The following is a 72,089-nucleotide window of genomic DNA, read 5'->3' as shown; positions in this document are numbered from 1 at the left end:
GCTTAATATTCCTTCAAGTGCCGAGTCCAAGTGGTTCCAAAGATGTTGAAGAGAACTGGCCCAAGGACGATACTGTCTTAGCCACTGAAATTAGCGCTTCATGCTTCTTCTTGCTCCTTAGTGCAGAAATCACAACAAATATCTTCTTTGTTTCTTTTCTATCCATGCAGATATCTTTGCTTATGCTCATGCTTTTTATCCCAACAGCAGCTGACACGACATTTACATACAGAGCAAGAGCACGCTTTTCCTGCTGTTACTAGACTTAACAATTTTGCAATCTGTCAATCAGATACCTTTGCAACTGAAGTCAGACCTTCAGCATTTCTCATCAAAAGAGTAGAATGTCCTCAGAAGAAGAGAAAACTTTGCTGCATACTCTGTAAGCCTGCAGAATAGATCATAAGGAGTTAGCATCACAATCATTTCAGCACTGACCCTATACTTGAGCAGGGAAAAAACTTCAAAGAAGAGCTAATTAATGCAGCAACATAATCTAAGGAATAAAACAACTAGGATCTTCCAAACTGGTCCCAGCGGTAGAAATGTACTTGTAAGAATACAGAAGGTAAAAGATATGGTTTGGAAAGGCTACATCCTTGCTAAGCTAAATTGGATCTCATCCTGTAGATGAAAGATCAAGAAGCTCAAAGTGGAGCTAGAGAGACATGTCCAGATCATGAGATAGAGCAAAGCATTTTTCAAGATAATTAGGCATTTTGGTGGACTGGGCAGTTAGGTTAAATCTGCCACACTTACTCACTTTTGGGGACTGAATTGTGGAGTGCTAAACCATATCTGCTGCTCTAGAAAGTAAAAGAGACACATCCAAATGGTATGGCTAGTGTGAAGACTCTCACTCTCTATTGCTAAACATTTCATAAGCTATTAACCGGTCATAGGAACAAAATGAAATAAAGCCATTATACCATCTTGGAATGGAAAAATACGTTCAAAATATTTTTTTTCCTTCTGTTTTCTTCCTCTTTTTTTTTTTTTTTTTTTTTTTTTTTTAATCCCACAAGATATGATTCATAATTTCAACCATTCTGGAATGCTTTCAATAGATGAAGCCAGCATAGTATTTTTCTAACAGGCTCTTGCCCCTTACCTTCTTCATTACTGTTTTGGAATATACTCCACAGTCATTTGATCTCAGTCAGTTTTTTATCTCTCTCCCCCCAAGACAAATTTTAAAGGACTACCTAACCACTAAAAATCATCATTTCTCTGGTTTCTCAAAGCTTTTTGAGAAAGTTGTTTTGTTTTGGTTTTTTCATATTGCATCATTCCTAATGTCTTCAGACCTACTACAAGAGGAAGTTCAAATAAATCTTATCTTAAAGAGACCGTGAAAGATAACGAACTGCCAGTCTTGGTATTTGTATTTTTCTAAATCCTTTGGATTTCAAGGTTGCCTTCCTGAATGCTCAGTTTAATTAGAAAACATTGTGTTTCTAAAGGAGACCCAGTTCAATTGCTTCTGCAAGTTCACCTTCATTTTGTAGGATTGTACTTCAAGAAATCTTGTTTCATTCAAACATTAAAAGAGTAGATTTGACATCATATGTGACCCTTTCATCTCTCTCATCTGTATTTCATTGCGTGAGTTTCACAGTTGCCTCCAAGAAGATTCCTTTCCATTCGCATAGCATGTTATCTGAAGATCTGTCTGCTTTCTTCACTTGCTTGAATGGGAAGACATGGGAAATACATTCTGAAGGTTATCTTTTACAGTCTACTTTTACCTAGCAGTGTGCTTCTATTGACTAGAACCAATTTCAGCTGGAAAGGACATATTGTTCTGATCCGCTCCTACCAAGGGGGGATGATGTTTTCTTAACTGATCTCGGAGGGCAAAAGACAAGATGGAAAAGGGATTGCAGTATCACTCCAAACAAATGCACCTTTCTAGAATGACCACAGCAAAAGCCTTCAAGGAATTAGGGAGAGGAAAAAAATAGAAAAGAGGGGGAGAAAGAGAGAGGGAGTATAGCTACCAAATGGAGAGAGATGAAGTCCTCGCAGCCCAGCCGATGGAGTTCTCCTAGGGGAGATCTCAAAGTCCTGGTTATCTCAAGGTTCTATTCTAGTCCATTGCTGAGGGGGGAAACAGATCTAGAAATGGCTGAGGGGGAGCAGATACAATAAAGAGCAAGTCTATTGAAATTGCTGAGGGGAAAAATGGTATTGAAGACGGGTACAGAGAGTCCATGTTCTCAGCAGGAGAAGTCAATATCAATATCAGCAGTGAGTGGGAGCTATTGTTTCAGGACTGGTTTCTATAGGAAACCAGTCTAGGTCCCGCGAACACATCTGCAGGCAACACTTAGCAGGCATCCTGCTTCAGTCAAGCCAGCAGCCCTGGATCAGAATGACGGGCGTCTCAGCCTCAGTCCTTGGGAGGGGGGCTTCAATCTGCGTCCCTCACGGTGGTAGTGGAGCAGATGAAGGATTTTCCATGGGGCGGCTACCACAGTTGCCCCAGCAAGTTCATCTGGCCAAGAGGTGGGAAAATTCCTGGGCTGGTGTCGCGAAGCACGTGCAGGCCCATAGGTCGCCTCGCCCCTTGGCAGGCCCTGCTAGAAGCAGTCACTGTAGACACAGCTGCCAACAATCACTTGGCAGGCCAGAATTCTGCTCAGGGGCCTCAGGATTTCTGGCATTCCTCTCTGACCGGCATGCCAGCATTCCAGTCAGGGTCCTCAGGGTCCCCATGTCTGTCCTGGGGACGGTCGTGAGGCAAATGAGGGGAACTTCGGACTGTCTTTCACATGGATCAGAAAATCAGTTTACTAAAATGGCCAAAAAAGAATGTGTAACATTTAGAATTGAGGAAAAAATCCAAAACAAACCAAACCCAAAGCATTGGAGCAATATCATTCTAGAGAATGCCATGTATCTATGAAAAGTACAAAAAACTTCTGTTTTCAAATGCACTTACAAATCACCCTTTTGCATCTGTTTTGGTTTTTTTTTTTTGTTGTTTTTTTGTTTTTTTTTTTTTTTTTTTTTTTTTTGTTTGTTTGTTTGAAAGCTCTGGCACTTATCTGATTCTTTTTTGAGTAAGTTCAGCTCATTAATCTGGTAAGAAAGCAGCTAAAAGTAAAGAGAAAAACCTATGGGGACCAGGATGCCACTTCAGCCACGTTGTCGTGAAGCATTAGGTCAGCCTTCTGTGTTGTAGAAATATCTCTGTCCTAGATGAAAATCAATGCATAGCACTATCTTCTTTTAAACTTTGTCCTTGCTACTGGGTTCCTGAATGATCAAGATGCTTTCAAACCAAACAACAGCCAGCCCTCTGAGATACTCCCCAAAGTATTGCGATGGAATAACTTGATCAGGAGGAAGAGCTCGCTATGCAGAACCTGAATATGAGGTCAAGAATGCTTTGTTGTGGATTACCATAGTTTGGGATTGTTTATCTCTTACCCCACCATGTAGGTCTAGGAAAAAAATTAGGTAGCCACAAGGCTTTTACAGCTGTTCTTGTATTTTGGGATAGTAAGGATTTAGGGGAGTAAACAAAACTGTGGTGAGTTTTCCTATTGACTTGATTGCTCTGTCACTTTGATGCTGATGGGTTAGCTGACATGCAAAGCAGTTAATTCAATGAGAAGAATATTTTCTTCCTTCCTGCACAAAGGATGTTTCATTATGCCTGTGATGTCAGGGACTTAAAAACGAAGACCATTGTGATTGAAAGGAAGCACTGGCATGCCACAAGGTAACTGTAGTGAGCTGTGTTTCCTCCTCAGCTTCACTGTGAGCGTAGAATTTTAATGAGCAGTTCCAAAACTTGGTCTTAGCATAGTCTGGTGACATATCTCAAAGGAGCGGTGTCCTCGGGTGACTTTATGATGCTTGTATCCCCAGTCATCTGTTCTCTTAATGCTGGATATGATATTCTCTGCCTTCAAGACTGGTTCTGAGAGCAAAGGTGGGGAGAAGAAGAAGCACCGAGTTTCTTATCAGAGGCTGCACTCCTTAAAAAGCAACACTCTTCCACATTCTGCGCTGCACTGTGTTGTCTGGGCACTGACGGAGCAGAACAGAGCACGCATTTGCTTTTTAGTTGGTTCAGCTGGCTGAGGCAGATTTTTCCCTGGACTGGTTTTTTTTTTCCTTTCCCTTTTCTTGGAACGTTTCGAATCTGCTCCGGACTGGGACCTGGGAAGCACTGGGAACTTGCACTCTGTGGCCTACTGGGGCCTACCCTGGGCAGCAGCCTTCCCCATTGCCGGAGGGGTTGATAACAGAGTGAGCACCCATAGAAGAGACTTTCTGATTTGTCATCTCTTCAGTGCGGCAAATGAGTTTTGTCATGTGGCATTGTTCATTTTTTGTGCTGGGGAGTGCTTTGCCTGTTAAAGAAACAGCATTTTCCCACTTCTCTCCCCAAACCAGGGGAGGGGCTGTGTGGGTGGGCTTTCGGTGGGGGGGAGGGTGCAGTGGCCCTTTGTGTGAGGTTTTCTGCCAAATTTGCCCTAAACCTAAAGGACAATCAGGATGTGCGACTTAGAGAATGGTGGTGGGAACTTTGGTTGGAAAAGACCTTTAAGAACATTGAGTCTAAATGGAATTAGCAAATGCAACCATCAAGAAATGCTTTGCTGTTTGAAGAGAACGTGATTTATCTGGTAAGCTTTGCAAGTATTTGTGTCATCACAAGCACACATGACCACTGCATTAGATGGGAATATAATAAGAAACCTGTGCAGATCAACAGAATGATTCTCAGGGTAGGATATTTGCATGTTTCATCTGTCTTCCTGACTTCTTCAAATGAATTCTTTTTAGAAAGTAATGATTGGAATTGTTACTCTTTTGACAGTTCTGAGTGTATTACTGACCTTTTTGGCATATGAATGCCAAACGGGTTAATTCACCTTGTTTTTCAGATAAGGACCGAGATTTAGTGTTGCTTCAGCTGGGGGCAGAAACATTGAAATCCTCCCGCCTCCTTCTTAGTACCTAATTTCTATTACAAAATCAGTGCACAATCTTGTCCCTTAAGGTCCACTTAGCTCAGTTTATACCAACAGGGTGACATTAGCAGGGCTCACATGATGCTGCACACAGAAGCCCTCAGTGTGCAGCTCTAGCAGACAGTAATTCCATGCAGTTGGACAATCCCTGTGCAGACTTTGGATCACCAGAAGCGTTCTTAGTAGAACGAGACAGATTTAATGGAGAGGTCTCTGCAGGAAGTGGCCTGAAGAAGACAGCAGAAATCCCAGCTGTGTGTTTGTAGAAATCAATTGAATTCCATTTACAGAAAAAGATCTTTAAATCTAGCTAGCTTTTTCTGCAGATTATTTGTAAACTATATGCATTACACGGACAGTTTCACTGAGCAACTGAAATACAGCTGCGTTTAGGGGGATTGAATCAGGGTTGGGAAGCAGTGAAATAAAGCTTTTCAGGAATACCTGACATCCAAGTCCCGCCGAAATTTATCCGTTTTTTATGTCCAGATGCTTTTGAAAATAATGGGTGACCATTTGGCTACCTCATAGTTTTAATCAGAAATACAAAGAGAATTTTAAACTCAAATCTTTTATAGCTTGAATATTTTTCTTTGTTTATTTCCTACTTTCCAATTCAGTTCTACAAATCATATGATTAGGTAATGAGAACTCATGCTGTATAAAAATATTTAATGCTATACTTCCAAGTTAAGGCCATGTATTTCCTGGAACTGTTTAAAAAAAAAAAAAAAAAAAAAAAATCCTATCTGGATTCTTTCTTCCCCACGCTCATTATTAGATGAAAATCATTTCAATATTCTATTTTGACTTTAGATGGTGCAAGATTATATTCAGAAATTCAAGCCTCTACTGTTAGGTTGTTTACATGGTTTTCTGGCCCTTCTAACTTTGTGCAACCACTCTTTGCAGCTATATATTTTTGCAGTAAGGCATCCCAGGGGTCTGTGCGAAGTTTTAATGTCAAGCAGAACTAACATGTAAACTACACGTGACATACTCGACATATTTCACTTCAGAAAGTTACAGTATGCTTAGACGGGATGAAATAGGAAACAAATAGACTTAACACAGTATTTCTAAGTCTTGGAAATCTGTTACCTGAACTTTGAGTCACTTTGCAGGACTCTGTAGAAATGCAAACGTGAAGTCCAAGGAGTAGAGCAGAAGGCGTATTGGGCAGGGGGACAGAAGATTGCTTTGAAGGGTGATGTAAGCAAGATTGCATCCTATAAAGAGAGCAGCTGCTTCTGCTGGTGCCAACATAGAGAATTTGTGCCACTGGCCTAGTTTTCTGGGGACTTTTGACCTGTACGCTCTTGAGGGCTTGCAGATGTGAATTAATCTGTCCTTTGATCTTTTCTTTCATTTGAATGTCTATGACCTGTTTTGGTCTTGTGTACTGTACTGTATTGTTTTATAAACAGACATGTTTCCACTGTTTGAAAGCTGGAGTTGAAAGTTAGGTTGCAATTATGAGTTGGCTGTCAAAAGAATTAATTTTCTGCTTTAAGCAAAATATCAATAGACGCATTCAATCCACTCCTGTGATACAGATTCATTTTGAATTTACAGGGTAATTTGCATTAGTGGTTGTACTGCATGAGCAAGAAATATGACTTGCTTGGTTTCTAATGATGATAATAGTCCTCTTTGTATTACTGTAAGAATTGAATCCACCATCATTCTTTTCCTATTATTATTGTGCTGTAAAGGAAAAACAGTTTTGCATTAACCAAGAGGTAAAATGCATGTATTTAGCATCATTCTTGCAGGTAGTCCTCAATTCTGAAAAGACCTCTCAGAAGCTGCATCAAACGGGAAAGCCAGACGGATGGCAGAATGCAGAACCTGCCGTTTAGGATCGAGTACAAAATGACACCCAAGAAATTCTTCATGGATGCTGCATAAGTACAAAGACGCCACTATTTCAAGGTGAAAAATAGTCAATGTGAAACTTGTTCGATGAATAAAAAACGATGCTAATCAAGACACTAGAGTACCAAACATGCGACAAGGCTTTTTTGTAATGAACATCATGCCCAGCATGAAAAAGTACTCTTTTTATTGTAGATCGTTTAAAAGTGCACAACAGTTTGGAAAAAAGTGCTTTTCATTTTTCTAGTAATAAGAACTGTGTATCATTCTAAGAGATACTGGACACAGGTTTTTGAAAACAATGTTCTTTTAAAGGTTAATTCAATTCATAAATACTTCACAGGAAAACATTTGATCTGCTGTTCATGCTGAAGACTCTTAAAGGAAAATGTTTTGGTTGCGTTCTCTTCTGACTAGTTCAGGAGCTCAGTCTTACCTGCATTCTAATGCTTTTTTATGTTCCTGATGGCACAGCTTAGACATCCTTGTCTCCGTTACCGTCATGATTTCCATATCAAGTGATGAGAATTTTTCTTCATGATTGGTGAAGTGTCATAACATTAATGCAAGTCAATTTGAAGTTTTTTTTCCAAAGGAATCTCTTCCTTCCTAATGAAAACCATTTGAAATGGCAAACCTACTCCGTTTTTCAGAAAGTGATATAATACACCTGTAGAGTACAATGTCCTCGGAGTTGTTTTTTCACCAGAAGAAGAAAACTGCTGTTTTCTTCTTCTTCTATCACCTTAGACTTACTTTATTCAAAACCTTTTTAAACCTTTGAATTTCTATTTTGATAGCTAATTCCTTTCACAGTGGGCTATAGCATATGTATTTTGAAAGGCCATTTGTACACATTCAAATGGCTTACTTCTATTCTACTAAGAAATGGCTGTACTTCTAGTAGGGAAACTTCAAGGTCCAGTAAGATTTTATCTTGTACAAAATTTAAAAAACTCCAACTCTTAAAAATGATACCAGAAAATGACGTCTGTAAGACTGTGGCAGGAGGCTTTTTCCAGAACAATGTGCAGTTCTTCCCAATTCTATTTTTCCCTCCCATTACTTTGTACACAAAGATTTTTACACAGTCTTCTAACAGTGGCATGTTACTACTGGGCTAGAGTATTGCCCTGCCAGCATTGGAATTGACTCAAATGCAGTTGTGTTCAAATTTGCTGATGGGACAAGGGTTTTTTGCTGAACACACTTTAGCAAGCAAGAGGGCTTCTTGGCCTTTCGATGCTATGAGTCCCAGAAAAAGATGAATGAGGTGGTGACTTGCCTCGTGTTTTGAAGAGAGATCAAAAAGTTATTGCTGGGGTCACCTCCCTTTTGGTACAGAAAGCGCACAGAGGGCTTTGAAGCAGCACTTTCACCCTCTTTGCATTCTCTAGTAAATCTGAGACAGAGCTTGGCCCAAGGTTTGTGCAAAAATACTCTTTTGATGCAACTGTTCACCAGACAATATCTCTGGGAAAATTTGCAGGGGCAGAAAGCAAGCCCCTCCCGGGAAATCTACTGAAATGGTTCAGAAGTTATTCCCATTCACTGTTGCTAATCTCTGCTGTCTAGCTGTCGGATATGCTTGGGACCTTGTTGAAATAATTCTAAACAATGTACTGAGGCTGCAACATTGAGGAAACATAGGTATTTTCCATAGGTGTCAGGGGAAAATATTTTTATGGGTAAAAATGAGTTCCATAGAAAACAGGAACAGCATGGTAGAAAAAAAATTTCATCCATAGAATGAAGATGCCCAGAATTCTTCTTTTGAAGTTACACAGAGTCAATATTTTCTAAATAAGGTTGTGAAACTTATGAAGAAGGAGGAGTACATTCCACCTGACTGGTGCACAAGTTCATGTTTCCAACTTACAAAAACCATATTATTAAAAGAAAAATGTTCCGCCTTGTGGAAAAGTAGCCCATTAGTAATTTTATCAAAGGTAGGATTTGATCAAGTATTCCTACAAGACAGTAGTAGTACTATGAAAAGCCTTTTGGCATCTATTTGACTACAGGAAACTTGAGCAAGCAGAAGCGTCTTTCCCTGCTGCAAGCTGTACTTCCTATTTGCTGCTGCTGCTTAAACATTGTCAAAAGAAAACTTGTCAAAAAAGAACTACTCTATACAAGCAACTGGAACTATCCATTGCGTTCCAGTCAATTTTAACTAGAAAATATCAGACACACACTCTAGCTGAATATTCTAATGCATAGATGGAGTATACCATCACAAAGAAATGGGAACGCTGGAGAAAGGAGCAAATGCAGATGAATTTCAGGGAAGGAAATTATTGGAGAGCTAACTGCAGTCCCTCGACTTTACAAGAAATGATGTCCAGTAAATCCCAACCAGAAACCTACATAACTCCATTTTGAAGTGAGTTGCATCTATGGTCCTCTGTCCTTCCTAGATGAAGAAACTGTGTTTTGAATCAATCTTCCAAGCAGTATGGCTAAAGACCTTAGATACCTCAATTTTTTTTTTTTTTTCCAGAAGCAACTGTCTCAAAACCTCTTTAAAGCTGGCTTTTCCCCTTAAGATGCTATATATTCAAAGAGCACCTTCTCATTTAACAGGGTATTCCAAACATCATTTCCAAACTTAGACTAAAAATAACACTCTTCCTAGTTATCTTTCTTTTTTTTTTTTGCAGCTTCCTGCTAACATAGGCAGCAAAGTAGAGAACAGATCCCAGCTCTTTCTGGAACATCTTGAACAAATGCCCTTGCTTGTGTTCCAATCATTCACTTTGCCAAAATCCCTAATGATGTAGAAAAGGTTGTGAAGGCATTACTAGTAGTATGATATGGCAATGTATGGGTGTGATTTATCAAGTAGAATTTGTATCACATAGATGATACTGGCAAACAGCAAATGAAGGGGTTTCTTTCAGCTCTCAGACTGATGTTACATCTCAGTAATTTATTAAAAAGATAACAAGAAGGATATTTTATAACAGTGAACTTAATTACACCCCTACCATGGACATCTGAATCTTAGGAATAGACAGTGTCTGATTTAGGAAAAAAAAAAGAATTATCACAGTTTAAAGAAGCATATGATCATGAACACTTTGCTGATGGAACATAGCCTATTCATTGGCTGAACTGAAGCAGGTAGACAGGACATAGGAAATATTGTTTTGTGGATCAAACATTTATTTTTTTAAAGTGATGCTTACAGATGGTGAACTCACCAACTTCGATATTGCACAGTAGATAAGGGTACCTAACTTGCTCCATCAAGTTATCCCTTGGAATCATCATCCAAGGGCATTTTCCCCTGCCTCTGTGAAAATGTGCCTACCTTTTTCACAATACTTTTGCAGCAGCATTGCTAGGCCTGATCAGCTGGTATGGAGGGTGAATGATCAGCAGCAATGTGACTGGCCAGGGTCATTTGCTTCCATGGATTTTGATCTACCGGATATTTTGAAGACCTGCTTCAGCCCTCTTTGTCAGACACAGCCTTCAAATGGTGCTAAACAATTGTTCGGGCTGTGGACCACATGAAAAAGTACTTTCTGGTGCCTTTACTGGGCCATATGCTCTTTATTCTCTCCCTCAACTTCTCCATCACCTCTCATCTCTTTCACATGAGCTATGTTCAAGGTCCACAGGATACTTTTCACAGAATCTTCAGGCCTGATGCAGTAAGAATGATGAACAGAACGCAGCTGGGATGAATTTTCCAGTTTGGATAAAACCTTTTGTGCACCCAAATCCCCCTATGCCCAGAAAAACCTTCACTAGTGCTAGTGTTCTACCTAATCTGCAATTTAGTCAGAAAGAAAAGCTTTTGTCTGAGAGTATCTGAGAGATCTGCATGAAGCACAGATATCTGACCTATGCAATTTTGAATATCAGAGAAAAAAGAAAAAGGCAGGAAGTTTTTCATTTTACTGGTTTTAATTTTCAATTCCATGCACTTTTTCAAAAAGTGTCAATCTCAAATGGCCATCAACATATTTCAGTCATCTGTAAGTTAGTATTCCTATCAAATGTGTTTCAAATCAAAAGAATTTCAAGCCTCTCCTCAAAGTTCATATGCCTAGATTTAGTATTTCTGATCTAGATTAGATGAAAGGAAGACATTTTTTGCTGTTGGGGTGCGGGAATGCTGGAACAGGTTGCCCAGAGAAGTTGTGGATGTCGCATCCCTGAGCATATTCAAGGTCAGCTTGGATGGGGCTTTGAACAGCAACGAATGCGACCCCTGATGGTAGATAAACAAAGCTTGAATATAGAAGAAACTCAGATTGAAGTACAGGAGCAAATTTTCTCTCAGCTCTTGGGGTAAGTTCAACGTTGTACAAAATTGCATTTCTCTGTGATTTTCACTACTGTAACAGAAAGCTTCATGAAAACTGTGCAGAAGATATCACATTTTAAAAGCGATAAGAACTACAATATCAAACACACGGGATGGGTTTCAACATGGGACACTCTCTGAGAGAAAACCTCTGTATTTCAACACTTCATCCCAATCATTAGGATTTCATGAAGTGCCAAAGAAGGCGGCAAAATGTCCTTCAGGACATTATTTACTGTAGTTCAGCCTGGCCATTAGTTGGAATTGGTGTTTGAACTAATGTCGATGTACCACACACACTTTCCATGCACTGAAAATTACTGTTTACAATGAATAAGCAATGAGGATCAAAATTGATTGAAAGCATCTTAAAAATGTCAAGTATTTCACTGTAAATGATCTATGATCAAAATACTTATTCTACCTTAGTGAGGGACAAATAAATTCTTCCATACCACGATGGTTTAAAATTGTATAAACCAATGTTTTCTTCTGAAAAGACATCATCTAATTCTTTCTATTTGTAGAAGAAAATCTTCCTAGACATAGAACTCAGTAATTTTAAAGGAACAAATGAAAGGAAAATATTCTGCAAACAGAATTCAATGAAAAGCTGTGTTTTAAATATGAGGTAGATATTAAACAGAATTTTAGTACCAGATATTTGAAATAGTGTACCAGCTATTTTGCCCACAAAGAGAGGCATTTAGCATTTCAGTCTTTTCCAAGGTGTTCATGATCTGCTATGCTGATCTCTGTGCGTGCCTAGGTGTGTGCGGAAGGGGGGGCATGTGAAGGGGAGTGTCTATGTTTGTTTAACCCTCGTAGTGGCAGATTCATGCCTCAGCTCCATCATTTTTTGTAAGAAACTTCACAGAGAGTGGGTATGAAGTTTCATGTTCAAAAGAGATCAATTCCTAAGTCATCCATTTTACTTTACCTTGTAAATCACTTTGTTGATATTGATAAAATATGCTTTGTTGCATGTTTTATCAAATATGCTTTCACGCTACATGGAGGAATGAGAATGTGGAGAATCCCTCCAATGCCTTGCAACTTTTCTGCAAATAGATTTTCAAGGAAATCATCATTTCTCTTTTCAATATGTCTGGGACAGGCATGATGGTGGTGTCAACCTGTTGGAGTTTTTGTTGCTGAGGGAAGTTGTACGAAAGGATTGGTTTTTACATTGACCAGTTACTGAATCAATTGCATGAACACATTTGAAATTCAACTGGGGTTTCCTTTTTCTAGCAGACTACTTCTAGAATTAGCTAGCAGACTCAAGATGACTCTTTTTCTCTGTTTTTGTTTCTTTCCTATTTTCTTGGCTTCTTTGCAACTATCTACACAATTGTCGAACTTTTTTCCCAACTCAAATTGTTTGATAGACCGATAATTAAGATACGCTTTTTACAAGGAATGTTTTCAATCTTTGTTAGAGTTAAGAAAGTTAAGGACATAGGTCCTTTTCTTCCCTTATGAATATTGCAATGAAAAAGTTAAATAAAGACCAACTCTTTATTTTTATTTGGAATCCAAGTAGATAATTCCCATACAGTAATACATTTTGAGGACCGATGTTTGTCATTCTGATGTAAGTTGTCGCTTCTTAAAAACATGCCTTCAGTGACTACGTTGACAACACTTTCGGTGAAGATCCTAACTGGTCTTAGACACTCATAGGGAGAAATTTGCTCAGCCAGTGTCAGTCTTAAGCATGCGTCTTAGAAGATCTTTCTAGAGCTGGGGAATTTTCTTATGAAAGGGATTCAGTTATGGAAGAGACAGTTATCCCGGAGTTTTACATTCATCTTGAACATTACTTAAGGAACTTAAATCCCATGTCCATTTGGATCTCACTCTGCACAGAGCTTTGTCATGCCAGTCCTTGAAATGCATATCTAAGAGAATTCACTAGCACAGAATGAATGAGGGTGGAAGCGGTCTGTGGGGCTCACCAAGTCCAATCCCCCTGCTTCAACCAGGATACCTAGAGCCTGTTGCCCAGGATTATATCTGGGCTTACTTTTAATGTCTTCAATGATCCAGACTCCACCATCTTTCTGGACACTCTGTGCCATGGTTCAGTCACCATCACAGTAAAAAATCAGTTTGTGATGTTCGGAGGCAATCTCCTGTATTTCAGTGTGTGCCCACTGCCTCTTGTCTTTTCACTGAGCATCATTGAAAAGACACTGGTTCCCTGCTCTTTACACTATTCCTTCCTACATTGCGATGCGATGTAGATAAATGTCAAAAACTTCCCTGAAGTCCAGGCAGACGATATTCTCTTCATCTACCAGGCAAGTTCATTCACCGGAGGACTTTAAAAAGTTGTCAAGCACAAATTTCCCCTGGTAAATCCATGCTGACTACATTATTTTGTCCTCCTTCATGTGCCTGGCAATGCTTTCCAGGAATAGCTACTCCATCAACTAACTTCCTGGGGATAAAAATGAGGCTGGCTGGCTTGTGCTTTTCTGAGTCCTCCTAGTTGCCTTTTTCAAGATGGGTGACATTTGCTTTCATCCAGTCTTTGCTCACTTTCCTCAGTCACCATGATCCGTCAAACATGATCAGGAGTGGCCTCAGAATAACATCTGCTAACACCCTTGAGAGCTGTGCATCCATCTCAACAGGGCCTGTGGACTTAATGGAATACTTACCAATTCAGTGACTATGCCCATAAAAATTTGCATGGGATAAGAGGACATTTTAACAGGTACTTGAAGAGTGAGTGAAAAGCTATGGAAACAATCCAAAAAGACAAAGACTAGAGTTCCCTTTGAAGACAAAGCATCCCATCATGGAGCTGAGCAGCTTTAGATCCAGGTAAGCTTCCTCTCTGAAAGGATGCAGAAGACATGATTTTACCTTATCCAGTAATAAAATGTGTTGACCATTCACTTGCAATACAAAAAATTCAATGATTTCCAAAATTATTGCCTCCTAACTAGACAATAGTGTACTGGCTGGGTATGCCCCTAACAGATGAAAGCATCTGCCTGATGTCTCTTATGCGTGCAGACGATTCGAATTAGGTCATTTGAGTGGGGATTACTGGTCTTCGAATTTTCTTTCTGATGAATTTGGAATATTTACTGAAGCAAGGACCTGAAGATGAGAACTTCATTTCCCATCAGCGCACTCTAACATCCATGGCCGTAATGCCATTGTTTCTCCCCAGCTGAGTCAAGAATTGATGACTACAAAGTGGATCAGCTCCAAAAGGAAAGATCAAGGCTGGATAATATTCTCTCTTGGTAAAGCTATTTATCTCAAATGAAGTGACCGGCTTCAGTGATTTCTCACTGGTCTAAAGCTACAAGGAGGGGGAGATGGACAAGGTTTCCTTGCACTGCCATTCTCTTTGTCACCTCAGTGTTTAATACGGGTATGAAGACATTCCAAAAGATAGCTTTGCAGAATTCATAAAATTCAGTCGTAAAAAATCATTTCTTAGCACCTGAAATGAAAATAGCAAATAAAATGCAATTAATTCCGTAGAAGATTGAAAGGATTGTTTCTTCATTTTGCATTGGAGGATGTATATTGTATAAGTTTGTCTTGCCTTGTTCTCCAGGTTTTGTAACTGGCACACCTTTCCTTATGAACGCACTGTACTTTTCTAAATACTCTCATATGGAGGAACATGCTTCTGATAAGAAGAGCACTAGGATGTCTTTACTTGACCTTCTATTTTTACTGATGCTTGGTCCTCTGAAACGAATGGTTTTCTAAAATTGAAATGTGCTACTATTGTTCCCACGGGGTAAGCCGCAGACTCTTCCTGTCGGAGCAGTCACTAATCAGCTACTCTCCTATCTGCCTTTAAGTAGTTGAATGTTCTGGTCTAAAAGCAGCACCTTCTATGTAGCCATGCTCTTAGTTGCCAGTGTCATCCTAAATCCAAACACCCTCCTGCAAAGGACCGCTGGTTCTGTAGTCAACTAGGGAAAAAAGACCCGTCCATCCATGCTTTCTGATTTAAAATATTAGGGTATGACGTCACTAAACAATTCTCTGCAGCTGAACACTACTTATCTTTGGCGTATTCCTTCAACTCACTTGCAAGTCATTCATGCCTTAGGTTATTGGGAGAATTGCTTCATTTGAAGATGATTAAAAGGGGTATGAGAATACTTTTGTGCCTCTGGTATGAGGATACTTTTCAAATCCATACAAACTTCCAGCAAATGCAAAAACCTGCATTCTGTATTGTCCTAGCTTACAATATAAAAATGCATTCTATTCCCACCCTCAAGAACTCCTGAGCGGTGGCATTGTTTTTTCCTTACCTCCTGTTAATGGGCCCATCAATGTCTTGCCACATGACTCAGAGATAACTCCCTCCAGGAGCCATTTCTGTTTAACGGGTAATCAAGGACCCATAGCATGACTCAGAAGGATATCAGCCCATTGTGAGATGCTCCGCCCAGGGGGTAGGAGCTAAGCATCCCCACCTGGATATAATCTGGGTTTTGGGACACAACAAGCAGTATTTCCACTGCAATGCCAGAGGAACGGCCGCCCTTACCCAATGGTTTTCCAGAGGAAAAGAGCAACCAGATGGTTTCTACAGAATCACCATTTCAACAAGACCATTTCATCCAAACTGCTACCACCACCCTAACAAGCAGGACGTCAGCTTCTATTCTGACTCTGTCAGTGGTTTTTCTTTTGTATTCCTGCATGGATTTGGGGTTATCCCCCTTTTCCTAATAAACTGTATTTCTGACTTGGAGTCTTGCTGCTGTGCCCGATTTCTTCAGCCCGACTAGCTCCCAACACCGACAGCGAGAGTGGGCCGCCCCAAGAAAGCTGTCGAATCCGGGCTGCAGCTGTAGGGCACAGCTGCTCTATGGTACACGTGGACTGCCTTGGGGATAGAACTGCGCTGAGGGCAGGGACAAGGAACAGGGAGAGGTCTTCTGTATGTTTTCCAGTTTACTCCCTGGAGGGTCATGGACAGAAAGACACTGACTCAAAGGCATACATCAACTAAGAAATGAGGGGAGGTTCCAGGGGAGGATACAATCTTTAACCAACTGGGAGAAACTGGGGGTGGAAGACAAGGCGGGGAATACAATGTTGAAACCAGTAGGGGGACTACAGGGCAGGAGAATAACTTGAACAAACCACTGGGGTTTTGAAGGGTACAAAATTGTGAGGGAAGTTTCTAGAGAAAGGGGCAGGCTTGGGGAGGGGTTGATGTTCAATGGGAGAAGGAAAAGGGAACAAAAGGGCAGGTCTTTGGGGAGATGGACAGCTAGGGCAAAACCCAACAATACTGGGGGGAAAGGAACAATCCATTCATAATAACATATGCTATAACAGCACAAAATAGGAAGGATTATAAAATGGGCTACTAGAACTGCATTACAATAATGAACACACACTGCAACAGAGTGTCTCACTGGTTTGTCTTTCAAACCAGAAGAGGTGCCAACCTAAAAATTTCCAAACCTTAAAGACAACTTGCTGCAGTTTTGATTTCCTTCTTAAATATATCACCGAGGCGCTACCAGCTTCTGTAATTGGCTTAGCAACATGTCTATTCTTAGTGCCAAGCAGGGATTCACTTTGCCAGGCATGGAGGAAGCTTCTAGGGGCTTTCCACAAAAAGTCACTTCTGTGGCTGGCTTCTTCCCTCCCCACCAAAAACCAAGTCATGAAATACCAACACCTTAACTAATCCGTAGAACTTAGAACGCATCCAATAATTTCTTTCAAACGATACTTTTCGGTTTTTACCAAGCGCACTGAAAAGAAGTGGATCCATAATATTGATAAAAATTGTTCCAGTGCAGTAGAAATATTGGGTCATGCAACTCTGGATTACATAGCTATTCTTTTGTACAATACACAAAAGTTTTTTTCACCTCCATGTCAGAGCCTAAATGAGGGATGCGGGACTCCAGGCGGCTCTCCAAAATGCAGTTTATTCCATCCAAGACGTTGCAGCAGTCCAGGGTGGTGGGCGACAAAGCCTGTGCCCACAGCTGTCAGCTCCAGCTGCAGGCAGGCCTGGACACCCTTTGGTTTTGGTTACATTGCATTATATACTTTGCTGAGCATCTTCATACAGTAGAACCAATCTATGCCTTAACTATTATCTATAGCCTATCATAGCTACTCTAATTACCATATTCATGTCACTGTTCTCCAATCACTAAAAGTCAGTACATTACAGTTTAAGCTGAAAATTGTTTTTTCAGTTTTCTTGGCAGTGGAAAATTCGGACACCTTTCTTCTGCTTGCCACATCGGCAGGCTTGTTTCCGGTGCTATCTTCCTGCTTGGTAAAAACATCTTCTTGTCTGGACTGGGTTTATCCTTTGCTCTAAGTCATAAAACCCCCTTCTAACTAACATACCCTTTGCTTCCTTGGTTATCCAGTAAGACTGGCTCAGCAATTCTTCTCTTCTAGATCAAAACTTGCTTCCAACTCTATTCTTTCTTCAGACTCCACATTCAAAAATCTTTCTGCCAAGCATACATATCTGTGAGACTTTCTTGTCAAACTTTCATCTTTCCCAACACCTCTAAAGAAATGTTTCCTGATGGTTTGGATCAGAAGATCCAGTATTGCCATCCTGAGATTTTTGTTTCGAAGTCCATAAGCTGAGCTCAAGGTTTTGGCTATGTTCTTTGTTGTGCCTTGCATATATTTTGGCTAGAAAGCCAGTGTAGATGATGTCCTTGCTGCAGTAGCCATGGGAAATAAGGCAGAGTGTCTGGTTGATGTACCGGGCCTGTAGACTATCCAGCACTCCCCCAGGGAGGCGAGGATCCCTAAAGGAAGAGAATATTGGCTATGCTCTGGGAGTTTTACAGAGAGAAAGATCCTCACAGCTCAAATGATTTGTCTCCTGGAGTTCTGAGGAGTATGTGGTGAAGAAGAAGGCTGCTGTCTTTTCCAAGAATCTTCCGTGCATTCAAGAGGATCATTGAACTTCTTGTCTGAGAATGAAAAAAGTATTAGTAGTAATTAGCTCTTTTTCTCTGTCTGTGCATCACTGATTGAATTTGGCTAGGTTATATTTTATTTATTTATTTGTTTGAATAATACATCATAAGGTCTTCCAAATTCCCAAATTCTGCTTCACTTCTTTCTTTTGTAGGCCAGTCTGCTTCCTCTTCTCTCTGCTATATTATTGCAGACCATATCTGAATGGATTTTTTTTTTTCATTTTGAACATTAGGTTTAAACTGAATGAACAGAACACTTTATTTATCATTATTTGACCAGTTTGCAAGGAAATAGAGAATTTTGAAGAGAAGTGACGCGACTCCACTTGAGGTTTTCAATGGAAGAGAAGAATGACCATGTCCTACATTCACAGCAGTGTTTACAGTAATATTGCAGCTAGTTTCCAGCAACTTAGGTCAGGTTCTGGAAGCAGGCAGCCGTGATAGTATAGAAGTCTAAAAAGTTTCAGTTTGGCTGCTCTTCTTGAAAAATAGCTAATATGTCTCAACGTTGTGCTGAATCTTCTTGTACAGACATTTCTTTTGAGGTCTGAACTCCTTGCTGGACTTCTGTATCTAAGAATCAGATACAGTAAACCTATGTTTCCTTATACGCTTTAAGAATTTAGTTCTAATCCAGAAGAGCAAGAAAGGTTGCTGTATGATTACAAGCTAAAGTATCTGCTAAGAAAGCAGTTAATGGACTGCTTTTTAAATACAATTTGGAGCAGAGATTTCATTGTTTGATGGGGTTTTTTTTTGCTTCTCAATAGAATTTTAGAAGTGGTGGGGTAAGAAAGTGTGGCTTTTTATAGGTTTGCCTTGAAAGAAGAATTACAGAGGAAACTGTTGTAAAGAATTGACGCAGAGCTCTATGCATTAATGCACTCTTCCGTACAGAGTTTCAGAAGTGAAAACCAAGAGGAGAGAGTGCCGACAAGATGATTTAATAGAATGAATTCAAAATAGCATTCTTATCTCTCTGAATTACAGCTCTAAACCTCAGGGTATTAATAGGAAGTACATGACAATCTCAAAGATTTAAAAATGGATGATGAAGTTTTATATCCAGTAAACTGTAAGGCTTCACATTTTAATCTGATTTGCATTTTGGCAAAAGCCTGGAATCTTTTGCAATTTGCCGGATAATAAGGGATTTAGAACAGGAAGTATGCAAGTAATCATTTGGAGCCTTCATCTCCCTTCTTAGAACAACGAATACATTTATTATGCTCCTATTTTTATTCCATCAGGGGATTTGATCCTAGAAATGTCTAGTCATTCTTTTCTTATTTTCAACCCCTCAAAGAGCATGAATCCAAACTATTCAGAAGTTCTTGATCTGCAACGGTGACAAGCACTATACTGGTAAGAGTCAGTGGACATTAGCTGATCCCCATATGACAGCCCCCTATGGCGGGCTGTTCTGGCAGGACTGATGTTTGAGGGGCTGGCATTCTGTGAAATAGAACATTCTATGAATGGGAAAAAGTGGAAACAGATTCTGAACGTTCAACCCAACACATGAACAAGTAATAGGGCGTGTAATTTTCTGTAGAAATTTCTTTAGCCCCAGTGTTGTGGATGATGATTTCTCTTCCTACCTCCTTTGGCCAGCTGCCAGCGCAGCCATGTTACTCTGATTATGGACAGAAAACCAGAAGTGATTTTTGAACAAAACACCTATCAGGACCTTAGAGTGTTTTTTGCTGCAAAATGCTTCAAGGCAGAAAGGGAAACAATTCCATTTTAGAGAGTGTGTTGAGAAGACAAGGTTGGAAGTTAAAAACCATGGCTTCTGCTTCTATATATGTCACTGATTTTGCTTATTAGCTATTTGGTGGGGGTTTGGTTTTTTGGGGTTGTTTTTTTTTTGCCTGCATCCGTGAGATGAAAGCATAAGACAGAAAAGTACTGTAAGGTTAAAATACTTTTGAGATGCCTTGTGCTGGAAAACTTGTAGCTACTGCTAAGGCCCATTGGCCAGTTCCTGTTTCATTTCTGAGAAGCTATAAAATTCCCATTGGTAATTTAGTTCTAACCATCTGTTGTTATGGTGGAGATGCAAATTAAGAAGAAGAATTTTTGAATCTGGAGGGATGTACTTACCATTTTGTAGCTGCCTTTTCAGTCTCTGAGCCATCAATGAAAAAAGGAGAAGAATCTACACTGTTTTCAACCTGTGGACCATCCACTACTGTCCACGTGCTCAGATTCAAAGCCAAACAATCCCGTCGGGCCTGACTGGGAGGAATTATTTGGATTCAAAATACTAGACTAGTACTGGATTTCCACCAGTACAGTCCATTGGGCATGAACTTTGGCATCTATATAACCTTTCATGGGGATCCATCTTTCTCACCTGCATCACATTTTATAAGAGAAGAGGCATCGTTGAACGGCTTCAGTGAAAAAAGAAAAAATCTTAAATGCACTCTGAATGGAATTGAAATCCAAAGGAGCCAGTATTTCAAGAAAGCCTGAGATATTGTCTGTGATGAGATCCGTTCCAAGAGGTTCACTTAAGGTACCAAATTCTCCAACAAAATACTGGCAGATTGGTCAGAGGGGAAAAGCAGTCTTTTTGAATGGTCCTTTGGGACGACAGGGCTTGCAGCAAATTTAGTACTTGCTGCTAGGTTGCCTACATTCCAGGAAAGACTATTTAATACTGAACTTCGAGCAATGGTAGATGAATTCTTTGTGACTGTGAAAGTCCAGTGCATGGCAATCTCAGAAAGGAACCCATCAAAGCCCCTGAAATGCCAACACACAAGTTGTGAGTTGGCAGTGCATGCCAGTTTTTAGCAAACCACAGCAAAATGCTGATTGCAAAATGAGGCCATTAAGTCGCATACGGTATGAAGCAGTAGGAAAGAAGAAAGCAGCTGAGAGCGTCATCCCTGCTTAAGTAGTCTCAGTATTCTTATTGCCATTAGCAGAAATGTGAAATGAGTCTATAAAAATTACAAAGGAGGCAAAAGAAAAGGGAGCGATGACTCCTCTGGCATAGTGTTTCCTAACAGGGATCTTCAAAATCCTGTAAAGATTGCATCATCCTTTAAACTGAAGGAAGGTATTAAGACGACAGTAAGGAAATGGCATCAAATGCTAGAAAGACTCTGGGCAGTGTACTTCTAGACAGAAATGCCACTGATGGAAAACCGACTAAACTGGCACCAATGCAGCAGCATTGTACTAAAGCCCAGAAATTGTCCACGGCTTCACTCTCTGCCATTCCTTTCATATGCACACAGCAGCTCTGCAACATTCCTACTCATCATCTCCTTGGCAAACTGGGCGTGAGGGTCCGTAGTGACGCAGAGTCCCCAGGCAGGTGCAAAGGAGAGCTGCTTTCTTGCAAAAGCCAGGCTTTGGAAGCAGTCAGGCCTTTGTCAGTTGCATAGCTTTAAGCCACAACAAACATAATTCAACCAACCGCCATACACCACGCTGTGAACACGCGACGGTTCTAGAACTTGTTGATCTACCTCTAATTCAGCTGCCTCACTTTCCCATAGTCCTTTTCTACTTAGCCAAAGTAACGGGCCTCAGCCATGGTTTTACAAGGCCTTCCTTTTGGAAGGTTCTACCTACATGCAACAGCAAGCCACTAGTTTCTTCAGCGCCATGAGTTTATGTAGACTTTTTGCATCTGCCCTTGCGGTGAAACACAATGGGGAGAGAAAATGCTGTTGGAGATGTTCAGTCATTCCATTTTCTAGACAGGCCAAATCAATAGAAAAGCAAGCTATAGGATTGTGCACTTGCTCTTACAAAACACCTGCTGCCATCTGACAATGAACTAGCAGAAAATCAGCAAAAATGAGACTTGAGGCAAACAACCCTTTGAAAGGAATAATGAGGTGATGAATAAAGACAACACGTTTCCAGGCTATCGAGATACTTTAAATGGCAGCAAAAGATTTGAGAGCAGAGGCTGAACTAATGGGGAAGGATTTAAAGAATCCCAAGATAAACAGGACCAAAGACTAAAAGAATCCCAAGAAAAATAGGGGCAACTCACCTGTTTAAGCCTTCAGGAAATCAGTGGCCGCTGATTTAGATAGGCCATTCAAGTTCATTTACTGGTGCACTTTCCACTCCTTTTTCACCTGTCAGCATCACACGGTGAATTGGGACCTTGGAATTAAGATTATTTGAGATTCTGTTCTTAGCTTTAGGAGAGACGTACAGCAGGTGAAGTACCTGTTACTGATGTGATACCCAGGAACACAGAGTTGACACATTTCATTGAAGTCCAATCACAGCTAGCAATACTAAGAGGATAGGATTGGCCTCTTTTCATGACGCTCTTCTTGTTATACAACCCGCTCTGATTCTGGTGAAACTTTTTCATTAGCTTCTCTCTGAAAAGGAGAAAAACCAATTAAATGTCCCTCCCTGCTGATGCAGGTTTACCATTCGGTTTGTCGAGCCTAAAAGTGGAATTGAAACTACTGTGCAGGAATTAATGTGCTTTAAGCCTCCGGTCCGTTAAGACAATCTCAGGTTGATAAATCCTACGTGCTATTGGCTAAATGCTCTGTTTCCCCAGGAGCGGATGCATGCAATTTAATCCAACTTTCTGGAACAAACTCCAGTAATACAAAAGCGTCACAAATAGCAGGAAGAATTATTTGACCATTTAAGGAAGCAACCTTCTCACCTCCTTTTGGCGTGAGCATAATCTGCTAGCTGAAGCAAAGAACTTGAGGAAAGAAATCTCCCTGCTCCTGAGAAATTGCTGACAAGAGAACCACTGAAGCTCTGTGACTTTCCCCTTTCCATTCATTGGTCAAGCCTAGTAGCCTAAAATTTAGGGAGTCAATCAAAGACAAATGCTAATCTAGTCAGAGGTCTATGAAAGGGCCAAAAATAATCGGAATTCTACTTAGACAATGGAAATGGAAGCAGAGCTACCAGTCTATTTCTATGCAACATATCCCTAAAACTCATTCCTTTCTATTCCTAACTAATGTATAGCCATCAGTACAATCAGGAAAAGACTAAACTGACTGATGTCAGCAAGGGAAGGATTTGAAAGAACCATTCCCATGAATCATCGTATAGACAGTAACTCTAGCATTAAAATCGGAGCTCTTTTAGTAAGTATCACTTAGGGGGAATTCAGGACTCCTGCACAATGGACCAAGAGGATTAAGCAGAAGCCGTTTATGGTTTACATGATGCACTTACTCATTCTGACTCTCTGCACACGCTAGTCACGCTTTTCTTATTGGTGCCTTTGTCTTGTCCACGCATTCTGCGTGCACCTCTCAGAAGATGTGTTTCCTTACAGTCCAGGTACTTTGCCCCCCCCCCCCCCCCCCCCCCCCCCAATTTGGAGTTCTTGTGGTCTTGGAATATGCTTTCTCAGCTTCTCCTCTCTTGTTTTAGCACGGCTTATGTCTTGATGAATTCCAGAGGGCCCTGAGAAAATTCTGAGAAGAACCGTTCCACGCTGGATGGCTGGTGCACCCTGTAGTCTAAGCGGTTCAGATACATTGCCACAATTCCCCCTTCTTCTTGCACCAGCCAGACCCTTTCCACTGTATTTTCTACCAAGAGGCACACCAGTTTCACGATGCATGGAATAACACAAAGCAACAAAATAATGAAAACTGGTAAAAACAAAGCTCCATTTCGGAGATCTTTCAACCACCCAGTTCTTTCCCATCCCTCAAACCATTGATGCAAACCCCACTCGTTCCCAGTCAATTTCTTCATATTGCCTTGTAGTTGTGTGAGTTTCGTATGAATGGCTGCAGAATGGTCCAAAAGATTCATGCAACATATTCCTTATAAAATTCCTAACACTCGTGCCCATGTGCTAATAACAATAAATCTATTTCAGCTCTTATTTGCAGTGTGCTATATCTAATAGGATCTACGTCAGTGAGCACCTGACTTAAAATAGAAGAAGTTACGATAAGTTGTTTGAAGATCCAGCACCCCAAATGGTTAAAAGCAGCCAAACCTTGATAAGCAGCGACACCTAGCGTAAGAAACAACGCAAAACTCTCCATAATGGTGCCAATCACGTCTTTAGCTAGTGTTGCTCTCTAGGTATTCCCGGAAATGAAAAAGCGGCTTCGTCCAGCAAAGACATTTATGAAGGTAAAAGAGCCCTCCGAAGAGCGGCTTCTGTTAAAAGAATGCGGCTACTGGCACCTACCTTCGGAGAGCTGCGTATGCCCGTCTTCTGAGACTCTTGCTGCCTACACGTTCGCGAAAAGATTTTCCTCGCATTTTCTCATAAAGAGACTGTCCCAAAACAGCAAGCGTCCTCTGACGTGTTTAATGAAGGTAGTCGAGTTCTTCCCATCTTCTGGAGAAAAGAAAAAGTAAGATTGTCCAGGGAGTGCTGCAAAAGGTATAGAAGGATGCAAAAGAAAGTTGTCCAAGAACTTTTTCCCTACTAATGGTAATGTAAGTTTAAACTGTTGGAAAATGGTTAATCGTCGTCTTCTCTCAGTTTGAGAGCTTCGCACTTCATCCCTGTGCTCTACGGCTTCGTTCTTGGCGTCTCAGCATCTGCCGAGCTCTCCGGCTCCCGGAGGCGAAGAAGCGGCTTTTTCGCGCCCAGAGCTTTCTGCCGGTCGCGGTGAGCTCCGGACCGCGGCTTCTGCCGAATGTCGCCCTGGACCGGCACCTACCTTCGGAAAGCTGCGTTTGCCCGCCTTCTGCGTCTCTTGCCGCCTACACCTTAGCGAAAAGATTATCCTCGCATTTTCTCATAAAGAGACTGTCCCAAAACAGCAAGCGTCCTCTGACGTGTTTCATGAAGGTAGTCGAGTTCTTCCCATCTTCTGGAGAAAACTATGATTGTCCAGGGAGTGCTGCAAAAGGTATAGAAGGATGCAAAAGAGAGTTGTGCAAGAACTCTTTCCCTATTTATGGTAATGTAAGTTTAAACTGTTGGAAAGTGGTTAATTATCGTCTTCTCTCAGTTTTTGAGCTTCGCACTTCGTCCCTGTGCTCTACGGCTTCGGTCTTGGCTTCTCAGCATCTGCCGAGCTCTCCGGCTCCCGGAGGCGAAGAAGCGGCTTTTTCGCCCATACAGCATTGCGCCGGCCGCAGTGCCCTCTGGAGGGCGGCTTCTGCCAAAAGCCACCCGGGATCGGCACCTACCTTCGGAGAGCTGCGTACGCCCGTCTTCTGTGTCTCTTGACGCCCGCATCTTAGCGAAAAGCTTTTCCGCAATTTCTCTCCAAAAGAAACTGTCCCAGCACAGCAAACTGCCCCTGATTATGGCCTCCTATTTTGCCTTTGTATGGATTCCTGAAGTACTCTTCTTTTTTATTTAAGCTCTTAGTTGTTTTCCAATCCGCGCTCTCCATGTCCCCTCCCACCCCATGCCAATAGACACCGGCATATTACCTTGTAGGTATTAAATCCAGGCAGTAGGAGAATCCCAGAAGAATACGCCTTGAGTTTTAGAAACAATGCCTATTGAATAGGAAAAAGATAATCCCTTCTTTGAGACCCATTATCAGACATTTGTGTGTGGTGGGGGGAGGTGTATCTGTGTGTGTGAATGGGAAGTGTACTCACCCACAAACCAGAGGCAATATTTAGTAACCAACATATCATAAGGGTGGATGCATATAATTTCCTGCTCTTTATTGAACTTTTTTTTCCAAGGTTCATTTGTTTTTACAGATTTTCTAGTCAGTTGAAAAATTCTTCTGTGTTTGTGTGAGAATAGAAACCTCCATAAAGCTTACTGTGTGAGGAGAATCCTTTGGACTAGATGATGACTATTTAGAAGATGATATTTTCATCTGCATCAATCCATTTCCTTGTTTTGGAAATATTTTTGGTTTTCAAAGTAACAATTTTCAAGATGTATTTTTCGAAGGTGAAAAAACCGAGATCCTAATTGGTATCACAGAAATACAAAAAAAAAAAAATCCCTTAAAATCATCCGTTGCATCATTTCAATGTTGTCTTTTTGAATTTTCAATAGCTACCTCTAAATCTCATAGTAATATCTTTTAAATGCTCTGTCTTTACACAATTTTCTTCTTGATCCATTTCTAAGCTTCGAAATGATATTCAGGTAAGAGTCAATTACAGAAATTACTTCACATTTTACAAATTGAAATCACAGTGCAAGGAGGGAGGGAGGGAGGGAGGAAGGAAGGGAAAGGAGGAAGAAAAGAAAGAAAGAAAGAAAGAAAGAAAGAAAGAAAGAAAGAAAGACAGAAAGAAAGAAAGAAAGAGAGAAAGAAAGAAAAAAAGAAAGAAAGAGAGAAAGAATGAAAGAAAGAAAGGGTAAGAGAGAAAGAAAGAAAGAAAGGAAGGAAGGAATGAGGGAAGGAAGGAAGGAAGGAAGGAAGGAAGGAAGGAAGGAAGGAAGGAAGAAGGAAGGAAGGAAGGAAGGAAGGAAGGAAGGAAGGAAGGAAGGAAGGAAGGAAGGAAGGAAGGAAGGAAGGAAGGAAGGAAGGAAGGAAGGAAGGAAGGAAGGAAGGAAGGAAGAAAGAAAAAAGAAAGAAAGAAAAAAAAAGAAAGAAAGAAGGAAAGAAAGAGAGAAAGGAAATTCTCAAATGTCCGAATCCTTAAAAATTATAAAATATTTGTGTGGATGATATTTAAGTGCTGAGACTGTACCTACTTAAAATAATGCTAAAAGGAGCTGCTATGTGAGTCCAAAACAGTTAAACTGGATGGCAGTTTCTCAGAATCAGTAGTCTGTTTTTTCTATCTTCAGCTAGTTACTGCTACTGCACAGAATGACTATTACCACAGAATAACAGAATGGTTGGGATTGAAAGGGACCTTAAAATTCACCTAAATTCACCCCCCATGTCTTTGGCAGGGACACCTTCCACTAGGCTGCCTTATGCTGAAAGACCCATTCAAGCTGGCCTTGAACACTTCCAGGAATGGGTCACCCACACCATGTTCCAGTGTCTCACCAGCCTCCTGGCAAGGAATTTCTTCCCAATACCCAAAGGAAACATATACTCTTCAGGTTTTAAAGCCATCAACACTTTTCCTATCGCTCCATGCCCTTGTGTAGCTCATCTGCCTCCTTTTGCTAGGCTGCCTTCAGATACTGGAGGACTGCTCTAACATTTGCTCAGAGTCTGCTCTTCTCCAGGTTGAGAAGATGCCTGGAGGACTCTGGCTTGATGACAGACTCCCTGAGCTACACTGGAGGCTCAGACCATTCTTCTTCTTGGAATTGTTGAAGGATGCACAAGCACTGCCGATTGTGCTTCATTGTGGTACAGGTAATAAATAGTTGATTGTTTTAAAAAAAACACACTTGAAATGCTAAGAGCCAAATTTTAAAGCACAACTAATTGGAGAAAGATTCCTAAACTTGTGGCCGGTTTCCCCAACCCATCTATTGATTGTAAATGACATTCCTTGCTTTTGTTATGGTGCATGAACCAAAGCCAAGTGATGTCTACTGCTTAAGACAGACGTTCTACCTTCTTACTAGAATATGTTCTTACCCTTTTAAAACAATCCCCCAAACATTAAGAACAAGAGATTACCTGATGAAGTAATGAAGTGCTTTGGTTGAAAGTAAATTGCATTTGAAGGAAACGGGTTTGGGGGCGAGCACAGGAAGATCTCCGAAGTAGAGTGCCAGCTTAGTTCTCTGCTTCAGAGATAAGTGAAGCAATTCAGGAATGTCTTTCCGTGAAAATAGTTTACAGATCTTTCTGCACAACAGGTAACAACCAGCATCAGAAATGTGTGCAAATAATAGACTACTCACTACAAGGTTGTCATCCATGAGTGGTAAGGCAACTCTCACTCATAGCAGTGGTTTTGCTCTTGTGCCTCTTAGAATAGACAGAAACAAATGAAGAAAACTAATTTTTCCATCTACTTTCTTTCAGTATTGGTTCCAAGACTATTTTCCTGCCTTCAGGAGACAGCAAAAACTCTCAAAAACTGAAATGCTTCAGAACTCGAAATGATCTGAATCACAAATATTTCTCCTCAAATAAAATTTAAAATGTAACTCATAACGGTAAAACAGATCGAGCTATTTAAAGATGAATGTTCTATACATACTAAAACATTCCCAGAGATAACTCTTGTGTCCTAGGTCTGTTTAAAAGTCCAGAGTTCCTGGTAAAAGACTTATATGCAGATGAGGTAGCTACATGATTTTCTCTTTCCAGCTTAATTATACTCTCCACTCTCACCACCTCTACCAGTTGATTTGCGTAAGTTCTTAGGAAACAGTAATTTAACTTTTTTAGTTCTATGAATAAAAATGACAGTGATAAGAGTTCTTTGCACTCCCTGTTTTCTGAGAAGCCTGACCATCAAGCCTTAGGAACTTGATCATGAGTTTTATTTCATCTCAAACTAAATTTTAAGGGAGTGGCAGAGAGAATGGGAGCCTCAAGCAAAACAATTTAGGCTTCTAATTCTTGTATTGTCCTACTTACCTACGACAAGAACGGGAAAGAGGATAGATTCGAGTTAGCAGCTGTTTAACATTTGCACATACTCTTCTGCTAAAGAAGAGGTCAAGGATGGTTTTCTGGCCCTCCCTCCACAAGCTGCAGCTTCCTTCAAGGCACTTTCACCTGTTGTGGCATGGAGCCCTCCACAAGCTGCACTGTAGATATGTGTTCCTCCATGGTTCTCTAGGGACTGCTGGGAGACAACCTGCTTCACTAGGATGTATGTCTCCAGGGACTGCGGGGGATTCTTTGCTCTGTCAACTGGAACACCTCCACCTCCTTCTTGTCTTACTGTAGTATCAAGGAGCTGCTTCCCATACTGCTTTTTCCCCTCACTTGCCACTGCCTATTCATATGTTCTGTGCTTTTGACAATATATTCTCACAGAGACTGATGGGCTCAGTTGCAAAAATGTGTCTTGCTAGAAAATGACATGCTCTACAAAACCATGATTTTATAGGAAAGAATAGTGGAAGTACAAATATACCGCTAAAGGTCTGGAACATTGACAGTGCTTCATTGTAATACATCCCCTCATTTTGCCTTCTTTCTCCTTAAGATCTGGAAAGAATACTGGGCAGGAGACAGTGTTGTTTCAAGGAAAAGACTTTTTTAGGATTCTAGGGTGCATGTTCAACTTTCTTGAGAAAATTGAGAAAAGGCACTTTGTCTTTTGTGGTAAATATCATTAGGCAGTAGTGACAAATTCTGACCAACAAGAGCAGGTCAAAATCTGGTGAGATCAAGCAATACACCTTGAGTGGCCAGGACAGAATCATAGAGTGGTAGAATCAGTTGAATTGGAAGGGGCCCGTCAGGAGCATCAAGTCCAACTTCTGGCCCTGCATGGGACCTTCCTCAAGAATCACACCAGATGCCTGAGAGCAATGTCCCAAAGGTTCTTGAACTCAAGATAGGCGTGATGCTGTGACCACTCCCTGGAGAGACTCTTCCAGTGCCCAGCCATCCTCTGGTTAAAAAGCTTTTTCCTGATACCGGACCTGACCCTCCCCTGACTCAGCTGCATGCCATTTCCTCCAGTTCTGTCCTTGTAAACCTCATTTGAGAACTTTCTGATACCTTCATGTCTTTTTTCATTGTGGTACCCAAAACTGCCCCCAAGCACTCAAGGTCAGGCTGCCCCAGAACAGAGCAGAGCAGAGCAGAGCAGGACAATGCCCTCTCTTGCCCAGCTGGCGATACTGTGCCTGATGCACCCCAGGACAGGCTTGGCCCTCCTGGCTGCCAGGGCACTGCTGATGCACATTTAGCTTGCCATTGGCCAGGAGCCTGGCTTCCTTTCTTCAGTGCTTCTCTCCAGCCTCTGGCTCCCTAGTCTATACACACACACAGCAGGATTGCCCTGTTCCAGGTGCTGAATCCAGCACTTGCCATCGCACAACTCCCTAAGGTTGGGGATTGCCTGTGGGAATCCTTGAAAACAGAGGATTTTGGGAAAGCTGCAAAAGGCAGGCCTCAGAGACAGCAGAACTGTGCTTGGAGCTAAGCATTAGTCATAAGGTTTGTCAGCAGAAAAATGATAGAAGAAGTAGAGAAGTAAGGACAAATAGAACAATGGCCTGTGTATTAACGCTTGACCAGAAGAACTCCCTAAGCTACAGCAAAGTATATCTAGCCAGATGTTAGGAAGTTCTAAGCTTAATAATGGAGCTCTGTGCATTCTATCTTAAGGCTTACAAGCAGGACTTATTCAAAAGAAGCAAGCGTTCTTTGAACCAAAGTTCTGTGTGCTTCTAGGGATCGGATAGAACTAGTGTCAATATGCTTTTGCTTTGTGGGATTGGTCAAAAAACTTTTCAAGTAAGTTGTAACATGAAGTTCTTTTTCTGCTGCTGGGGACGTGAGCTGCTGGCATCTTCCCACTGTCATAACCATGTCATGAGACTGATGCTGGAAAATACAACAGCTTGGGATGCCTTCTCTAGCAGTCCCGCCCCTTTCGTGATTTGTGCATAGACTCCCGGCCAGCCATAATTGCCCATCTCTCTTATTTGTCAAGATCTCTCTGCAGCATCTCACTGGCCTCAAGGGAGTTAGTTGACAGCTCCTCCCAATGTAGCGTCTCTGGCAAACTTGCTTAATATTCCTTCAAGTGCCGAGTCCAAGTAGTTCAAAAGATGTTGAAGAGAACTGGCCCAAGGATGATACTGTCTTAGCCACTGAAATTAGCGCTTCATGCTTCTTCTTGCTCCTTAGTGCAGAAATCACAACAAATATCTTCTTTGTTTCTTTTCTATCCATGCAGATATCTTTGCTTATGCTCATGCTTTTTATCCCAACAGCAGCTGACACGACATTTACATACAGAGCAAGAGCACGCTTTTCCTGCTGTTACTAGACTTAACAATTTTGCAATCTGTCAATCAGATACCTTTGCAACTGAAGTCAGACCTTCAGCATTTCTCATCAAAAGAGTAGAATGTCCTCAGAAGAAGAGAAAACTTTGCTGCATACTCTGTAAGCCTGCAGAATATATCATAAGGAGTTAGCATCACAATCATTTAGGCACAGACCCTATACTTGAGCAGGGAAAAAACTTCAAAGAAGAGCTAATTAATGCAGCAACATAATCTAAGGAATAAAACAACTAGGATCTTCCAAACTGGTCCCAGCAGTAGAAATGTACTTGTAAGAATACAGACGGTAAAAGATATGGTTTGGAAAGGCTATATCCTTGCTAAGCTAAATTGGATCTCATCCTGTAGATGAAAGATCAAGAAGCTCAAAGTGGAGCTAGAGAGACATGTCCAGATAATGAGATATAGCAAAGCACTTTTCAAGATAATTAGGCATTCTGATGGACTGGGCAGTTAGGTTAAATCTGCCACACTTACTCACTTTTGGGGACTGAATTGTGGAGTGCTAAACCATATCTGCTGCTATAGAAAGTAAAAGAGACACATCCAAATGGTATGGTTAGTTTGAAGACTCACTCTCTATTGCTAAACACTTCATAAGCTATTAACCTGTCATAGGAACAAAATGAAATAAAGCCGTTATACCATCTTGGAATGGAAAAATATGTTCAAAATATTTTTTTCCTTCTGTTTTCTTCTTCTTTTTTTTTTTTTTTTTTTCATCCCAGAAGATATGATTCATAATTTCAACCATTCTGGAATACTTTCAACAGATGAAGCCAGCATAGTATTTTTCTAACAGGCTCTTGCCCCTTACCTTCTTCATTACTGTTTTGGAATATACTCCACAGTCATTTGATCTCAGTCAGTTTTTTATCTCTTTCCCCCAAGACAAATTTTAAAGGACTACCTAACCAATAAAAATCATCATTTCTCTGGTTTCTCAAAGCTTTTTGAGAAAGTTGTTTTGTTTTGGTTTTTTTCATATTGCATCATTCCTGATGTCTTCAGACCTACTACAAGTGGAAGTTCAAATAAATCTTATCTTAAAGAGACTGTTCAAGATAATGAACTGCCAGTCTTGGTATTTGTATGTTTCTAAATCCCTTTGATTTCAAGGTTGCCTTCCTGAATGCTCAGTTTAATTAGAAAACATTGTGTTTCTAAAGGAGACCCAGTTCAATTGCTTCTGCAAATTCACCTTCATTTTGTAGGATTGTACTTCAAGAAATCTTGTTTCATTCAAACATTAAAAGAATAGATTTGACATCATATGTGACCCTTTCATCTGTCGGAACTGCATTTCATTGCGTGAGTTTCACAGTTGCCTCCAAGAAGATTCCTTTCCATTCGCAAAGCATGCTATCTGAAGATCTGTCTGCTTTCTTCACTTGCTTGAATGGGAAGACATGGGAAATACATTCTGAATGTTATCTTTTATAGTCTACTTTTACCTACCAGTGTGCTTCTATTGACTAGAACCAATTTCAGCTGGAAAGAACATATTGTTCTGATCCGCTCATACGAAGGGGGGATGATGTTTTCTTAACTGATCTTGGAGGGCAAAAGACAAGATGGAAAAGGGATTGCAGTATCACTCCAAACAAATGCACCTTTCTAGAATGACCACAGCAAATGCCTTAAAGGAATTAGGGAGAGGAAAGGAATAGAAAAGAGGGGGAGAAAGAGAGAGGGAGTATAGCTACCAAATGGAGAGAGATGAAGTCCTCGCAGCCCAGCCGATGGAGTTCTCCTAGGGGAGATCTCAAAGTCCTGGTTATCTCAAGGTTCTATTCTAGTCCATTGCTGAGGGGGGAAACAGATCTAGAAATGGCTGAGGGGGAGCAGATACAATAAAGAGCAAGTCTATTGAAATTGCTGAGGGGGAAAATGGTATTGAAGACGGGTACAGAGAGTCCATGTTCTCAGCAGGAGAAGTCAATATCAATATCAGCAGTGAGTGGGATCTAGTGTTTCAGGACTGGTTTCTATGGGAAACCAGTCTAGGTCCAGCGAACACATCTGCAGGCAACACTTAGCAGGCATCCTGCTTCAGTCAGGCCAGCAGCCCTGGATCAGAATTACGGGGGACTCAGCCTCAGTCCTTGGGAGGGGGGCTTCAATCTGCGTCCCTCACGGTGGTAGTGGAGCAGATGAAGGATTTTCCATGGGGCGGCTACCACAGTTGCCCCAGCAAGTTCATCTGGCCAAGAGGTGGGAAAATTCCTGGGCTGGTGTCGCGAAGCACGTACGGGCACATAGGTTGCGTCTCCCATTGGCAAGCCCTGCTAGAAGCAGTCACTGTAGACACAGCTGCCAACAATCACTTGGCAGGCCAGAATTCTGCTCAGGGGCCTCAGGATTTTGGCATTCCTCCACGACCGGCATGCCAGCATTCCAATCAGGGTCCTCAGGGTCCCCATGTCTGTCCTGGGGACGGTCGTGAGGCAAATGCGGGGAACTTCGGACTGTCTTTCACATGGATCAGAAAATCTGTTTACTCAAATGGCCAAAAAGAATGCGTAACATTTAGAATTGAGGAAAAATAAAAACCAAAACCAAACCCAAAGCGTTTGGGCAATATCATTCTAGAGAATGCCGTGTACCTATGAGAAGTACAAAAAACTTCTGTTTTCAAATGCACTTACAAATCACCATTTTGCATCTGGTTTGCTTTTTTTTTTGTTTGAAAGCTCTGGCACTTATCTGATTCCTTTTTGAGCTAGTTCAGCTCAATAATCTGGTATGAAAGCAGCTAAAAGTAAACAGAAAAACCTATGGGGACCAGGATGCCACTTCAGCCATGTTGTCGTGAAGCATTAGGTCAGCCTTCTGCGTTGTAGAAATAGGTCTGTCATATATGAATATCAACGCATAGCACTATCTTCTTTTAAACTTTGTCCTTGCTGCTGGGTTCCTGAATGATCAAGATGCTTTCAAACCAAACAACACCCAGCCCTCTAAGATACTCCCCAAAGTATTGGGATGGAATAACTTGATCAGGAGGAAGAGCTCGCTATGCAGAACCTGAATATGAGGTCAAGAATGCTTTGTTGTGGATTACCATAGTTTGGGATTGTTTATCTCTTACCCCACCATGTAGGTCTAGGAAAAAATTAGGTAGCCACAAGCTTTTACAGCTGTTCTTGTATTTTGGGATAGTAAGGATTTAGGGGAGTAAACAAAACTCTGGTTTTACTATTGGCTTTATTGCTCTTTCACTTTGAATTAACTGCTTTGCATGTCAGCTTACCCATCAGTAAAAATGAGAAGAATATTATCTGCCTTCCTGCACAAAGGATGTTTCATTATGCCTGTGATGTCAGGGACATAAAAATGAAGAACATTGTGATTGAAAGGAAGCACTGGCATGCCACAAGGTAACTGTAGTGAGCTGTGTTTCCTCCTCAGCTTCACTGTGATAGTAGAATTTTAATGAGCAGGTCCAAAACTTGGTCTTAGCATAGTCTGGTGACATATCTCAATAGAGCAGTGTCCTAGGGTGACTTTATGATGCTTGTATCCCCAGTCATCTGTTCTCTTAATGCTGGATATGATATTCTCTGCCTTCAAGACTGGTTCTGAGAGCAAAGGTGGGGAGAAGAAGAAGCACCGAGTTTCTTATCAGAGGCTGCACTCCTTAAAAAGCAACACTCTTCCACATTCTACCCTGCACTGTGTTGTCTGGGCACTGATGGAGCAGAACAGAGCACGCATTTGCTTTTTAGTTGGTTTAGCTGGCTGAGGCAGAGTTTTCCCTGGACTGGTTTTTTTTTTTTCCTTTCCCTTTTCTTGGAACGTTTCGAATCTGCTCCGGACTGGGACCTGGGAAGCACTGGGAACTTGCACTTTGTGGCCTACTGGGGTCTACTCTGGGCAGCAGCCTTCCCCATTGCCGAAGGGATTGATAACAGAGCGAGCACCCACAGGAGAGACTTTCTGATTTGTCATCTCTTCAGTGCGGCAAATGAGTTTTGTCACCTGGTATTGTTCATTTTTTGTGCTTGGGAGTGCTTTGCCTGTTAAATAAAGAGCTTTTTCCCACTTCTCTCTGAGGAAATTTTCCCCAAACCAGTTGAGGGGAGGGGCCGTGTGGGTGGGCTTTCTCGGTGGGTGGGGGGGGGCTTTTTGAGGTTTTCTGCCAAATTTGCCCTAAACCAGGAAAATCAGGATGTGCGACTTAGAGAATGATGGTTGGAACTTTGGTTGGAAAAGACCTTTAAGAACATTGAGTCTAAATGGAATTAGCAAATGCAGCCATCAAGAAATGCTTTGCTGTTTGAAGAGAACGTGATTTATCTGGTAAGCTTTGCAAGTATTTGTGTCATCGCAAGCACACATGACCAATGCATTAGATGGGAATATAATAAGAAACCTGTGCAGATCAACAGAATGATTCTCAGGGTAGGATATTTGCATGTTTCATCTTTCTTCCTGACTTCTTCAAATGAATTCTTTTTAGAAAGTAATGATTGGAATTGTTACTCTTTTGACAGTTCTGAGTGTATTACTGACCTTTTTGGCATATGAATGCCAAACGGGTTAATTCACCTCGTTTTTCAGATAAAGACCGAGATTTAGTGTTGCTTCAGCTGGAGGCAGAAACATTGAAATCCTCTTGCCTCCTTCTTAGTACCTAATTTCTATTACAAAATCAGTGCACAATCTTGTCCCTTAAGGTCCACTTAGCTCAGTTTATACCAACAGGGTGACATTAGCAGGGCTCACATGATGCTGCACACAGAAGCCCTCAGTGTGCAGCTCTAGCAGACAGTAATTCCATGCAGTTGGACAATCCCAGTGCTGACTTTGAATCACTAGAAGCGTTCTTAGTAGAACGAGACAGATTTAATGGAGAGGTCTCTGCAGGAAGTGGCCTGAAGAAGACAGCAGAAATCCCAGCTGTGTGTTTGTAGAAATCAATTGAATTCCATTTACAGAAAAAGATCTTTAAATCTAGCTAGCTTTTTCTGCAGATTATTTGTAACTATATGCATTACACGGACAGTTTCACTGAGCATCTGAAATACAGCTGCGTTTAGGGGGATTGAATCAGGGTCGGGAAGCAGTGAAATAAAGCTTTTCATGAATACCCGACATCCAAGTCCTGCCGAAATTTATCCGTTTTTTATGTCCAGATGCTTTTTAAAATAATGGGTGACCATTTGGCTACCTCATAGTTTTAATCAGAAATACAAAGAGAATTTTAAACTCAAATCTTTTATAGCTTGAATATTTTTCTTTGTTTATTTCCTTCTTTCCAATTCAGTTCTACAAATCATATGATTAGGTAATGAGAACTCATGCTGTATAAAAATATTTAATGCTATACTTCCAAGTTAAGGCCATGTATTTCCTGGAACTGTTTCCAAAAAAAAAAAAAAAAGCCTATCTGGATTCTTTCTTCCCCACGCTCATTATTAGATGAAAATCATTTCAATATTCTATTTTGACTTTAGATGGTGCAAGATTATATTCAGAAATTCAAGCCTCTACTGTTAGGTTGTTTACATGGTTTTCTGGCCATTCTAACTTTGCGCAACCACTCTTTGCAGCTATATTTTTTTGCAGTAAGGCATCCCAGGGGTCTGTGCGAAGTTTTAATGTCAAGCAGAACTAACATGTAAACTACACGTGACATACTCGACATAGTTCACTTCAGAAAGTTACAGTATGCTTAGACGGGATGAAATAGGAAACAAATAGACTTAACACAGTATTTCTAAATCTTGGAAATCTGTTACCTGAACTTTGAGTCACTTTGCAGGACTCTGTAGAAATGCAAACGTGAAGTCCAAGGAGTAGAGCAGAAGGCGTATTGGGCAGGGGGACAGAAGATTGCTTTGAAGGGTGATGTAAGCAAGATTGCATCCTATAAAGATAGCAGCTGCTTCTGCTGGTGCCAACATAGAGAATTTGTGCCACTGGCCTAGTTTTCTGGGGACTTTTGACCTGCACGCTCTTGAGGGCTTGCAGACACGAATTAATCTGTCCTTTGATCTTTTCTTTCATTTGAATGTCTATGACCTGTTTTGGTCTTGTGTACTGTACTGTATTGTTTTATAAACAGACGTGTTTCCACTGTTTGAAAGCTGGAGTTGAAAGTTAGGTTGCAATTATGAGTTGGCTGTCAAAAGAATTAATTTTCTGCTTTAAGCAAAATATCAATAGACGCATTCAATCCACTCCTGTGATACAGATTCATTTTGAATTTACAGGGTAATTTGCATTAGTGGTTGTACTGCATGAGCAATAAATATGACTTGCTTGGTTTCTAATGATGATAATAGTCCTCTTTGTATTACTGTAAGAATTGAATCCACCATCATTCTTTTCCTATTATTATTGTGCTGTAAAGGAAAAACAGTTTTGCATTAACCAAGAGGTAAAATGCATGTATTTAGCATCATTCTTGCAGGTAGTCCTCAATTCTGAAAAGACCTCTCAGAAGCTGCATCAAACGGGAAAGCCAGACGGATGGCAGAATGCAGAACCTGCCGTTTAGGATCGAGTACAAAATGACACCCAAGAAATTCTTCATGGATGCTGCATAAGTACAAAGACGCCACTATTTCAAGGTGAAAAATAGTCAATGTGAAACTTGTTCGATGAATAAAAAACGATGCTAATCAAGACACTAGAGTACCAAACATGCGACAAGGCTTTTTTGTAATGAACATCATGCCCAGCATGAAAAAGTACTCTTTTTATTGTAGATCGTTTAAAAGTGCACAACAGTTTGGAAAAAAGTGCTTTTCATTTTTCTAGTAATAAGAACTCTGTATCATTCTAAGAGATACTGGACACAGGTTTTTGAAAACAATGTTATTTTAAAGGTTAATTCAATTCATAAATACTTCACAGGAAAACATTTGATCTGCTGTTTATCCTGAAGACTCTTAAAGGAAAATGTTTTGGTTGCGTTCTCTTCTGACTAGTTCAGGAGCTCAGTCTTACCTGCATTCTAATGCTTTTTTATGTTCCTGATGGCACAGCTTAGACATCCTTGTCTCCATTACTGTCATGATTTCCATATCAAGTGATGAGAATTTTTCTTCATGATTGGTGAAGTTAAGTGTCATAACATTAATGCAAGTCAATTTGAAGTTTTTTTTCCAAAGGAATCTCTTCCTTCCTAATGAAAACCATTTGAAATAGCAAACCTACTCCGTTTTTCAGAAAGTGATATAATACACCTGTAGAGTACAATGTCCTCGGAGTTGTTTTTTCACCAGAAGAAGAAAACTGCTGTTTTCTTCTTCTTCTATCACCTTAGACTTACTTTATTCAAAACCTTTTTAAACCTTTGAATTTCTATTTTTATAGCTAATTCCTTTCACAGTGGGCTATAGCATATGCATTTTGAAAGGCCATTTGTACACATTCAAATGGCTTACTTCTATTCTACTAAGAAATGGCTGTACTTCTAGTAGGGAAACTTCAAGGTCCAGTAAGATTTTATCTTGTACAAAATTTAAAAAACTCCAACTCTTAAAAATGATACCAGAAAATGACGTCTGTAAGACTGTGGCAGGAGGCTTTTTCCAGAACAATGTGCAGTTCTTCCCAATTCTATTTTTCCCTCCCATTACTTTGTACACAAAGATTTTTACACAGTCTTCTAACAGTGGCATGTTACTACTGGGCTAGAGTATTGCCCTGCCAGCATTGGAATTGACTCAAATGCAGTTGTGTTCAAATTTGCTGATGGGACAAGGGTTTTTTGCTGAACACACTTTAGCAAGCAAGAGGGCTTCTTGGCCTTTCGATGCTATGAGTCCCAGAAAAAGATGAATGAGGTGGTGACTTGCCTCGTGTTTTGAAGAGAGATCAAAAACTTATTTCTGGGGTCACCTCTCTTTTGGTACAGAAAGCGCACAGAGGGCTTTGAAGCAGCACTTTCACCCTCTTTGCATTCTCTAGTAAATCTGAGACAGAGCTTGGCCCAAGGTTTGTGCAAAAATACTCTTTTGATGCAAATGTTAACCAGACAATATCTCTGGGAAAATTTGCAGGGGCAGAAAGCAAGCCCCTCCCGGGAAATCTACTGAAATGGTTCAGAAGTTATTCCCATTCACTGTTGCTAACCTCTGCTGTCTAGCTGTCGGATATGCTTGGGACCTTGTTGAAATAATTCTAAACAATGTACTGAGGCTGCAACATTGAGGAAACATAGGTATTTTCCATAGGTGTCAGGGGAAAATATTTTTATGGGTAAAAATGAGTTCCATAGAAAACAAGAACAGCATGGTAGAAAAAAAATTACATCCATAGAATGAAGATGCCCAGAATTCTTCTTTTGAAGTTACACAGAGTCAATATTTTCTAAATAAGGTTGTGAAACTTAAGAAGAAGGAGGAGTACATTCCACCTGACTGGTGCACAAGTTCATGTTTCCAACTTACAAAAACCATATTATTAAAAGAAAAATGTTCCGCCTTGTGGAAAAGTAGCCCATTAGTAATTTTATCAAAGGTAGGATTTGATCAAGTATTCCTACAAGACAGTAGTAGTACTATGAAAAGCCTTTTAGCATCTATTTGACTACAGGAAACTTGAGCAAGCAGAAGCGTCTTTCCCTGCTGCAAGCTGTACCTCCTATTTGCTACTGCTGCTTAAACATTGTCAAAAGGAAACTTGTCAAAAAAGAACTACTCTATACAAGCAACTGGAACTATCCATTGCGTTCCAGTCAATTTTAACTAGAAAATATCAGACACACACTCTAGCTGAATATTCTAATGCATAGATGGAGTATACCATCACAAAGAAATGGGAACGCTGGAGAAAGGAGCAAATGCAGATGAATTTCAGGGAAGGAAATTATTGGAGAGCTAACTGCAGTCCCTCGACTTTACAAGAAATGATGTCCAGTAAATCCCAACCAGAAACCTACATAACTCCATTTTGAAGTGAGTTGCATCTATGGTCCTCTGTCCTTCCTAGATGAAGAAACTGTGTTTTGAATCAATCTTCCAAGCGGTATGGCTAAAGACCTTAGATACCTCAAATTGTTTTGTTTTTTTTTTTTTTCCAGAAGCAACTGTCTCAAAACCTCTTTAAAGCTGACTTTTCCCCTTAAGATGCTATATATTCAAAGAGCACCTTCTCATTTAACAGGGTACTCCAAACCTCATTTCCGAAGTCAGGCTAAAAATAACACTCTTCCTAGTTATCTTTCTTTTTTTTTTTTTTTTTGCAGCTTCCTGCTAACATAGGCAGCAAAGTAGAGAACAGATCCCAGCTCTTTCTGGAACATCTTGAACAAATGCCCTTGCTTGTGTTCCAATCATTCACTTTGCCAAAATCCCTAATGATGAAGAAAAGGTTGTGAAGGCATTACTAGTAGTATGATATGGCAATGTATGGGTGTGATTTATCAAGTAGAATTTGTATCACATAGATGATACTGGCAAACAGCAAATGAAGGGGTTTCTTTCAGCTCTCAGACTGATGTTACATGTCAGTAATTTAAACAAAAGATAACAAGAAGGATATTTTATAACAGTGAACTTAATTACACCCCTACCCATGGACATCTGAATCTTAGGAATAGACAGTGTCTGATTTAGAAAAAAAAAAAGAATTATCACAGTTTAAAGAAGCATATGATCATGAACACTTTGCTGATGGAACATAGCCTATTCATTGGCTGAACTGAAGCAGGTAGACAGGACATAGGAAATATTGTTTTGTGGATCAAACATTTATTTTTTTAAAGTGATGCTTACAGATGGTGAACTCACCAACTTCGATATTGCACAGTAGATAAGGGTACCTAACTTGCTCCATCAAGTTATCCCTTGGAATCATCATCCAAGGGCATTTTCCCCTGCCTCTGTGAAAATGTGCCTACCTTTTTCACAATACTTTTGCAGCAGCATTGCTAGGCCTGATCAGCTGGTATGGAGGGTGAATGATCAGCAGCAATGTGACTGGCCAGGGTCATTTGCTTCCATGGATTTTGATCTACCGGATATTTTGAAGACCTGCTTCAGCCCTCTTTGTCAGACACAGCCTTCAAATGGTGCTAAACAATTGTTCGGGCTGTGGACCACATGAAAAAGTACTTTCTGGTGCCTGTACTGGGCCATATGCTCTTGATTCTCTCCCTCAACTTCTCCATCACCTCTCATCTCTTTCACATGAGCTATGTTCAAGGTCCACAGGATACTTTTCACAGAATCTTCAGGCCTGATGCAGTAAGAATGATGAACAGAACGCAGCTGGGATGAATTTTCCAGTTTGGATAAAACCTTTTGTGCACCCAAATCCCCCTATGCCCAGAAAAACCTTCACTAGTACTAGTGTTCTACCTAATCTGCAATTTAGTCTGAAAGAAAAGCTTTTGTCTGAGAGTATCTGAGAGATCTGCATGAAGCACAGATATCTGACCTATGCAATTTTGAATATAAGAGAAAAAAGAAAAAGGCAAGAAGTTTTTCATTTTACTGGTTTTAATTTTCAATTCCATGCACTTTTTCAAAAAGTGTCAATCTCAAATGGCCATCAACATATTTCAGTCATCTGTAAGTTAGTATTCCTATCAAATGTGTTTCAAATCAAAAGAATTTCAAGCCTCTCCTCAAAGTTCATATGCCTAGATTTAGTATTTCTGATCTAGATTAGATGAAAGGAAGACATTTTTTGCTGTTGGGGTGCGGGAACGCTGCTTCGGGTTGCCCAGAGAAGTTGTGGATGTCCCATCCCTGAGCGTATTCAAGGTCAGCTTGGATGGGGCTTTGAACAGCAACGAATGCGACCCCTGATGGTAGATAAACAAAGCTTGAATATAGAAGAAACTCAGATTGAAGTACAGGAGCAAATTTTCTCTCAGCTCTTGGGGTAAGTTCAAAGTTGTACAAAATTGCATTTCTCTGTGATTTTCACTACTGTAACAGAAAGCTTCATGAAAACTATGCAGAAGATATCACATTTTAAAAGCGATAAGAACAACAATATCAAACACATGGGATGGGTTTCAACATGGGACACTCTCTGAGAGAAAACCTCTGTATTTCAACACTTCATCCCAATCATTAGGATTTCATGAAGTGCCAAAGAAGGCGGCAAAATGTCCTTCAGGACATTATTTACTGTAGTTCAGCCTGGCCATTAGTTGGAATTGGTGTTTGAACTAATGTCGATGTACCACACACACTTTCCATGCACTGAAAATTACTGTTTACAATGAATAAGCAATGAGGATCAAAATTGATTGAAAGCATCTTAAAAATGTCAAGTATTTCACTGTAAATGATCTATGATCAAAATACTTATTCTACCTTAGTGAGGGACAAATAAATTCTTCCATACCACGATGGTTTAAAATTGTATAAACCAATGTTTTCTTCTGAAAAGACATCATCTAATTCTTTCTATTTGTAGAAGAAAATCTTCCTAGACATAGAACTCAGTAATTTTAAAGGAACAAATGAAAGGAAAATATTCTGCAAACAGAATTCAATGAAAAGCTGTGTTTTAAATATGAGGTAGATATTAAACAGAATTTTAGTACCAGATATTTGAAATAGTGTACCAGCTATTTTGCCCACAAAGAGAGGCATTTAGCATTTCAGTCTTTTCCAAGGTGTTCATGATCTGCTATGCTGATCTCTGTGCGTGCCTAGGTGTGTGCGGAAGGGGGGGCATGTGAAGGGGAATGTCTATGTTTGTTTAACCCTCGTAGTGGCAGATTCATGCCTCAGCTCCATCATTTTTTGTTAGAAACTTCACAGAGAGTGGATATGAAGTTTCATGTTCAAAAGAGATCAATTCCTAAGTCATCCATTTTACTTTACCTTGTAAATCACTTTGTTGATATTGATAAAATATGCTTTGTTGCATGTTTTATCAAATATGCTTTCACGCTACATGGAGGAATGAGAATGTGGAGAATCCCTTCAATGCCTTGCAACTTTTCCGCAAAAAGATTTTCAAGGAAATCATCATTTCTCTTTTCAATATGTCTGGGACAGGCATGATGGTGGTGTCAACCTGTTGGAGTTTTTGTTGCTGAGGGAAGTTGTACGAAAGGATTGGTTTTTACATTGACCAGTTACTGAATCAATTGCATGAACACATTTGAAATTCAACTGGGGTTTCCTTTTTCTAGCAGACTACTTCTAGAATTAGCTAGCAGACTCAAGATGACTCTTTTTCTCTGTTTTTGTTTCTTTCCTATTTTCTTGGCTTCTTTGCAACTATCTACACAATTGTAGAACTTTTTTCCCAACTCAAATTGTTTGATAGACTGATAATTAAGATACGCTTTTTACAAGGAATGTTTTCAATCTTTGTTAGAGTTAAGAAAGTTAAGGACATAGGTCCTTTTCTTCCCTTATGAATATTGCAATGAAAAAGTTAAATAAAGACCAACTCTTTATTTTTATTTGGAATCCAAGTAGATAATTCCCATACAGTAATACATTTTGAGGACCGATGTTTGTCATTCTGATGTAAGTTGTCGCTTCTTAAAAACATGCCTTCAGTGACTACGTTGACAACACTTTCGGTGAAGATCCTAACTGGTCTTAGACACTCATAGGGAGAAATTTGCTCAGCCAGTGTCAGTCTTAAGCATGCGTCTTAGAAGATCTTTCTAGAGCTGGGGAATTTTCTTATGAAAGGGATTCAGTTATGGAAGAGACAGTTATCCCGGAGTTTTACATTCATCTTGAACATTACTTAAGGAACTTAAATCCCATGTCCATTTGAATCTCGCTCTGCACAGAGCTTTGTCATGCCAGTCCTTGAAATGCATATCTAAGAGAATTCACTAGCACAGAATGAATGAGGGTGGAAGCGGTCTGTGGGGCTCACCAAGTCCAATCCCCCTGCTTCAACCAGGATACCTAGAGCCTGTTGCCCAGGATTATATCTGGGCTTACTTTTAATGTCTTCAGTGATCCAGACTCCACCATCTTTCTGGACACTCTGTGCCATGGTTCAGTCACCATCACAGTAAAAAATCAGTTTGTGATGTTCGGAGGCAATCTCCTGTATTTCAGTGTGTGCCCACTGCCTCTTGTCTTTTCACTGAGCATCATTGAAAAGACACTGGTTCCCTGCTCTTTACACTATTCCTTCCTACATTGCGATGCGATGTAGATAAATGTCAAAAACTTCCCTGAAGCCCAGGCAGACGATATTCTCTTCATCTACCAGGCAAGTTCATTCACCAGAGGAGTTTAAAAAGTCGTCAAGCACCAATTTCCCCTGGTAAATCCATGCTGACTACATTATTTTGTCCTCCTTCATGTGCCTGGCAATGCTTTCCAGGAATAGCTACTCCATCAACTAACTTCCTGGGGATAAAAATGAGGCTGGCTGGCTTGTGCTTTTCTGAGTCCTCCTAGCTGCCTTTTTTCAAGATGGGTGACATTTGCTTTCATCCAGTCTTTGCTCACTTTCCTCAGTCACCATGATCCGTCAAACATGATCAGGAGTGGCCTCAGAATAACATCTGCTAACACCCTTGAGAGCTGTGCATCCATCTCAACAGGGCCTGTGGACTTAATGGAATACTTACCAATTCAGTGACTATGCCCATAAAAATTTGCATGGGATAAGAGGACATTTTAACATGTACCTGAAGAGTGAGTGAAAAGCTATGGAAGCAATCCAAAAGGACGAAGACTAGAGTTCCCTTTGAAGACAAAGCATCCCATCATGGAGCTGAGCAGCTTTAGATCCAGGTAAGCTTCCTCTCTGAAAGGATGCAGAAGACATGATTTTACCTTATCCAGTAATAAAATGTGTTGACCATTCACTTGCAATACAAAAAATTCAATGATTTCCAAAATTATTGCCTCCTAACTAGACAATAGTGTACTGGCTGGGTATGCCCCTAACAGATGAAAGCACCTACCTGATGTCTCTTATGCTTGCAGACTATTCAAATAAGGTCATTTGAGTGGGGATTACTGGTCTTCGAATTTTCTTTCTGATGAATTTGAAATATTTACTGAAGCAAGGACCTGAAGATGAGAACTTCATTTCCCATCAGCGCACTCTAACATCCATGGCCGTAATGCCATTGTTTCTCCCCAGCTGAGTCAAGAATTGATGACTACAAAGTGGATCAGCTCCAAAAGGAAAGATCAAGGCTGGATAATATTCTCTCTTGGTAAAGCTATTTATCTCAAATGAAGTGACCGGCTTCAGTGATTTCTCACTGGTCTAAAGCTACAAGGAGGGGGAGATGGACAAGGTTTCCTTGCACTGCCATTCTCTTTGTCACCTCAGTGTTTAATACGGGTATGAAGACATTAGAAATGATAGCTTTGCAGAATTCATAAAATTCAGTCGTAAAAAATCATTTCTTAGCACCTGAAATGAAAATAGCAAATAAAATGCAATTAATTCCGTGGAAAATTGAAAGGATTGTTTCTTCATTTTGCATTGGAGAATGTATATTGTATAAGTTTGTCTTGCCTTGTTCTCCAGGTTATGTAACTGGCACACCTTTCCTTATGAACGCACTGTTCTTTCCTAAATACTCTCATATGGAGGAACATGCTTCTGATAAGAAGAGCACTAGGATGTCTTTACTTGACCTTCTATTTTTACTGATGCTTGGTCCTCTGAAACGAATGGTTTTCTAAAATTGAAATGTGCTACTATTGTTCCCACGGGGTAAGCCGCAGACTCTTCCTGTCGGAGCTGTCACTAATCAGCTACTCTCCTATCTGCCTTTAAGTAGTTGAATGTTCTGGTCTAAAAGTAGCACCTTCTATGTAGCCATGCTCTTAGTTGCCAGTGTCATCCTAAATCCAAAGACCCTCCTGCAAAGGACCGCTGGTTCTGTAGTCAACTAGGGAAAAAAGACCCGTCCATCCATGCTTTCTGATTTAAAATATTAGGGTATGACGTCCCTAAACAATTCTCTGCAGCTGAACACTACTTATCTTTGGCGTATTCCTTCAACTCACTCGCAAGTCATTCATGCGTTAGGTTATTGGGAGAATTGCTTCATTTGAAGATGATTAAAAGGGGTATGAGAATACTTTTGTGCCTCTGGTATGAGGATACTTTTCAAATCCATACAAACTTCCAGCAAATGCAAAAACCTGCATCCTGTATTGTCTTAGCTTACAATATAAAAATGCATTCTATTCCCACCCTCAAGAACTGCTGAGCGGTGGCATTGTTTTTTCCTTACCTCCTGTTAATGGGCCCATCAATGTCTTGCCACATGACTCAGAGATAACTCCCTCCAGGAGCCATTTCTGTTTAACGGGTAATCAAGGACCCATAGCATGACTCAGAAGGATATCAGCCCATTGTGAGATGCTCCGCCCAGGGGGTAGGAGCTAAGCATCCCAACCTGGATATAATCTGGGTTTTGGGACACAACAAGCAGTCTTTCCACTGCATTGCCAGAGGAACGGCCGCCCTTACCCAATGGTTTTCCAGAGGAAAAGAGCAACCAGATGGTTTCTACAGAATCACCATTTCAACAAGACCATTTCATCCAAACTGCTACCACCAGCCTAACTAGCAGGACGTCAGCTTCTATTCTGACTCTGTCAGTGGTTTTTCTTTTGTATTCCTGCATGGATTTGGGGTTATCCCCCTTTTCCTAATAAACTGTATTTCTGACTTGGAGTCTTGCTGCTGTGCCCGATTTCTTCAGCCCGACTAGCTCCCAACACCGACAGCGAGAGTGGGCCGCCCCAAGAAAGCTGTCGAATCCGGGCTGCAGCTGTAGGGCACAGCTGCTCTATGGCACAGGTGGACTGCCTTGGGGATAGAACTGCGCTGAGGGCAGGGACAAGGAACAGGGAGAGGTCTTCTGTATGTTTTCCAGTTTACTCCCTGGAGGGTCAAGGACAGAAAGACACTGACTCAAAGGCATACATCAACTAAGAAATGAGGGGAGGTTCCAGGGGAGGATACAATCTTTAACCAACTGGGAGAAACTGGGGGTGGAAGACAAGGCGGGGAATACAATGTTGAAACCAGTAGGGGGACTACAGGGCAGGAGAATATCTTGAACAAACCACTGGGGTTTTGAAGGGTACAAAATTGATAGGGAAGTTTCTAGAGAAAGGGGCAGGCTTGGGGAGGGGTTGATGTTCAATGGGAGAAGGAAAAGGGAACAAAAGGGCAGGTCTTTGGGGAGATGGACAGCTAGGGCAAAAGCCAACAATACTGGGGGGAAAGGAACAATCCATTCATAATAACATATGCTATAACAGCACAAAATAGGAAGGATTATAAAACGGGCTACTAGATCTGCATTACAATAATGAACACACACTGCAACAGAGTGTCTCACTGGTTTGTCTTTCAAAGCAGAAGAGGTGCCAACCTAAAAATTTCCCAACTTCAAGGTTAACTGGCTGCAGTTTTGATTTCCTTCTTAAATATATCACCAAGGCGCTACCAGCTTCTGTAATTGGCTTAGCAGCATGTCTATTCTTAGTGCCAAGCAGGGATTCACTTTGCCAGGCATGGAGGAAGCTTCTAGGGGCTTTCCACAAAAAGTCACTTCTGTGGCTGGCTTCTTCCCTCCCCACCAAAAACCAAGCCATGAAATACCAACACCTTAACTAATCCGTAGAACTTAGAACGCATCCAATAATTTCTTTCAAACGATACTTTTCGGTTTTTACCAAGCGCACTGAAAAGAAGTGGATCCATAATATTGATAAAAATTGTTCCAGTGCAGTAGAAATATTGGGTCATGCAACTCTGGATTACATAGCTATTCTTTTGTACAATACACAAAAGTTTTTTTCACCTCCATGGAAGAGCCTAAATGAGGGATGCGGGACTCCAGGCAGCTCTCCAAAATGCAGTTTATTCCATCCAAGACGTTGCAGCAGTCCAGGGTGGTGGGCGACAAAGCCTGTGCCCACAGCTGTCAGCTCCAGCTGCAGGCAAGCCTGGACACCCTTTGGTTTTGGTTACAATGCATTATATACTTTGCTGAGCATCTTCATACAGTAGAACCAATCTATGCCTTAACTATTATCTATAGCCTATCATAGCTACTCTAATTACCATATTCATGTCACTGTTCTCCAATCACTAAAAGTCAGTACATTACAGTTTAAGCTGAAAATTGTTTTTTCAGTTTTCTTGGCAGTGGAAAATTCGGAGACCTTTCTTCTGCTTGCCACATCGGCAGGCTTGTTTCCGGTGCTATCTTCCTGCTTGGTAAAAACATCTTCTTGTCTGGACTGGGTTTATCCTTTGCTCTAAGTCATAAAACCCCCTTCTAACTAACATACCCTTTGCTTCCTTGGTTATCCAGTAAGACTGGCTCAGCAATTCTTCTCTTCTAGATCAAAACTTGCTTCCAACTCTATTCTTTCTTCAGACTCCACATTCAAAAATCTTTCTGCCAAGCATACATATCTGTGAGACTTTCTTGTCAAACTTTCATCTTTCCCAACACCTCTAAAGAAATGTTTCCTGATGGTTTGGATCAGAAGGTCCAGTATTGCCATCCTGAGATTTTTCATTCAAAACCCATAAGCTGTGCTCAAGGTTTTGGCTATGTTCTTTGTTGTGCCTTGCATCTATTTTGGCTAGAAAGCCAGTGTAGATGATGTCCTTGCTGCAGTAGCCATGGGAAATAAGGCAGAGTGTCTGGCTGATGTACTGGGCCTGTAGACTATCCAGCACTCCCCCAGGGAGGCGAGGATCCCTAAAGGAATAGAATATTGGCTATGCTCTGGGAGTTTTACAGAGAGAAAGATCCTCACAGCTCAAATGATTTGTCTCCTGGAGTTCTGAGGAGTATGTGGTGAAGAAGAAGGCTGCTGTCTTTTCCAAGAATCTTCCGTGCATTCAAGAGGATCATTGAACTTCTTGTCTGAGAATGAAAAAAATATTAGTAGTAATTAGCTCTTTTTCTCTGTCTGTGCATCACTGATTGAATTTGGCTAGGTTATATTTTATTTATTTATTTGTTTGAATAATACATCATAAGGTCTTCCAAATTCCCAAATTCTGCTTCACTTCTTTCTTTTGTAGGCCAGTCTGCTTCCTCTTCTCTCTGCTATATTATTGCAGACCATATCTGAATGGATTTTTTTTTTTCATTTTGAACATTAGGTTTAAACTGAATGAACAGAACACTTTATTTATCATTATTTGACCAGTTTGCAAGGAAATACAGAATTTTGAAGAGAAGTGACGCGACTCCACTTGAGGTTTTCAATGGAAGAGAAGAATGACCATGTCCTACATTCACAGCAGTGTTTACAGTAATATTGCAGCTAGTTTCCAGCAACTTAGGTCAGGTTCTGGAAGCAGGCAGCCGTGATAGTATAGAAGTCTAAAAAGTTTCAGTTTGGCTGCTCTTCTTGAAAAATAGCTAATATGTCTCAACGTTGTGCTGAATCTTCTTGTACAGACATTTCTTTTGAGGTCTGAACTCCTTGCTGGACTTCTGTATCTAAGAATCAGATACAGTAAACCTATGTTTCCTTATACGCTTTAAGAATTTAGTTCTAATCCAGAAGAGCAAGAAAGGTTGCTGTATGATTACAAGCTAAAGTATCTGCTAAGAAAGCAGTTAATGGACTGCTTTTTAAATACAATTTGGAGCAGAGATTTCATTGTTTGATGGGGTTTTTTTTTGCTTCTCAATAGAATTTTAGAAGTGGTGGGGTAAGAAAGTGTGGCTTTTTATAGGTTTGCCTTGAAAGAAGAATTACAGGGGAAACTGTTGTAAAGAATTGATGCAGAGCTCTCTGCATTAATGCACTCTTCCGTACAGAGTTTCAGAAGTGAAAACCAAGAGGAGAGAGTGCCGACAAGATGATTTAATAGAATGAATTCAAAATAGCATTCTTATCTCTCTGAATTACAGCTCTAAACCTCAGGGTATTAATAGGAAGTACATGACAATCTCAAAGATTTAAAAATGGATGATGAAGTTTTATATCCAGTAAACTGTAAGGCTTCACATTTTAATCTGATTTGCATTTTGGCAAAAGCCTGGAATCTTTTGCAATTTGCCGGATAATAAGGGATTTAGAACAGGAAGTATGCAAGTAATCTTTTGGACCCTTCATCTCCCTTCTTAGAACAACAAATACATTTATTATGCTCCTATTTTTATTCCATCAGGGGATTTGATCCTAGAAATGTCTAGTCATTCTTTTCTTGTTTTCAACCCCTCAAAGAGCATGAATCCAAACTATTCAGAAGTTCTTGATCTGCAACAGTGACAAGCACTATACTGGTAAGAGTCAGTGGACATTAGCTGATCCCCATATGACAGCCCCCTATGGCGGGCTGTTCTGGCAGGACTGATGTTTGAGGGGCTGGCATTCTGTGAAATAGAACATTCTATGAATGGGAAAAAGTGGAAACAGATTCTGAACGTTCAACCCAACACATGAACAAGTAATAGGGCGTGTAATTTTCTGTAGAAATTTCTTTAGCCCCAGTGTTGTGGATGATGATTTCTCTTCCTACCTCCTTTGGCCAGCTGCCAGCGCAGCCATGTTACTCTGATTATGGACAGAAAACCAGAAGTGATTTTTGAACAAAACACCTATCAGGACCTTAGAGTGTTTTTTGCTGCAAAATGCTTCAAGGCAGAAAGGGAAACAATTCCATTTTAGAGAGTGTGTTGAGAAGACAAGGTTGGAAGTTAAAAACCATGGCTTCTGCTTCTATATATGTCACTGATTTTGCTTATTAGCTATTTGGTGGGGGTTTGGTTTTTTGGGGTTGTTTTTTTTTTGCCTGCATCCGTGAGATGAAAGCATAAGACAGAAAAGTACTGTAAGGTTAAAATACTTTTGAGATGCCTTGTGCTGGAAAACTTGTAGCTACTGCTAAGGCCCATTGGCCAGTTCCTGTTTCATTTCTGAGAAGCTATAAAATTCCCATTGGTAATTTAGTTCTAACCATCTGTTGTTATGGTGGAGATGCAAATTAAGAAGAAGAATTTTTGAATCTGGAGGGATGTACTTACCATTTTGTAGCTGCCTTTTCAGTCTCTGAGCCATCAATGAAAAAAGGAGAAGAATCTACACTGTTTTCAACCTGTGGACCATCCACTACTGTCCACGTGCTCAGATTCAAAGCCAAACAATCCCGTCGGGCCTGACTGGGAGGAATTATTTGGATTCAAAATACTAGACTAGTACTGGATTTCCACCAGTACAGTCCATTGGGCATGAACTTTGGCATCTATATAACCTTTCATGGGGATCCATCTTTCTCACCTGCATCACATTTTATAAGAGAAGAGGCATCGTTGAACGGCTTCAGTGAAAAAAGAAAAAATCTTAAATGCACTCTGAATGGAATTGAAATCCAAAGGAGCCAGTATTTCAAGAAAGCCTGAGATATTGTCTGTGATGAGATCCGTTCCAAGAGGTTCACTTAAGGTACCAAATTCTCCAACAAAATACTGGCAGATTGGTCAGAGGGGAAAAGCAGTCTTTTTGAATGGTCCTTTGGGACGACAGGGCTTGCAGCAAATTTAGTACTTGCTGCTAGGTTGCCTACATTCCAGGAAAGACTATTTAATACTGAACTTCGAGCAATGGTAGATGAATTCTTTGTGACTGTGAAAGTCCAGTGCATGGCAATCTCAGAAAGGAACCCATCAAAGCCCCTGAAATGCCAACACACAAGTTGTGAGTTGGCAGTGCATGCCAGTTTTTAGCAAACCACAGCAAAATGCTGATTGCAAAACGAGGCCATTAAGTCGCATACGGTATGAAGCAGTAGGAAAGAAGAAAGCAGCTGAGAGCGTCATCCCTGCTAAGTAGTCTCAGTATTCTTATTGCCATTAGCAGAAATGTGAAATGAGTCTATAAAAATTACAAAGGAGGCAAAAGAAAAGGGAGCGATGACTCCTCTGGCATAGTGTTTCCTAACAGGGATCTTCAAAATGTAAAGATTGCATCATCCTTTAAACTGAAGGAAGGTATTAAGACGACAGTAAGGAAATGGCATCAAATGCTAGAAAGACTCTGGGCAGTGTACTTCTAGACAGAAATGCCACTGATGGAAAACCGACTAAACTGGCACCAATGCAGCAGCATTGTACTAAAGCCCAGAAATTGTCCATGGCTTCACTCTCTGCCATTCCTTTCATATGCACACAGCAGCTCTGCAACATTCCTACTCATCATCTCCTTGGCAAACTGGGCGTGAGGGTCTGTAGTGACGCAGAGTCCCCAGGCAGGTGCAAAGGAGAGCTGCTTTCTTGCAAAAGCCAGGCTTTTGAAGCAGTCAGGCCTTTGTCAGTTGCATAGCTTTAAGCCACAACAAACATAATTCAACCAACCGCCATACACCACGCTGTGAACACGCGACGGTTCTAGAACTTGTTGATCTACCTCTAATTCAGCTGCCTCACTTTCCCATAGTCCTTTTCTACTTAGCCAAAGTAACGGGCCTCAGCCATGGTTTTACAAGGCCTTCCTTTTGGAAGGTTCTACCTACATGCAACAGCAAGCCACTAGTTTCTTCAGCGCCATGAGTTTAGGTAGACGATTTGCATCTGCCCTTGCGGTGAAACACAATGGGGAGAGAAAATGCTGTTGGAGATGTTCAGTCATTCCATTTTCTAGACAGGCCAAATCAATAGAAAAGCAAGCTATAGGATTGTGCACTTGCTCTTACAAAACACCTGCTGCCATCTGACAATGAACTAGCAGAAAATCAGCAAAAATGAGACTTGAGGCAAACAACCCTTTGAAAGGAATAATGAGGTGATGAATAAAGACAACACGTTTCCAGGCTATCGAGATACTTTAAATGGCAGCAAAGGATTTGAGAGCAGAGGCTGAACTAATGGGGAAGGATTTAAAGAATCCCAAGATAAACATGACCAAAGACTAAAAGAATCCCAAGAAAAATAGGGGCAACTCACCTGTTTAAGCCTTCAGGAAATCAGTGGCCGCTGATTTAGATAGGCCATTCAAGTTCATTTACTGGTGCACTTTCCACTCCTTTTTCACCTGTCAGCATCACACGGTGAATTGGGACCTTGGAATTAAGATTATTTGAGATTCTGTTCTTAGCTTTAGGAGAGACGTACAGCAGCTGAAGTACCTGTTACTGATGTGATACCCAGGAACACAGAGTTGACACATTTCATTGAAGTCCAATCACAGCTAGCAATACTAAGAGGATAGGATTGGCCTCTTTTCATGACGCTCTTCTTGTTATACAGCCCGCTCTGATTCTGGTGAAACTTTTTCATTAGCTTCTCTCTGAAAAGGAGAAAAACCAATTAAATGTCCCTCCCTGCTGATGCAGGTTTACCATTCGGTTTGTCGAGCCTAAAAGTGGAATTGAAACTACTGTGCAGGAATTAATGTGCTTTAAGCCTCCGGTCCATTAAGACAATCTCAGGTTGATAAATCCTACGTGCTATTGGCTAAATGCTCTGTTTCCCCAGGAGCGGATGCATGCAATATAATCCAACTTTCTGGAACAAACTCCAGTAATACAAAAGCGTCACAAATAGCAGGAAGAATTATTTGACCATTTAAGGAAGCAACCTTCTCACCTCCTTTTGGCGTGAGCATAATCTGCTAGCTGAAGCAAAGAACTTGAGGAAAGAAATCTCCCTGCTCCTGAGAAATTGCTGACAAGAGAACCACTGAAGCTCTGTGACTTTCCCCTTTCCATTCATTGGTCAAGCCTAGTAGCCTAAAATTTAGGGAGTCAATCAAAGACAAATGCTAATCTAGTCAGAGGTCTATGAAAGGGCCAAAAATAATCGGAATTCTACTTAGACAATGGAAATGGAAGCAGAGCTACCAGTCTATTTCTATGCAACATATCCCTAAAACTCATTCCTTTCTATTCCTAACTAATGTATAGCCATCAGTACAATCAGGAAAAGACTAAACTGACTGATGTCAGCAAGGGAAGGATTTGAAAGAACCATTCCCATGAATCATCGTATAGACAGTAACTCTAGCATTAAAATCGGAGCTCTTTTAGTAAGTATCACTTAGGGGGAATTCAGGACTCCTGCACAATGGACCAAGAGGATTAAGCAGAAGCCGTTTATGGTTTACATGATGCACTTACACATTCTGACTCTCTGCACACGCTAGTCACGCTTTTCTTATTGGTGCCTTTGTCTTGTCCACACATTCTGCGTGTACCTCTCAGAAGATGTGTTTCCTTACAGTCCAGGTACTTTGCCCCCCCCCCCCCCCCCCCAATTTGGAGTTCTTGTGGTCTTGGAATATGCTTTCTCAGCTTCTCCTCTCTTGTTTTAGCACGGCTTATGTCTTGATGAATTCCAGAGGGCCCTGAGAAAATTCTGAGAAGAACCGTTCCACGCTGGATGGCTGGTGCACCCTGTAGTCTAAGCGGTTCAGATACATTGCCACAATTCCCCCTTCTTCTTGCACCAGCCAGACCCTTTCCACTGTATTTTCTACCAAGAGGCACACCAGTTTCACGATGCATGGAATAACACAAAGCAACAAAATAATGAAAACTGGTAAAAACAAAGCTCCATTTCGGAGATCTTTCAACCATCCAGTTCTTTCCCATCCCTCAAACCATTGATGCAAACCCCACTCGTTCCCAGTCAATTTCTTCATATTGCCTTGTAGTTGTGTGAGTTTCGTATGAATGGCTGCAGAATGGTCCAAAAGATTCATGCAACATATTCCTTATAAAATTCCTAACACTCGTGCCCATGTGCTAATAACAATAAATCTATTTCAGCTCTTATTTGCAGTGTGCTATATCTAATAGGATCTACGTCAGTGAGCACCTGACTTAAAATAGAAGAAGTTACGATAAGTTGTTTGAAGATCCAGCACCCCAAATGGTTAAAAGCAGCCAAACCTTGATAAGCAGCGACACCTAGCGTAAGAAACAACGCAAAACTCTCCATAATGGTGCCAATCACGTCTTTAGCTAGTGCTGCTCTCTTGGTATTCCCGGAAATGAAAAAGCGGCTTCGTCCAGCAAAGACATTTATGAAGGTAAAAGAGCCCTCCGAAGAGTGGCTTCTGTTAAAAGAATGTGGCTACTGGCACCTTCGGAGAGCTGCGTATGCCCGTCTTCTGAGACTCTTGCCGCCTACACGTTCGCGAAAAGATTTTCCTCGCATTTTCTCATAAAGAGACTGTCCCAAAACAGTAAGCGTCCTCTGACGTGTTTCATGAAGGTAGTCGAGTTCTTCCCATCTTCTGGAGAAAAGAAAAAGTAAGATTGTCCAGGGAGTGCTGCAAAAGGTATAGAAGGATGCAAAAGAGAGTTGTCCAAGAACTTTTTCCCTATTTATGGTAATGTAAGTTTAAACTGTTGGAAAATGGTTAATCATTGTCTTCTCTCAGTTTGAGAGCTTCGCACTTCATCCCTGTGCTCTACGGCCTCGTTCTTGGCGTCTCAGCATCTGCCGAGCTTTCCGGCTCCCGGAGGCGAAGAAGCGGCTTTTTCGCGCACAGAGCTTTCTGCCGGTCGCGGTGCGCTCCGGACCGCGGCTTCGGCCGAAAGACGCCCGGGACCAGCACCTACCTTCGGAGAGCTGCGTGTGCGCGTCTTCTGCGTCTCTTGCCGCCTACACCTTAGCGAAAAAATTTTCCTCGCATTTTCTCATAAAGAGACTGTCCCAAAACAGCAAGCGTCCTCTGACGTGTTTCATGAAAGTAGTCGAGTTCTTCCCATCTTCTGGAGAAAAGAAAAAGTAAGATTGTCAGAGGAGTGCTGCAAAAGGTATAGAAGGATGCAAAAGAGAGTTGTGCAAGAACTTTTTCCCTAGTTATGGTAATGTAAGATTAAACTGTTGGAAAATGTTTAATTATCGTCTTCTCTCAGTTTGAGAGCATCGCACTTCATCCCTGTGCTCTACGGCTTCGTTCTTGGCGTCTCAGCATCTGCCGAGCTCTCCGGCAACCGGAGGCGAAGAAGCGGCTTTTTCGCGCACAGAGCTTTCTGCCGGTCGCGGTGCGCTCCGGACCGCGGCTTCGGCCGAATGTCGCCCGGGACCGGCACCTACCTTCGGAAAGCTGCGTGTGCCCGTCTTCTGCGTCTCTTGCCGCCTACACCTTAGCGAAAAGATTATCCTCGCATTTTCTCATAAAGAGACTGTCCCAAAACAGCAAGCATCCCACAACGTTTTCCATGAGGGTAGTGGAGGTCTTATCACCTCCTGGAGAAAAGAAAAAGATTTGCCACAGAATGCTGCATAAGGTATAGAAGGATGCAAAAGAAAGTTGTCCAAGAACTTTTTCCCTACTAATGGTGATGTAAGTTTAAACTGTTGGAAAATGGTTAATCGTCGTCTTCTCTCAGTTTGAGAGCTTCGCACTTCATCCCTGTGCTCTACGGCTTCGTTCTTGGCCTCTCAGCATCTGCCGAGCTCTCCGGCTCCCGGAGGCGAAGAAGCGGCTTTTTCGCGCACAGAGCTTTCTGCCGGTCGCGGTGCGCTCCGGACCGCGGCTTCGGCCGAATGTCGCCCTGGACCGGCACCTACCTTCAGAAAGCTGCGTGTGCCCGTCTTCTGCGTCTCTTGCCGCCGACACCGTAGCGAAAAGATTATCCTCGCATTTTCTCATAAAGAGACTGTCCCAAAACAGCAAGCGTCCTCTGACGTGTTTTATGAAAGTAGTCGAGTTCTTCCCATCTTCTGGAGAAAAGAAAAAGTAAGATTGTCAGAGGAGTGCTGCAAAAGGTATAGAAGGATGCAAAAGAGAGTTGTGCAAGAACTTTTTCCCTAGTTATGGTAATGTAAGATTAAACTGTTGGAAAATGGTTAATTATCGTCTTCTCTCAGTTTGAGAGCATCGCACGTCATCCCTGTGCTCTACGGCTTCGTTCTTGGCGTCTCAGCATCTGCCGAGCTCTCCGGCAACCGGAGGCGAAGAAGCGGCTTTTTCGCGCACAGAGCTTTCTGCCGGTCGCGGTGCGCTCAGGAAGCGGCTTCGGCCGAATGTCGCCCGGGACCGGCACCTACCTTCGGAAAGCTGCGTGTGCCCGTCTTCTGCGTCTCTTGCCGCCTACACCTTAGCGAAAAGATTATCCTCGCATTTTCTCATAAAGAGACTGTCCCAAAACAGCAAGCATCCCACAACGTTTTCCATGAGGGTAGTGGAGGTCTTATCACCTCCTGGAGAAAAGAAAAAGATTTGCCACAGAATGCTGCAAAAGGTATAGAAGGATGCAAAAGAAAGTTGTCCAAGAACTTTTTCCCTACTAATGGTAATGTAAGTTTAAACTGTTGGAAAGTGGTTAATCATCGTCTTCTCTCAGTTTGAGAGCATCGCACTTCATCCCTGTGCTCTACGGCTTCGTTCTTGGCCTCTCAGCATCTGCCGAGCTCTCCGGCAACCGGAGGCGAAGAAGCGGCTTTTTCGCGCACAGAGCTTTCTGCCGGTCGCGGTGCGCTCCGGACCGCGGCTTCGGCCGAATGTCGCCTGGGACCGGCACCTACCTTCGGAAAGCTGCGTGTGCCCGTCTTCTGCGTCTCTGGCCGCCGACACCTTAGCGAAAAGATTATCCTCGCATTTTCTCATAAAGAGACTGTCCCAAAACAGCAAGCGTCCTCTGACGTGTTTCATGAAGGTAGTCGAGTTCTTCCCATCTTCTGGAGAAAAGAAAAAGTAAGATTGTCCAGGGAGTGCTGCAAAAGGTACAAAAGGATGCAAAAGAGAGTTGTGCAAGAACTTTTTCCCTATTTATGGTAATGAAAGTTTAAACTGTTGGAAAATGGTTAATCATCGTCTTCTCTCAGTTTGAGAGCTTCGCACTTCATCCCTGTGCTCTACGGCCTCGTTCTTGGCGTCTCAGCATCTGCCGAGCTCTCCGGCTCCCGGAGGCGAAGCAGCGGCTTTTTCGCACACAGAGCTTTCTGCCGGTCGCGGTGCGCTCCGGACCGCGGCTTCTGCCGAATGTCGCCCGGGACCGGCACCAACCCTCGGAGAGCTGCGTGTGCGCATCTTCTGCGTCTCTTGCCGCCTACACCTTAGCGAAAAAATTTTCCTCGCATTTTCTCATAAAGAAACTGTCCCAATACAGCAAGCGTCCTCTGACGTGTTTCATGAAGGTAGTCGAGTTCTTCCCATCTTCTGGAGAAAAGAAAAAGTAAGATTGTCAGAGGAGTGCTGCAAAAGGTATAGAAGGATGCAAAAGAGAGTTGTGCAAAACTTTTTCCCTAGTTATGGTAATGTAAGTTTAAACTGTTGGAAAGTGGTTAATTATCGTCTTCTCTCAGTTTGAGAGCTTCGCACTTCATCCCTGTGCTCTACGGCTTCGTTCTTGGCCTCTCAGCATCTGCCGAGCTCTCCGGCAACCGGAGGCGAAGAAGCGGCATTTTCGCTCACAGAGCTTTCTGCCGGTCGCGGTGCGCTCCGGACCGCGGCTTCGGCCGAATGTCGCCCGGGACCGGCACCTACCTTCGGACAGCTGCGTATGCCCGTCTTCTGCGTCTCTGGCCGCCTACACCGTAGCGAAATAGTGTTTCAACGCACTTTCTCAAAAAGAAACGATTCCAAAACAGCAAGCGTCCTCTGACGTTTTTCATGAAGGTAGTAGAGTTCTTCCCATCTCCTGGAGAAAAGAAAAAGTAAGATTGGCCAGGGAGTGCTGCATAAGGTTTAGATGGATGCAAAAGAAAGTTGTCCAAGAACTTTTTCCCTATTTATGGTAATGTAAGTTTAAACTGTTGGAAAGTGGTTAATTATCGTCTTCTCTCAGTTTGAGAGCATCGCACTTCATCCCTGTGCTCTACGGCTTCGTTCTTGGAGTCTCACCATCTGCCGAGCTCTCCGGCAACCGGAGGCGAAGAAGCGGCTTTTTCGCGCACAGAGCTTTCTGCCGGTCGCGGTGCGCACCGGACCGCGGCTTCTGCCGAAAGACGCCCGGATCGGCACCTACCTTCGGAAAGCTGCGTGTGCCCGTCTTCTGCCTCTCTTTCCGCCTATATTTTGGCGAAAAGCTTCTCCAAGCATTTTGTCAAAAAGAAACTGTGCCAGCACAGCAAGCATCCCACAACGTTTTCCATTAGGGTAGTGGAGTTCTTATCATCTCCTGGAGAAAAGAAAAAGATTTGCCACAGAATGCTGCATAAAGTATAGAAGGATGCAAAAGAAAGTTGTCCAAGATCTTTTTCCCTACTAATGGTAATGTAAGTTTAAACTGTTGGAAAATGGTTAATCGTTGTCTTCTCTCAGTTTGAGAGCTTCACACTTCATCCCTGTGCTCTACGGCTTCGTTCTTGGCCTCTCAGCATCTGCCGAGCTCTCCGGCTCCCGGAGGCGAAGAAGCGGCTTTTTCGCGCACAGAGCTTTCTGCCGGTCGCGGTGCGCTCCGGACCGCGGCTTCGGCCGAATGTCGCCCGGGACCGGCACCTACCTTCGGAAAGCTGCGTGTGCCCGTCTTCTGCGTCTCTTGCCGCCGACACCGTAGCGAAAAGATTATCCTCGCATTTTCTCATAAAGAGACTGTCCCAAAACAGCAAGCGTCCTCTGACGTGTTTCATGAAGGTAGTCGAGTTCTTCCCATCTTCTGGAGAAAAGAAAAAGTAAGATTGTCCAGGGAGTGCTGCAAAAGGTATAGAAGGATGCAAAAGAGAGTTGTGCAAGAACTTTTTCCCTATTTATGGTAATGAAAGTTTAAACTGTTGGAAAATGGTTAATCATCGTCTTCTCTCAGTTTGAGAGCTTCGCACTTCATCCCTGTGCTCTACGGCCTCGTTCTTGGCGTCTCAGCATCTGCCGAGCTCTCCGGCTCCCGTAGGCGAAGCAGCGGCTTTTTCGCACACAGAGCTTTCTGCCGGTCGCGGTGCGCTCCGGACCGCGGCTTCTGCCGAATGTCGCCCGGGACCGGCACCAACCCTCGGAGAGCTGCGTGTGCGCGTCTTCTGCGTCTCTTGCCGCCTACACCTTAGCGAAAAAATTTTCCTTGCATTTTCTCATAAAGAGACTGTCCCAAAACAGCAAGCGTCCTCTGACGTGTTTCATGAAAGTAGTCGAGTTCTTCCCATCTTCTGGAGAAAAGAAAAAGTAAGATTGTCAGAGGAGTGCTGCAAAAGGTATAGAAGGATGCAAAAGAGAGTTGTGCAAAACTTTTTCCCAATTTATGGTAATGTAAGTTTAAACTGTTGGAAAGTGGTTAATTATCGTCTTCTCTCAGTTTGAGAGCTTCGCACTTCATCCCTGTGCTCTACGGCTTCGTTCTTGGCGTCTCAGCATCTGCCGAGCTCTCCGGCAACCGGAGGCGAAGAAGCGGCTTTTTCGCGCACAGAGCTTTCTGCCGGTCGCGGTGCGCTCAGGAAGCGGCTTCGGCCGAATGTCGCCCAGGACCGGCACCTACCTTCGGAGAGCTGCGTATGCCCGTCTTCTGCGTCTCTGGCCGCCGACACCTTAGCGAAAAGATTATCCTCGCATTTTCTCATAAAGAGACTGTCCCAAAAGAGCAAGCATCCCACAACGTTTTCCATGAGGGTAGTGGAGTTCTTATCATCTCCTGGAGAAAAGAAAAAGATTTGCCACAGAATGCTGCATAAGGTATAGAAGGATGCAAAAGAAAGTTGTCCAAGAACTTTTTCCCTACTAATGGTAATGTAAGTTTAAACTGTTGGAAAATGGTTAATCATCGTCTTCTCTCAGTTTGAGAGCTTCGCACTTCATCCCTGTGCTCTACGGCCTCGTTCTTGGCGTCTCAGCATCTGCCGAGCTCTCCGGCTCCCGTAGGCGAAGCAGCGGCTTTTTCGCACACAGAGCTTTCTGCCGGTCGCGGTGCGCTCCGGACCGCGGCTTCTGCCGAATGTCGCCCGGGACCGGCACCAACCCTCGGAGAGCTGCGTGTGCGCGTCTTCTGCGTCTCTTGCCGCCTACACCTTAGCGAAAAAATTTTCCTTGCATTTTCTCATAAAGAGACTGTCCCAAAACAGCAAGCGTCCTCTGACGTGTTTCATGAAAGTAGTCGAGTTCTTCCCATCTTCTGGAGAAAAGAAAAAGTAAGATTGTCAGAGGAGTGCTGCAAAAGGTATAGAAGGATGCAAAAGAAAGTTGTCCAAGAACTTTTTCCCTACTAATGGTAATGTAAGTTTAAACTGTTGGAAAATGGTTAATCGTCGTCTTCTCTCAGTTTGAGAGCTTCGCACTTCATCCCTGTGCTCTACGGCTTCGTTCTTGGCCTCTCAGCATCTGCCGAGCTCTCCGGCTCCCGGAGGCGAAGAAGCGGCTTTTTCGCGCACAGAGCTTTCTGCCGGTCGCGGTGCGCTCCGGACCGCGGCTTCGGCCGAATGTCGCCCGGGACCGGCACCTACCTTCGGAAAGCTGCGTGTGCCCGTCTTCTGCGTCTCTTGCCGCCGACACCGTAGCGAAAAGATTATCCTCGCATTTTCTCATAAAGAGACTGTCCCAAAACAGCAAGCGTCCTCTGACGTGTTTCATGAAGGTAGTCGAGTTCTTCCCATCTTCTGGAGAAAAGAAAAAGTAAGATTGTCCAGGGAGTGCTGCAAAAGGTATAGAAGGATGCAAAAGAGAGTTGTGCAAGAACTTTTTCCCTATTTATGGTAATGAAAGTTTAAACTGTTGGAAAATGGTTAATCATCGTCTTCTCTCAGTTTGAGAGCTTCGCACTTCATCCCTGTGCTCTACGGCCTCGTTCTTGGCGTCTCAGCATCTGCCGAGCTCTCCGGCTCCCGGAGGCGAAGAAGCGGCTTTTTCGCGCACAGAGCTTTCTGCCGGTCGCGGTGCGCTCCGGACCGCGGCTTCTGCCGGATATCGCCCGGGACCGGCACCTACCTTCGGAGAGCTGCGCATGCCCGTCTTCTGCGTCTCTTGCCGCCTACACCGTAGCGAAAAAGTTTTTCAATGCATTTTCTCAAAAAGAAACTGTTTAAAAACAGCAAGCGTCCTCTGACGTTTTTCATGAAGGTAGTAGAGTTCTTCCCATCTCCTGGAGAAAAGAAAAAGTAAGATTGGCCAGGGAGTGCTGCATAAGGTTTAGAAGGATGAAAAAGAAAGTTGTCCAAGAACTTTTTCCCTATTTATGGTAATGTAAGTTTAAACTGTTGGAAAGTGGTTAATCATCGTCTTCTCTCAGTTTGAGAGCATCGCACTTCATCCCTGTGCTCTACGGCTTCGTTCTTGGCGTCTCAGCATCTGCCGAGCTCTCCGGCAACCGGAGGCGAAGAAGCGGCTTTTTCGCCCATGCAGCATTGCGCCGGACGCAGTGTCCTCTGGAGGGCGGCTTCTGCCAAAAGCCGCCCGGGATCGGCACCTACCTTCGGAAAGCTGCGTACGCCCGTCTTCTGCGTCTCTTGACGCCCGCATCTTAGCGAAAAGCTTTTCCGCAAATTCTCTCCAAAAGAAACTGTCCCAGCACAGCAAACTGCCCCTGATTATGGCCTCCTATTTTGCCTTTGTATGGATTCCTGAAGTACTCTTCTTTTTTATTTAAGCTCTTAGTTGTTTTCCAATCCGCGCTCTCCATGTCCCCTCCCACCCCATGCCAATAGACACCGGCATATTATCTTGTAGGTATTAAATCCAGGCAGTAGGAGAATCCCAGAAGAATACGCCTTGAGTTTTAGAAACAATGCCTATTGAATAGGAAAAAGATAATCCCTTCTTTGAGACCCATTATCAGACATTTGTGTGTGGTGGGGGGAGGTGTATCTGTGTGTGTGAATGGGAAGTGTACTCACCCACAAACCAGAGGCAATATTTAGTAACCAACATATCATAAGGGTGGATGCATATAATTTCCTGCTCTTTATTGAACTTTTTTTTCCAAGGTTCATTTGTTTTTACAGATTTTCTAGTCAGTTGAAAAATTCTTCTGTGTTTGTGTGAGAATAGAAACCTCCATAAAGCTTACTGTGTGAGGAGAATCCTTTGGACTAGATGATGACTATTTAGAAGATGATATTTTCATCTGCATCAATCCATTTCCTTGTTTTGGAAATATTTTTGGTTTTCAAAGTAACAATTTTCAAGATGTATTTTTCGAAGGTGAAAAAACCGAGATCCTAATTGGTATCACAGAAATACAAAAAAAAAAAAATCCCTTAAAATCATCCGTTGCATCATTTCAATGTTGTCTTTTTGAATTTTCAATAGCTACCTCTAAATCTCATAGTAATATCTTTTAAATGCTCTGTCTTTACACAATTTTCTTCTTGATCCATTTCTAAGCTTCGAAATGATATTCAGGTAAGAGTCAATTACAGAAATTACTTCACATTTTACAAATTGAAATCACAGTGCAAGGAGGGAGGGAGGGAGGGAGGAAGGAAGGGAAAGGAGGAAGAAAAGAAAGAAAGAAAGAAAGAAAGAAAGAAAGAAAGAAAGAAAGAAAGAAAGACAGAAAGAAAGAAAGAAAGAGAGAAAGAAAGAAAAAAAGAAAGAAAGAGAGAAAGAATGAAAGAAAGAAAGGGTAAGAGAGAAAGAAAGAAAGAAAGGAAGGAAGGAATGAGGGAAGGAAGGAAGGAAGGAAGGAAGGAAGGAAGGAAGGAAGGAAGGAAGGAAGAAGGAAGGAAGGAAGGAAGGAAGGAAGGAAGGAAGGAAGGAAGGAAGGAAGGAAGGAAGGAAGGAAGGAAGGAAGGAAGGAAGGAAGGAAGGAAGGAAGGAAGGAAGGAAGGAAGGAAGGAAGGAAGGAAGGAAGGAAGGAAGGAAGAAAGAAAAAAGAAAGAAAGAAAAAAAAAGAAAGAAAGAAGGAAAGAAAGAGAGAAAGGAAATTCTCAAATGTCCGAATCCTTAAAAATTATAAAATATTTGTGTGGATGATATTTAAGTGCTGAGACTGTACCTACTTAAAATAATGCTAAAAGGAGCTGCTATGTGAGTCCAAAACAGTTAAACTGGATGGCAGTTTCTCAGAATCAGTAGTCTGTTTTTTCTATCTTCAGCTAGTTACTGCTACTGCACAGAATGACTATTACCACAGAATAACAGAATGGTTGGGATTGAAAGGGACCTTAAAATTCACCTAAATTCACCCCCCATGTCATAGGCAGGGACACCTTCCACTAGGCTGCCTTATGCTGAAAGACCCATTCAAGCTGGCCTTGAACACTTCCAGGAATGGGTCACCCACACCATGTTCCAGTGTCTCACCAGCCTCCTGGCAAGGAATTTCTTCCCAATACCCAAAGGAAACATATACTCTTCAGGTTTTAAAGCCATCAACACTTTTCCTATCGCTCCATGCCCTTGTGTAGCTCATCTGCCTCCTTTTGCTAGGCTGCCTTCAGATACTGGAGGACTGCTCTAACATTTGCTCAGAGTCTGCTCTTCTCCAGGTTGAGAAGATGCCTGGAGGACTCTGGCTTGATGACAGACTCCCTGAGCTACACTGGAGGCTCAGACCATTCTTCTTCTTGGAATTGTTGAAGGATGCACAAGCACTGCTGATTGTGCTTCATTGTGGTACAGGTAATAAATAGTTGATTGTTTTAATAAAAAAACACTTGAAATGCTAAGAGACAAATTTTAAAGCATAATTAATTGGAGAAAGATTCCTAAACTTGTGGCCGGTTTCCCCAACCCATCTATTGATTGTAATCGACATTCCTTGCTGTTGTTCTGGTGCATGAACCAAAGCCCAGTGATGTCTACTACTTAAGAAAGAGGTTCTACCTTCTTACTAGAATATGTTCTTACCCTTTTAGAACACTACCCCGAACATTAAGAACAAGAGATTACCTGATGAAGTAATGAAGTGCTTTGGTTGAAAGTAAATTGCATTTGAAGGAAACGGGTTTGGGGGCGAGCACAGGAAGATCTCCGAAGTAGAGTGCCAGCTTAGTTCTCTGCTTCAGAGATAAGTGAAGCAATTCAGGAATGTCTTTCCGTGAAAATAGTTTACAGATCTTTCTGCACAACAGGTAACCACCAGCATCAGAAATGTGTGCAAATAACAGACTACTCACTACAAGGTTGTCATCCATGAGTGGTAAGGCAACTCAGACTCATAGCAGTGGTTTTGCTCTTGTGCCTCATAGAATAGACAGAAAAGAATGCGGAAAACTAATTTTTCCATCTAGTTTCTTTCAGTATTGGTTCCAGGACTATTTTCCTGCCCTCAGGAGACAGCAAAAACTGTCAACAACTGAAATGCTTCAGAACTTGAAATGATCTGAATGGCAAATATTTCTCCTCAAATAAAATTTAAAACGTAAGTCATAACGGTAAAACAGATCGAGCTATTTAAAGATGAATGTTCTATACATACTAAAACATTCCCAGAGATAACTATTGTGTCCTAAATCTGTTTAAAAGTCCAGAGTTCCTGGTAAAAAAACTTCTATGCAGATGAGGTAGCTACATGATAGTCTCTTTCCAGCTTAATTATACTCTTCACTCTCACCACCTCTACCAGTTGATTTTCGTAAGTTCTTAGAAAACAGTACTTTAACTTTTTTAGTTCTATGAAAAAAAATGACAGTGACAAGAGTTCTTTGCACTGCCTGTTTTCTGAGAAGCCTGACCATCAAGCCTTAGGAACTTGATCATGAGTTTTATTTCATCTCAAAGTAAATTTTAAGGGCATGGCAGAGAGAATGGGAGCCTCATGCAAAACAGTTTAGGCTTCTAATTCTTGTATTGTCCTACTTACCTACGACAAGAACTGGAAAGAGGATAGATTCCAGTTAGCAGCCGTTTAACATTTGCACATACTCTTCCGCTAAAGAAGAGGTCAAGGATGGTTTTCTGGCCCTCCCTCCACAAGCTGCAGCTTCCTTCAAGGCACTTTCACCTGTTGTGGCATGGACCTTTCCAGCAGCTGCACTGTAGGTATGTGTTCCTCCATGGTTCTCTAGGGACTGCTGGGAGACAACCTGCTTCACTAGGATATCTCCAGGGACTGCGGGGGATTCTTTGCTCTGTCAACTGGAACACCTCCTCCTCCTTGTCTTACTGTAGTATCACGGAGCTGCTTCCCATACTGCTTTTTCCCCTCACTTGCCACTGCCTATTCATATGTTTTGTGCTTTTGACAATATATTCTCACAGAGACTGATGGGCTCAGTTGCAAAAATGTGTCTTGCTAGAAAATGACATGCTCTACAAAACCATGATTTTATAGAAAAGAATAGTGGAAGTACAAATATACTGCTAAAGGTCCGGAAACTTGACAGTGCTTCATTGTAATACATCCCCTGATTTTGCCTTCTTTCTCCTTAAGATCTGGAAAGAATACTGGGCAGGAGACAGTGTTGTTTCAAGGAAAAGACTTTTTTAGGATTCTAGGGTGCATCTTCAACTTTCTTGAGAAAATTGAGAAAAGGCACTTTGTCTTTTGTGGTAAATATCATTAGGCAGTAGTGACAAATTCTGACCAACAAGAGCAGGTCAAAATCTGGTGAGATCAAGCAATACACCTTGAGTGGCCAGGACAGAATCATAGAGTGGTAGAATCAGTTGAATTGGAAGGGGCCCGTCAGGAGCATCAAGTCCAACTTCTGGCCCTGCATGGGACCTTCCTCAAGAATCACACCAGATGCCTGAGAGCAATGTCCCAAAGATTCTTGAACTCAAGATAGGCGTGATGCTGTGACCACTCCCTGGAGAGACTCTTCCAGTGCCCAGCCATCCTCTGGTTAAAAAGCTTTTTCCTGATACCGGACCTGACCCTCCCCTGACTCAGCTGCATGCCATTTCCTCCAGTTCTGTCCTTGTAAACCTCATTGGAGAACTTTCTGATACCTTCATGTCTTTTTTCATTGTGGTACCCAAAACTGCCCCCAAGCACTCAAGGTCAGGCTGCCCCAGTACAGAGCAGAGCAGAGCAGAGCAGGATTATGCCCTCTCTTGCCCAGCTGGTGATACTGTGCCTGATGCACCCCAGGACAGGCTTGGCCCTCCTGGCTGCCAGGGCACTGCTGATGCACATTTAGCTTGCCATTGGCCAGGAGCCTGGCTTCCTTTCTGCAGTGCTTCTCTCCAGCCTCTGGCTCCCTAGTCTATACACACACACAGCAGGATTGCCCTGTTCCAGGTGCTGAATCCAGCACTTGCCATCGCACAACTCCCTAAGGTTGGGGATTGCCTGTGGCAATCCTTGAAAACAGAGGATTTTGGGAAAGCTGCAAAAGGCAGGCCTCAGAGACAGCAGAACTGTGCTTGGAGCTAAGCAGTAGTCATAAGGTTTGTCAGCAGAAAAATGATAGAAGAAGTAGAGAAGTAAGGACAAATAGAACAATGGCCTGTGTATTAACGCTTGACCAGAAGAACTCCCTAAGCTACAGCAAAGTAGATCTAGCCAGATGTTAGGAAGTTCTAAGCTTAATAATGGAGCTCTGTGCATTCTATCTTAAGGCTTACAAGCAGGACTTTTATTCAAAAGAAGCAAGCGTTCTTTGAACCAAAGTTATGTGTGCTTCTAGGGATCGGAAAGAACTACTGTCAATATGCTTTTACTTTGTGGGATTGGTCAAAAAACTTTTCAAGTAAGTTGTAACATGAAGTTCTTTTTCTGCTGCTGGGGACGTGAGCTGCTGGCATCTTCCCACTGTCATAAGCATGTCATGAGACTGATGCTGGAAAATACAACAGCTTGGGACGCCTTCCCCAGCAGTCCCGCCCCTTTCGTGATATGTGCATAGACTCCCGGCCAGCCATAATTGCCCATCTCTCTTATTTGTCAAGATCTCTCGGCAGTGTCTCACTGGCCTCAAGGGAGTTAGTTGACAGCTCCTCCCAATGTAGTGTCTCTGGCAAACTTGCTTAATATTCCTTCAAGTGCCGAGTCCAAGTGGTTCAAAAGATGTTGAAGAGAACTGGCCCAAGGATGATACTGTCTTAGCCACTGAAATTAGCGTTTTATGCTTCTTCTTGCTCCTTAGTGCAGCAATCACAACAAATATCTTCTTTGTTTCTTTTCTATCCATGCAGATATCTTTGCTTATGCTCATGCTTTTTATCCCAACAGCAGCTGACACGACATTTACATACAGAGCAAGAGCACGCTTTTCCTGCTGTTACTAGACTTAACAATTTTGCAATCTGTCAATCAGATACCTTTGCAACTGAAGTCAGACCTTCAGCATTTCTCATCAAAAGAATAGAATGTCCTCAGAAGAAGAGAAAACTTTGCTGCATACTCTGTAAGCCTGCAGAATAGATCATAAGGAGTTAGCATCACAATCATTTCAGCACTGACCCTATACTTGAGCAGGGAAAAAACTTCAAAGAAGAGCTAATTAATGCAGCAACATAATCTAAGGAATAAAACAACTAGGATCTTCCAAACTGGTCCCTGCGGTAGAAATGTACTTGTAAGAATACAGACGGTAAAAGATATTGTTTGGAAAGGCTATATCCTTGCAAAGCTAAATTGGACCTCATCCTGTAGATGAAAGATCAAGAAGCTCAAAGTGGAGCTAGAGAGACATGTCCAGATAATGAGATATAGCAAAGCACTTTTCAAGATAATTAGGCATTCTGGTGGACTGGGCAGTTAGGTTAAATCTGCCACACTTACTCACTTTTGGGGACTGAATTGTGGAGTGCTAAACCATATCTGCTGCTATAGAAAGTAAAAGAGACCCATCCAAATGGTATGGTTAGTTTGAAGACTCACTCTCTATTGCTAAACACTTCATAAGCTATTAACCGGTCATAGGAACAAAATGAAATAAAGCCATTATACCATCTTGGAATGGAAAAATATGTTCAAAATATTTTTTTCCTTCTGTTTTCTTCCTCTTTTCTTTTTTTTTTTTTTTTTTTTCATCCCAGAAGATATGATTCATAATTTCAACCATTCTGGAATGCTTTCAACAGATGAAGCCAGCATAGTATTTTTCTAACAGGCTCTTGCCCCTTACCTTCTTCATTACTGTTTTGGAATATACTCCACAGTCATTTGATCTCAGTCAGTTTTTTATCTCTTTCCCCCAAGACAAATTTTAAAGGACTACCTAACCACTAAAAATCATCATTTCTCTGGTTTCTCAAAACTTTTTGAGAAAGTTGTTTTGTTTTGGTTTTTTCATATTGCATCATTCCTAATGTCTTCAGACCTACTACAAGTGGAAGTTCAAATCAATCTTATCTTAAAGGGACCGTGAAAGATAACGAACTGCCAGTCTTGGTATTTTGTATTTTTCTAAATCCTTTGGATTTCAAGGTTGCCTTCCTGAATGCTCAGTTTAATTAGAAAACATTGTGTTTCTAAAGAAGACCCAGTTCAATTGCTTCTGCAAGTTCACCTTCATTTTGTAGGATTGTACTTCAAGAAATCTTGTTTCATTCAAACATTAAAAGAATAGATTTGACATCATATGTGACCCTTTCATCTCTCTCATCTGTATTTCATTGCGTGAGTTTCACAGTTGCCTCCAAGAAGATTCCTTTCAATTCGCATAGCATGTTATCTGAAGATCTGTCTGCTTTCTTCACTTGCTTGAATGGGAAGACATGGGAAATACATTCTGAAGGTTATCTTTTATAGTCTACTTTTACCTACCAGTGTGCTTCTATTGACTAGAACCAATTTCAGCTGGAAAGAACATATTGTTCTGATCCGCTCCTACCAAGGGGGGATGATGTTTTCTTAACTGATCTCGGAGGGCAAAAGACAAGATGGAAAAGGGATTGCAGTATCACTCCAAACAAATGCACCTTTCTAGAATGACCACAGCAAATGCCTTAAAGGAATTAGGGAGAGGAAAGGAATAGAAAATAGGGGGAGAAAGAGAGAGGGAGTATAGCTACCAAATGGAGAGAGATGAAGTCCTCGCAGCCCAGCCGATGGAGTTCTCCTAGGGGAGATCTCAAAGTCCTGGTTATCTCAAGGTTCTATTCTAGTCCATTGCTGAGGGGGGAAACAGATCTAGAAATGGCTGAGGGGGAGCAGATACAATAAAGAGCAAGTCTATTGAAATTGCTGAGGGGAAAAATGGTATTGAAGACGGGTACAGACAGTCCATGTTCTCAGCAGGAGAAGTCAATATCAATATCAGCAGTGAGTGGGAGCTATTGTTTCAGGACTGGTTTCTATAGGAAACCAGTTTAGGTCCCGCGAACACATCTGCAGGCAACACTTAGCAGGCATCCTGCTTCAGTCAAGCCAGCAGCCCTGGATCAGAATGACGGGCGTCTCAGCCTCAGTCCTTGGGAGGGGGGCATCAATCTGCGTCCCTCACGGTGGTAGTGGAGCAGATGAAGGATTTTCCATGGGGCGGCTACCACAGTTGCCCCAGCAAGTTCATCTGCCCAAGAGGTGGGAAAATTCCTGGGCTGGTGTCGCGAAGCACGTGCAGGCCCATAGGTCGCCTCGCCCCTTGGCAGGCCCTGCTAGAAGCAGTCACTGTAGACACAGCTGCCAACAATCACTTGGCAGGCCAGAATTCTGCTCAGGGGCCTCAGGATTTCTGGCATTCCTCTCTGACCGGCATGCCAGCATTCCAGTCAGGGTCCTCAGGGTCCCGATGTCTGTCCTGGGGACGGTCGTGAGGCAAATGAGGGGAACTTCGGACTGTCTTTCACATGGATCAGAAAATCAGTTTACTAAAATGGCCAAAAAAGAATGTGTAACATTTCGAATTGAGGAAAAAAACAAAAACAAAACCAAACCCAAAGCATTGGAGCAATATCATTCTAGAGAATGCCATGTATCTATGAAAAGTACAAAAAACTTCTGTTTTCAAATGCACTTACAAATCATCCTTTTGCATCTGTTTTGGGTTTTTTTTGTTTTTTTGTTTTTTTTTTTTTTTTTGTTTGAAAGCTCTGGCACTTATCTGATTCTTTTTTGAGTAAGTTCAGCTCATTAATCTGGTAAGAAAGCAGCTAAAAGTAAAGAGAAAAACCTATGGGGACCAGGATGCCACTTCAGCCACGTTGTCGTGAAGCATTAGGTCAGCCTTCTGTGTTGTAGAAATATCTCTGTCCTAGATGAAAATCAATGCATAGCACAATCTTCTTTTAAACTTTGTCCTTGCTACTGGGTTCCTGAATGATCAAGATGCTTTCAAACCAAACAACAGCCAGCCCTCTGAGATACTCCCCAAAGTATTGCGATGGAATAACTTGATCAGGAGGAAGAGCTCGCTATGCAGAACCTGAATATGAGGTCAAGAATGCTTTGTTGTGGATTACCATAGTTTGGGATTGTTTATCTCTTACCCCACCATGTAGGTCTAGGAAAAAATTAGGTAGCCACAAGGCTTTTACAGCTGTTCTTGTATTTTGGGATAGTAAGGATTTAGGGGAGTAAACAAAACTGTGGTGAGTTTTCCTATTGACTTGATTGCTCTGTCACTTTGAATTAACTGCTTTGCATGTCAGCTAACCCATCAGCATCAATGAGAAGAATATTTTCTTCCTTCCTGCACAAAGGATGTTTCATGATGCCTGTGATGTCAGGGACTTAAAAACGAAGACCATTGTGATTGAAAGGAAGCACTGGCATGCCACAAGGTAACTGTAGTGAGCTGTGTTTCCTCCTCAGCTTCACTGTGAGCGTAGAATTTTAATGAGCAGTTCCAAAACTTGGTCTTAGCATAGTCTGGTGACATATCTCAAAGGAGCGGTGTCCTCGGGTGACTTTATGATGCTTGTATCCCCAGTCATCTGTTCTCTTAATGCTGGATATGATATTCTCTGCCTTCAAGACTGGTTCTGAGAGCAAAGGTGGGGAGAAGAAGAAGCACCGAGTTTCTTATCAGAGGCTGCACTCCTTAAAAAGCAACACTCTTCCACATTCTGCGCTGCACTGTGTTGTCTGGGCACTGACGGAGCAGAACAGAGCACGCATTTGCTTTTTAGTTGGTTTAGCTGGCTGAGGCAGAGTTTTCCCTGGACTGGTTTTTTTTTTTCGTTTCCCTTTTCTTGGAACGTTTCGAATCTGCTCCGGACTGGGACCTGGGAAGCACTGGGAACTTGCACTTTGTGGCCTACTGGGGCCTACCCTGGGCAGCAGCCTTCCCCATTGCTGGAGGGGTTTATAACAGAGTGAGCACCCACAGGAGAGACTTTCTGATTTGTCGTCTCTTCAGTGCGGCAAATGAGTTTTGTCATGTGGCATTGTTCATTTATTTGTGCTGGGAAGTGCTTTGCCTGTTAAATCAACAGCTTTTTCCCACTTCTCTCCCCAAACCAGTTGAAGGGAGCGGCTGTGTGGGTGGGCTTTCGGTGGGGGGGAGGGTGCAGTGGCCCTTTGTGAGGTTTTCTGCCAAATTTAGC

Source organism: Haemorhous mexicanus, chromosome 1, assembly GCF_027477595.1.
Source record: "Haemorhous mexicanus isolate bHaeMex1 chromosome 1, bHaeMex1.pri, whole genome shotgun sequence".
NCBI lineage: Eukaryota > Metazoa > Chordata > Aves > Passeriformes > Fringillidae > Haemorhous > Haemorhous mexicanus.
The sequence above is the reverse complement of the archived record's forward strand: the minus strand, read 5'-3'. Positions refer to the sequence as shown.